The 72,089-nt window shown below is 42.7% G+C and overlaps 1 protein-coding gene and 1 pseudogene across 2 annotated transcripts; one reads left to right on the top strand and one right to left on the bottom strand.

Moving 5' to 3' along the window:
* Positions 1 to 46,408: 46,408 nt before the first annotated feature.
* On the top strand, positions 46,409 to 59,987 carry PTGDR (prostaglandin D2 receptor). 2 transcript variants are annotated; one of them, XR_009452918.1, is made up of 3 exons: positions 46,409 to 47,684; positions 53,135 to 53,292; positions 55,312 to 55,439. XR_009452918.1 is itself a non-coding variant. In XM_059695942.1 (2 exons), exons 1-2 carry the CDS (start codon positions 46,839 to 46,841, stop codon positions 55,615 to 55,617), a joined length of 1,152 nt encoding a protein of 383 aa, XP_059551925.1. In that variant the 5' UTR covers positions 46,680 to 46,838; the 3' UTR covers positions 55,618 to 59,987. The 2 variants fall into 2 exon arrangements, 1 of the variants encoding a protein (XP_059551925.1); XM_059695942.1 differs by lacking the exon at positions 53,135 to 53,292 and having other exon boundaries at positions 46,680 to 47,684; positions 55,312 to 59,987.
* A 4,957-nt stretch (positions 59,988 to 64,944) lies between these two features.
* Positions 64,945 to 65,380, bottom strand: LOC132235285 (DNA-directed RNA polymerase III subunit RPC10-like; annotated as a pseudogene).
* Positions 65,381 to 72,089: the final 6,709 nt, after the last annotated feature.

The following is a 72,089-nucleotide window of genomic DNA, read 5'->3' as shown; positions in this document are numbered from 1 at the left end:
GCTATGCCCTTAGAGGCTGGCATGTCCTGGCTTCAACTGATTTCCTTGATGAAATCCTGTTTTCCTCCCTGGCAGAGCTCTCTGCCACTTCTGCCCGATCCCTCCACCACCTCTCTAGTCTCCCAGGTAGGGGCATCCACCCTTCTCCCATCTGACTTGAGAGGGAGTGGGCTGCAGTCAGGAAGTGGGACTTGGGGCAGGACTTCCCTGACACTCCTCTTTGGAACCCCCCAAGTCAGTTGGGAGATGCTGGCTTTTGAATTAAAAATGGCCATCACTGAGGAAAATCTATTTAGAAAAATGTAATTATGGCATATTTGGATTAGGAATGAGTTGTAGACCATGTGCAAGCAGATGAGGTTAGTAAATGCTCTGAGAGAAAGGGAAATGTAGAACACAAGCTAATTTAGTATTTTCCTTTCTCAATGAAAGGAGACCTCTACTGAGGCTGCTGTTATCTTAATAGCACCAAGCAAAACACAAACAAACAAACAAAACCCATCTATGTTTTTCTTATATTTGTTTTAATTGTCTTAAATTTAAGCAGCAACATGGGGTAAATAGGATTTTGCGGGTTGGTTGGGAAGTTAATCACTGTTTAAAATAGTTAATGGAAAATTTATTTTCAAGTTCCAGGGAAGTAAGAGACTAAACAATTGGTAAATTCAATGCTAAACGATGAAGACAAGTTACAGCACAGCATCACTTCTCAAAAAACTTGTTTCTGTGCCAAAAAGACCAAATGGAATACATTTATTAGATATTTTGGAAATTAGTTTGTTTTCTTGCCTTGGATATTTTCAATGAAGACTTCCTGGATTTAAATTAATCCTGTTTTGGGGCATCCAGTGTATGATGGGGGCATGAACAATGGATAGATGGAAAACATTAAGTAGGATCCCAGCCCTAGTAACACTTCTAAAAAGTTGTTTTCAGGCATGCAAAACGATAGATGGCAAATAAAATAAAAATCTAGCTAAAAAGTAAAATAGATACTACTGAAACTCTTGCCACCCTTCCTTGAAACCCATTTCCATCTTCAAATGTAACCACCATGTAAAATTTGGTGTTCGTTCCCATGCATGTTTCTAAAATGAAACACATGTATCTGTCCATAGACATATTGCATAAATTCACCTGCAATTTTCTTTTTCTCCTTCATATTTCTGTATAATTTAGCCATGTGAATAGACTGATTATACTTCTATATACTAGTGCTATTACAGCTACTACTGTTACTACTACTATTGCTGCTGCTCTTAATAGATTTTGTTTTGTGCTTGCCACTGACTTAGGTATTTTACAGTACAGACTCACTCTATCCTTACAAAAATCTTTTCTTAATCAGATAGGTACATTGCGATCATCATCATTAGATCAAGAAACAAAGACACAAATGGTTAAGCTTTGGATCACCTGGCCAAAAACTTCATAGGAAGACACCACCAGTTATCCATTCTCCTGCTAATTGACATCAATGTGATTGCCAGGTATTTGCCATTATTAATTATGCTGCACTGAGCATCCTGTATCACTGAGCATCCTATATGTGCCTCTTTGTGCACCTGAGCAAGAGTTTCTAGGGTATATACCTTGAAGTAGAATGGCAGCATTATAGGGAACATGTATTCTCAAATTTACTGAATTTTGTCAAATTGCTCTATGTGATAATTCTCATTTACACACCCTTCTCCAACCCCAGCAGTGCTATCTCCACTCACTGATGTGGTCAGACTTTTAAATTTTTACCAGTACTACAGGTATGGCATACTATAGGTATTTGATTCTCATTTGCATTTCCTTTACAGTGGGGCCTTGACTTACGAGTTTAATTCATTCCGTGACGGAACTCGTAACTCAAATTACTCATATGTCAAATCATTAAAGTGAACGAGTGAGACACGTGATGCTGGGCTGATGTTGTGGCGTTCACTGTGACGTTCGCTGCGCCAACTAGCGGTGGGGTATCTGAAGCTGGCTCGTAACCCGAATTTTAGCTCGCAACTCAAAGCAAAAAATCGGCCGAGAGACGGCTCGTATCTCGAAAAACTCATTAGTTGGGACACTCGTAAGTCAAGGCCCCACTGTATTTCTCTTTCTTAAACAAATATTTTTATTGACTTCAGAGAAGAAGGGAGAGGGAGAGAAAGACAGAAACATCAAATGATGTTTGAAATCATTGATCGGCTGCCTCCTGCACATCCCATACTGAAGATCAAGCCCCAAAACCAGACATGTGCCCGGACTGGGAATTGAACCATGCATGACCTCCCAGTTCATAGGCTGACGCTCAACCACTGAGCCACACTGGTCAGGCCATTTCCTTTATTTCTCCATGATTTGTCTGCCCATACTTTTTGTTGCTGTTTATTGATTTGTTTTTTAGAGAGGAAGGGAGATAGAGAAACATCGAACAGTTGCCTTACATACATACCCCAACCAAGGATCAAACCTGCAACCTGACATGTACCCTGACCGGGAATCAAACCAGCAACCTTTCAGAGCACAGGACAATGCCCAACCAACTGAGCCACTCTGGCTGCTCTAAGCTTTCTGTCTTTTTCACTACGTCCTCTTTTTATTATTGACTCATCTTTACCTCCCCTTTTGTTAAATGTTTTTTAAATTTTATCTACTATGTTTTTCAGAGTTACATATATTTGCAATGAGTTGTAAATACTATATAAATCTGTAAGGTAAATGCTATGTAGATCTGTAAGGAAATATCTTCAACCTATCGATTCAATACTTTTAAAAAGAAAATAGTATAAAAATATTTAAAATGAAAGACATCCAGACAATTCAAGATAGATCTGTATAGCTTAACTAGCAAAAATAGTTTTACCTTTTCTTTTTTATAACCAAATGTAAATATCCAATATAAAATTTAATGTACAACAGTAGCACTGATATTTGAAAGTTTATATATAGATAGATATAGGTATGTATTGCATTTTATAGACAGATATTTGTTATTATTTAAAATTTATATATTAGAGTCTTTTTTTAAAAAATCCTCATTTGAGGATATATTTAGAAACAGGAGGGGGAAGAGGGAGAGAGAGAGAGAAAAGAGAGAGAGAGAAGGATGGAGGAGGAAGAGGGGAAGGAGGAAGAAGAGAAGGAGAAGAAGGAGAAGGAGGAGGAGAGGAAGGGGAAGAGGAAAGGGGAGGAGAAGAGAGAAAATAGAAGAGAGATTGATCAGTTGTCTCCCATGCACACCCTGACCTGACCTGGGAATGAACCTGCAACCCAGGTATGTGCCCTGACCAGGAATCGAACCTGCCACCTTTCAGTACATGGTACAACACTCCAACCAACTGAGCTACCTGGCCAGAGCTAGAATCATGTTTAATTTTATCTGCAAACTACCGGATCGGTGAGGTCACAGTCAGCTGGTGAGTTAGTCAACCTCCTAAGGCAAACATAGTTTACAGCTACAAGTGAACAAACCCAGTTTTTTACAGCACACATTCTAACAGATGTGTTTGCCAGTATTCATCTCTCAACAGTCCTTGAAACTATCAACACCAACTTTCAATATTAAAGGAAGCTCTTTGCCCTTTTAGTAAACAGACTTAGATGAAACTGAAAACTTACTATAAGAATCAGAGTAATAATAGACTTAACTTACTTTTCTGGCCAATTACATTGTAAATATTCACTCACCATCTTTCTTATCTAGCTAAACAAAGATAAATTGTTAATCCAGTGCTTTAAATCTACCAAAGCACTTAAATCAATGGCTTCCTAAAGCTCCCCTACAATTTTCTGTTTCAAAACAACTTGCCCTCTGATATTAACTTTATTTTAAATCAAGGTTGAATGAAAAACTGTTGAGGTAGGTTATTTATTTTCACAGATACAGTCTTCCAACAATTTACCGGCACAATCGTAATTTCATTAGTTGTGTCTCTAATTCAGGGAGTAGGTTACACAAGACTGTTTTTACCTTTACCCTGACCCTAGGTATTACATGCGCATAACGCTATGGTTAAGAGAACTCAGATATTGGTGCTGTAATTCTAGTATCTCTTGTGTTCTCGAGAACCAGGAATTTATGTGTAGACAAAAGGGGATACAGACATAACAAAATCAAGAATCAAGTAAAAACCCGAGAGACCTGAATTTGAACCAGAAGTATCATTATGAACACTGAAGTTATTTTTTCTTTACATTATATGGATGTTCCAAGTTTCAGAGCAATTTTAAGGCTTAAAATTTCAGAAGTATAAATGCTATAGATTTACAAGTATATCACTTAAATATTTACTTAGTTTTGTGAATTCTGAACAGTCAAATTGCCATGCTCAATCAGAGGACCCTGATGAAAGGACTACACCTCCTAGACTAGAGCCTTGTCCAGGGCTTTGAACCTGAGACAGATCACGTCTCCAGACCCAGCTGCTAGTTTGCAGAAAACACAGAGGACAGAGGGACATGGGTTCACTGTGAGCATGCAGCCAACGAAGTCCAGACTGTGCAAAACCATATCAAATGACTCAGTTCTTCAACAGATAAATTGCCAGGAATAAAACAGGACAGGAGACTGATAGATTATGAGACTTAAATGATAGCAAGTTCAAAAACAAACAAGTCTAAATTACAGTGATGAGGAATGCACATGAGTGGTAAAACTATAAGGAAAAACAAGGAAGTGATAACTATAAAAATCCAGATGGCAGTGACCAATGGTGGGAGGGAGGACTTGTGATTGGACAGGGCACACTGGGGCTCCTCCATGACTGGGAAGTTCTGTCTTGACCTGCTTGTTACAAAAAGACTCATCTTGCAATAATTCATTAAGTCATGTGTTCACTTTGTGTGGTTTTATGTATCTGTGTTTTATAATAAAAATAATATAGTAAAAATTAAAATAATTTAAAAAGAAAATTTAAAAAGAAAAGAATATCCATGTATAGCCTCTGTCTTATAGCTTGCATTCTTCAGTCCGCAGGCCAACGCTCTATTCACTGAACCAAACCAAGGGCTATAGCTTGCATTCTTATAAAATTTTAATTTTAGTCAATTTTTAGCTTTGTATTTTTTTTTAATTGACATTTTAATTTCCATACAGTCAAACCTATTTTTTTTCAGGTTAGAGTTCTATGAGTTTTGACAAATGCCTAGAGTTGTGTGACCATGACCAGAATCAACACCAGGACACTCCTGTTACCTCCCAAAAGTCCCTCCTGCTGTTCTTCGTAGCAAATCCTCCCTTCGCTCAGTCCCTGGCAACCACTGACCTTGCTGTCCCTATAATGTTGCCTTTCCCAGGATGTAAAGTAAATGGGAAAACATAGGGATAGCCTTTAGGATCTGGCTTCCTTCGCTAGCATAATGCATTTGAGATTCAGCCCTGTGGTCGCATGTGTCAATAATCATTCCTCTTTGTTTCTGAGTGGTAGTGTATCCTACTTTTATCGCTGAGTAGAATGTTTATCCACTCAGCAGCTGAAAGACTTTGGTTTGCTTCCAGTTTGGGGCTATTATTAATAAAACTATTCCAAATAGTCACATACAAGCTTTCATGTGAACATGTCTTAATTGTTGGAGGGTTTCCTCAAATATATGAGTGTCTCAAGGATGTCCACTGATGTTGAATGAGACGTTTTAAAAATAAAAATGAGAGTGATGGGAAGCTTCCTGTGCATGAGCAGGGCTTGTCCGATGGAGCGGGGCTGCTTCCCTGAAGGGTGACCGGGAAACATTGCTTCCATTTCAGAGGATCACCCTGTGTCCGTGTTTGTAGGTCTTTTCTCTTGAGTCTGTGCTTGGATGAGATTTAGTGTTGTGATTTAGAAATGAATATTGGCCTGGCTGGGTGGCTTGGTTGGACTTCATCCCGTACGCCGAAAGGTTGTGGGTTTAATCCCCTATCGGGGCAATGCAGGAGGCAACCAATTGATGTTTCTCTCTCTCTCTCTCTCTCTCTCTCTCTCTCTCTCTCTCTCCCTGCATCCCTCCCTCCCTTCCACCATCCCTTCCTCTCGCTCTTCCTCTCTCCTTTTCTCTCTCTAAAAAAGTCAATAAACATATCCTCTGGTGAGGATAAAAGAAAGAAAGAAAGAAATGAATATTCTATAAACTCCACTGTATTTTTCACTTACACAACTATGACGAGGAAATACCTAGGGAATTTACATGGCTTCCATATTGGCAGAAGTAACTGAACAAGATAAATACGGTGATAATAAATAGTTTAATTATAAGAAAACAGGGAGAAAGTCAATTTCCCATGAAATATAACTTAAGTGAGCAAACACATTCTCTCTAGCAAACAGAATTTTCTATAGTATACATAGTATCATGATTACAAATTTTAACAATTGTAATTAGAAGTTAAATATCATGGAGTCTCTGCCCTTAGTAAGCAAATAAGTAAGAGGAAGTATAATTATATTTTAAAGAGTTGAAGCATATGTAAACTAAAAAATAAAGTTAAAGGTAACTTAGCCCCTTTGGTTGAAATTTTTATCCATTGTGCTCTTGGTACAATTAACTATACACATCCCCTAATTATTCATATCTCATTAACATGAGGCAGTGAGACCTGAATTACTTGTTTCAACCAAATTCTTCTTTCTCTGTGTTTCTTACTACATATATTTACACCTCATGACCTATTTTTCTATTTTAATTTTAATCAGGGCTAACCTGAAGTATTTTCAAGTTAGTATATTTTCACAAACCAGTTCTTTTCTCCAGCTATCAGCTATTAAAGTATGTATACATTTTGGGGGGACACCCTGTATTTCAACTACCTTGTGACCTTGAAGAAAAGGATAAGACAATTATAGAGATGGAGACTTAACCTGACACTGTTGGACCACTAATATAACTCTTTTTTTATTATTTATTGCTTAAAGTATTACAAAGCGTATTACATATGTGTCCATTTTTCCCCCCGCCCTAGACAGTCCCCTAGCCTTCCCTATCCCCCAGTGTCTTATGTCCATTGGTTATGCTTATATGCATGCATACAAGTCCTTTGGTTGATCTCTTACCCCCCTACCTCCTGCCCCCCAACCCTCCCCGGCCTTCCCGCTGCAGTTTGACAATCTGTTTGAGGCAGCTTAATATAACTCTTGAATCACTAACCCTTAGGATTCATATTAAATGGAATAGTTGAATATTTTTAGTTTAAGCAACTGTTAGTGGGTATTTTATTACTTACAGCTGAAGGCATTCCCACTGATACATGCTTCTAAGTAGAAAACTCTCAGGTGAATATCACTGGGTTCTGTCACTTGCCTAAGAATCCTGACTCTTAGAAAATAATCTCATTTCCAGACATACAGGAAAACATCAACACAAAGATGGGGGTATTGGTGATTTAATCTCAGAGGAATTTGAGCTTCCAAGCTCATGTAATAACAAGCTAACTTAAAAAAAAAACTTGTTTCATGCTCTTCCCACCAAAGTATACACATATGACCTCAATTACACCATCTATCGGATGGTAAACTAAACAAGACAAGGCCTGAAAAGTACCGAAAATAGGGCTATATTTAGTAGGTGGTCAATAAATTGTAGCTACTATTATCATATATTTTCTACACTTGATGGACAGCACCTTATTTCTGCAGATTAAGTCCAATGATTAATAATAGTGTCACCAAAGCCCCACCTTGAGGTAAACTGGATTGAGAAGATGCCTTCTACATACTCTGGTCCCCTCTTGAATGATTAATTATCACACCCAACATTGAGGATGTTAATTTCTCCTGAAACTTCATTTATTTTTCCATCAGACTCTATGTTATAAATTAATTATAGTTATTTTGCTCAATACCAAGTTAAAGATGGGTGGGTATTTTGTACAATGTTGAAGCCAAGCATCTCTCTCTGATCCTCAGAGAGATCTGGGTGAGTGCCTGTTTATACCCTTAGCCACACTGTCCTCAGACTAAGAGGAAACAAGAGGGCTCTGAACTCCATAAAAATCTGTTATCAGGTGATCTGATGCTCTTCTAAAAATAAGTCTTGAGGGAGGCTTCCCCAGGCTTTCATACCTACAGACTATTGACAGACTGAAATCAATATTGTCTGTCCCTCCTTAGGCAAACATGGGCCTTGTCCTTGCGATTCTAAGTTGAATAAAGACTGGTAAGAAGAGTCCATCACCCCATAATAAAATGTGGCAAGGATGTAAAACAGCACCCAGAGAAAAGGCTGCTCTGTGCCCTGCACAGAAGTCTAACTGGGTTCTGGTTTCATGGAACAACATAGAACACTTGGTCACTGTTCCAGGAGCAACGACAAGAACAGGGACATCAGTCCATTTCAGAGAGCTACACCCAAGTCAGTTATGCTGCAATACTGAATAGCTCTCATGGCTGCTATGTCAGGGCCTACAGTGAAGTTCATGATGGCAAATAATGGATGCTGTACTATAGTGATAGCCTAGAGAAAGTAAACTCTGAGACTTAGAGTCTTCTTTCAAAGTAAATAGAATACTGTATCACTATACTATTTTAAACTAATATGTTCTAAAAGATTTCTCATTATTGCTTAACTCCTTTGCTAAATTATCTTCAGTCCTTTCATTTCAATTGGACTGCTTTATCCCTTAAAGAGAAAAACTCTGCTGAACTTTATCTATATATTTTATGCTTTTCCATTTTCTGCAAATTGAGCTTGTGTGGCCACTGGAAAAAATGGACATTGCCATTCATTTGTTGAAAGTATATTTCACGCAGCATGAACAAATCGTTTAAATTAATTTTTCTATGAAAGTGGCCTGCTCAAAGTAGCACATGGCAATATACTCAATAGAACTGGAACTCAATCTGCAATGTGCTTGGCAATTTAAATTCAAAGCACTTAAAAACCTCTCCACCCCCTCAGAAAAGCATGAACCCAACAGATAAGCTATGTAAAGAGCCTCATTTAGCTGAGGCCAGAAGAGAATCCTCCCCACCCATTTCTGAGAGTGCGGCTCACAAAGGGTTGAGCAAGAAGGCATTTCTCAGGCCGCCGGCAACAGCTGGAGTGTTGTCAGTTCCAGAACGGTAGGTGTACAGTCCCTGCTTAGCAGCCCCACCACCGTTGCAGGCATCGAGGATGACTGGTCCTGGCCCAGGAGCCCTGGAAACTGCTGGAGAGGCCCTGTTCTGTGGCTGAGAACAACGAAGTGGCGGACAGCTACCCAGATATTGGTGGTGTGAGATTTTGGCCACATGAACAGTCCTTTAATCAAACCCTAGCCCAGTGATGGTGAACCTATGACACACATGTGAGAGGTGACATGCAAACACATTTTTTTGGTTGATTTTTCTTTGTTAAATGGCATTTAAATATATAAAATAAATATCAGCCCTAACCAGTTTGGCTCAGTGGATAGAGCATCGGCCTGCGGACTCAAGGGTCCCAGGTTCGATTCCAGTCAAGGGCATGTACCTCGGTTGCAGGCACATACCCAGTGGGGGGTGTGCAGGAGGCAGCTGATCGATGTTTCTCTCTCATCGATGTTTCTAACTCTCTATGCCTCTCCCTTCCTCTCTGTAGAAAATCAATAAAATATATTTTAAAAAAATAAAAATAAATAAATATCAAAAATATAAGTCTTTGTTTTACTATGGTTGCAAATATCAAAAAATTTCTATATGTGACACGGCACCAGAGTTAAGTTAGGGTTTTTCAAAATGCTGACATGCCGAGCTCAAAAGTTTCGCCATCACTGCCCTAGCCCCTTGCTGGCTGTGTCCTCGCAACCAAGATGGGTGTTTATAGAGCTCAGACTGCAGCAGCGTGTAAAACACAACGTTTCCTCTTTTGCTGTGTTAGACATCTCTAGGCTCAGCCTTAGGGGGATTAAAGTTACTTTTTCTCACCCTTTCAGGGAATTTAGCTCCCATGGGCTTCCAGGACAGCCAATAGAGTTTATGTGTGAAAAACCAGGGGACCTTTCAGACCGCCCTTTTCTAAGTGACTGTGACATTAAGTTTTCCACTGCTCCCCTTTATTTCTCTGCCCCATGAAGTTCGCGCGGCTACATGACTTGCTTTGGCCAAAGAAATGGGAGCAGAATGGAGTGTCGCTTCCGGGAGACAGCACTTCAGTTCCGTTATCAGCTCCAGTCTGCTCCCCTCTGCCTCAGATCTCGGGTGGCACATGTGAGAGGAAGCCTTCCCCAGCCTCAGCCCAGGGCCCTAAGTGACTGTGGCAAGCAGAGGTCAGGCAAGAGGGTCTAGTGAGAAATGAACCTTTGTTATTTTAAGTCACTGAGATGTTCTTAACTGCATCGCCACCTGTTCAGTCTAATAAAGGAACATTAAGAACTACTGTTGGAGGGGGGGGCGCAAAATAGCAGATATTGTGGACGAGGAACTAAAGAGAGGAGAGGTGGGCCTGAGGGAGAGGCTGTGGGGCAGGTGAAGAGTGGGTCCCGGTTCCTAGAATGGGCGCTTGGGCTCTGTCCCTGTCAGAGGCCACCTGGGCAGAGAATGCTGGGGCCAAGAATGGACACTTGCTAAGCAGGGACTGTACACTTGCCATTCCGGAACTGACAGCACTTGTTAAGAGAAGTGTCCACATGCCCAGGGACTGAGTAGAACCAGCGAACTGCCTTGTCCAGGAAGCACGTGGCCAGGGAGCTGCAGGCTCTGGGGGACTGTCACTGCCGACCGCTCTGGGCGCTGTGGACACTCACAGAAGTTGGATCCATGGTCTGCATGACTCTAAGTCTCTAAGAAGCAGGTGCTAAAATGGGATTAAGACAGCAAGGGGTTTGTCTTAAGAGATCAAGACAGGGAACACCAGGGGAGGGGGGAATGAGGAGGGAGGTAGAGACGGCAGGGGGACCATCAGACGACAATGAGCTCTGAGTCCTCAGAAGGACAGAGGGAAGGGAAGGTCTGAAACTTCTCTGAAGTTTCCAGGAAAGTTCCAGCAAGACTAAAGAGGAGCCCTCAACCCAGATCACCCTCCACAAGCCCCTGTCTCCCAGGTCTCAGAGTCCCTGCCACACTGCGCCAGGGGCAGGGAGCAGTCCCTGGAAGACACGGACCTTCAGAGCCGGCAGCTGGGACAGGGGATGTGGGAGGAGGATTTTCACACCCGCCACACGGCCGCCACACCATCTTTCACACAGCTCATAAAAGGCTAATGGGGAGAAGATCAACAGTTACACATAACAGGTGGAATATTATTTCCTGGTGGTAACAGTACCGTCTTATATTTGTGTCAGGGTTCACCGCTCGCCAAGTGCTTTGACATATCTCCTCTCGTTGTCAATAGGCAGGGTGACTTTATCCCTTTAGATTCTAAGGTTTAGAAGGAGAGGAAGCCTGAAGCTCACTAGGACCCCTGGCCATGCAGAGGGGAGCTGAGCCTCACAACCCTCTCACTCTTAGTCAGGCTCCGTCCACCACACAACGAGCCCTCCTGCTGAAACCCACTGCCCCAGAATGTTTATAATGTCCTTAAATAAGAAGTCATCTCCACTGCCCCAGGATGTTTATAATGTCCTTAAATAAGAAGTCATCTCAGGCCACTTGCTTAAAGACTGTTCCAGAAAGAAATGCTCTCCAAAGAAGGCCCGCCCTGTGCGTATCGTTTCACTGAGGCAGCATTCATAGCACGCGAACAGGTTTGTCTCCACCACAGAAACCCAAAGAGACGGGTCACAATGTGTCCTGTTTACTAGGAAACACCTTCAGGAGGTATCCACAGGCTGACGTCTCTGGCTGCCAGAGCAGCCCAGTGTGGCTTCAGGACCCGGGAGGAGAGGGCCTGGGATCAGATGTCAAACTGAAGGACAGGAAGGGTCCAGCTTTGAGATGCAGATACTGCGGAGAAAGCCCTCCTTCCTCAACCTTACTTGTTTATGTGGGATGAGACCGGCATATACTTTTCTTTTATAAATGGAGATTATTTTCTTCTTCCCAAAAAGAAAGAACCAGCCCTAACCGGTTTGGCTCAGTGGATAGAGCATCGGCCTGCGGACTGAAGGGTCCCGGGTTCGATTCCGGTCAAGGGCATGTGCCTTGGTTGCAGGCACATCTCCAGTGGGAGGTGTGCAGGAGGCAGCTGATCGATGTTTCTCTCTCATCGATGTTTCTGGCTTTCTTTCCCCTCTCCCTTCCTCTCTGTAAAAAATCAATAAAATATATATTTTTGTAAAAAAAGAAAGAACCAACAATGATGAAGCAGAAATTACTCACATTGCAGGAAAAGTCCAAACCACAACCCCTTTCTGTGAATTGGCACCACTCTGTAAGGAGGATGAAGGGGCAGACTTGTGCCGAGTTTCAGTGCTTCATCTAAAATCAGAGACCAGGTGAAGGCTACCCCCACTGTAGCTGTGGCACACACACGAGATGAAAATAAGCACAAAGGCTTCAGTTCTAAGAAAAGATGGCAGGTCCATTTTAGGGTTGTGGGTTGTGTTTTCATTGGGCATCAGAAAAACACCCAGGGACAAAGTCCTTTTAAACTATGAAATTGTCTCCCAGGGGCATATAATGGGAAACATTTCCATTTCCATAGTGCACTTCTCCAAGCAACTTCCTCTCAGAGTAGGGTAGACACAACATGCTTTAGACCTCTTAGGCCTTGCTTCCAGCAAGAGGAAATGTTCTAGGTGGAATGGCACCACATTAAACAGCACTGGGCCTGCTTTTATTTTATACTTAAAAATCATTTATTCAGAGATAGGCATTGCTTTGCTTTCTTGGGGGAAGCAACTGCCCCAGGCAGCCAAAGAGGAAAGAGCAGGGTGGTGGGCTGAAGAGGGGTCTTGGAGTTCCAGTCCTAAAGCGTCATTTAACTAGAGCCTGTTGGGCAGGTCACGTAACCACTCACAATCTGTTTACTTATTTATGAAATGAGTTGATTGTTAAAGGTCCAAAGCCTTTTTGCTCCAGCAATTAGCCTGGAGCTTTGAGAGAATGTAGATGCCTGGGAGCCAGAATGTCTGGGAATCCAGGGTTTTAAAGCTCCCCCTCTGATTCAGGTTCGGTCAGTCAGTCACTCCATAGACCAATATTTCAGGGGACACTAAATGTTCAAGATCCATTCCAGTTCTAAAATCCTATGATGGCCAGGGGGTAGGAAGATAAGGTCAGGGAGAGGTCATTCTCTGTAATAGCATCCGCGGGACCTGGGAGTTTATCAGAAATGCAAAATCTTGGGTCCTATTCTAGATGTCTACTGAATCAGAATCTATATTCCAATGAGATTCCCAGTGGTTCATAAATACATGAAAGTTAGAAGGCCTGCTCTATTGCACTTAATCAGGAGTGGACCTGCCTACCTCTATGCCAATGGGTCCTTTTCCGATCCAGTCTCTGTAGCGTGGCCAACCAAGGTATGTACCACACGGAAAACACCCAGCTCTTTCTGGCTGCCGTGCTCCTCAAGGAATGGGAATTTGGGACTTTGCCACCTCTCTACAAGTGTCCTTTCAAGAAGGGAGAAAGAGCTAGGGGGTGTGTGTGTGTGTGTGTGTGTGTGTGTGTGTGTGTGTGATTATTCTTCCACTTATTACTTGGGCAACATTTCCAAGATGAAGTTCCAGAGGCAGGATTGACAGTCTTGGGGAGAAGGCAATTTTAACTTATACTGTCTTCTAGTCTTTGACTGTGGTAAAGAGAAATAAAATGTATTGCAGCTCACTTTCTTAGGTGTTTGCTATCCTTACCCATATCCTGTCTTGAGAGCTGATTCCCAAAGGAAGAGAAAAAAACACCTCTACACAGACAATACTTATTTCTGCTATTTGAGGGGAGAGAGGAGTCCAATTTACCAAATTCAAGTAGAGCATGTGAAAGCCACAATTTAAAAACCATGGGGAAATTTTTGTTAAAAAATCTTCCCAGATAGGAAACAATCTATTCTATTGGTTTGTTTTTTTCTTGAAGGAAACACAGTGTCATTCTTTATAAGATTCCACTGAAATAAAATGTTTAGAGAAACCTCTGGGTGTTTTGTTGGTGAGCATTTCTTCCTCTGTAAACAAATATTTCTTCTCTGACTTTGAAGATGTGCCCTTTTTACTTTCTCTTCCAAGCTAACTTGAACTTTATATGAGAATTTTTCCATAAATTTGGCTTATTATTCATAGGAATTATTCCTGACACAACACAAGAATAATGTGTATAATTTGCCTATATTCCTAAAAGAAAGAAATCTGTGGCAAAAAAAGAAGTCTGTAACACATTTTTGAAAAATCTATATGCCCATAATTAAAAATTTGGTAATCTTTCCATGTGGGCTTGCAGGTTGTCTGGCCATAAGGACTGAGGACAAGAAAAAGCCCCTCCCAGGCCTGCTCATGACCTCCTGACCCCCTGCACCTATTCCACCTTTCCCACCTATATTCTTGTTTCCTAAGAATAGGGGGGGCAATGGCCATAACACTAACATATATTTCTCAGGTTTTTATGTTTGGAGACTAAGCAGAATGGAAATTTTGAGAGAAAATCTGGTGGGGAGGACGCTGGAGAGGGGAAGGGCAGAGTAATGGACATACTCCGCCTCTCCACCTCTGGAAGCACATGGTAGATTGCCAATCCCATCCTGAGCCACTTTTCCTAAATGACACTGAGCAGTAGCTGTAAGAAATGGAGATGTAAAGGAACGTCACCCATGTCTTGACATTTGTGAGACCCAAGCCTCAACCTTGACTGTGTTCCCTTTTCTCATTTCAGATTTTTTTTTTAATGAAGAAAAATATATGTTCTATTCTGTTTAAATTACTGGTAAGTATGTGTTTTAAATATATGCATGTGCTTAAACATGAGCATTCACATCATATTGACTTGTGGATGCCACGAACTCTTCCTTCCTACCATTTGTCACATACACACATCTCTCATGCAAAATAACTACTAACGGATTTAATTTGATTTAATATTTTCTGAGTCAAGAACGTCACTACCATTAACATTGTTAAAATGTTCATACTACCCAAAGCCATCTACAGACTCAATGCAACTCCTATTAAAATACCAATGGCATTTTTCACAGAACTGGAACAAATAGCCCTAAAATTTATATGGAACCTGAAGAGCCAAAGCAAGAACCAAGTTGGAGGTATCATGTTCCCTGATATCAAACTGTACCACAAGGCTCTAGTAATTAAAACAGCCTGGTTCTTAGATTTAAAAAACATCATGTAGATCAATGAAACAGACTAAAGAGCCCAGAAATAAACTCACACCTGTACAGTAAATTAATCTATGACAAAAGAGGCAAGAATATACAATGGAGTAAAGACAGTCTCTTCAGTAAGTGGTATTAGGAAAACAGGACAAATATATACCAAAAAGATGAAACTAGGCCACTTTGTTACACCATATATAAAAATAATCTCAAAATGGATTAAAATTTATTGTAAGACTTACAATCATAAAACTCCTTGAACAGGCAGTAAACTCTCTAACATCATTCTTAGCAATATTTTTTTTTCTGATATATATCCTTGGGTAAGGGAAACAAAACAAAAAATAAAGAGATGGGACTACATCACACTAAAAATGTTTTGCAGAGCAAAGGAAATCAACAAAATGAAAAGACAGTCTACTGAATGTAAGAAAATATTCACCAATGATATATCTGATAAGGGGTTAATATCCAAAATATGTAAGGAAATCATATAACTTAACACCAAAAAACAAACAATCCAATTTAAAAATGGGCAGAGGATCTCAATAGACTTTTACCCCAAAATAACATATAGATGGCCAGTATACATATGAAAATATGCTCAACAACACTAATCATCAGGGAACTGCAAATTAAAACCACAATGACATATCACCTCACATGTGTCAGAATGGCTATCATCAATAAATCAACAACCAGTGTTGGTGAGGATGTAGAGAAAGGGGAGCCCTCATGCACTGTTGGTGAGGTTGCAAACTGATGCAGCCACTATGAAAAACAGTATGAAGTTTTCTCAAAAAAAAATAGAATTACTTTTTGACTCAGAAATTCCACTTCTGGGTAGTTACCTGAAGAAATCCATAACACTAATTCAAAAAGACACATGTATCCCTATGTTCAATGCAGCGTTATTTACAATAGCCATATTATGGAAGCAACTTAAGTGTCCATCAGTAGACAAATAGATAAAGAAGAGGTGGTACATATCCTATCTAATAAAAGACAAAAGGGTAATTAACCATACCTCCGCTATGCTTCCCATTGGCTAATCAGGGCGATACACAAATTAACTGCCAAGAAAGTTGGCGGTTGCCAACAAAGATGGTGGTTAATTTGCATATGCGCAATGATGGGAGGTGAAAGGGGAAGGACAGAGAATGGTGATCTGAAACCCAGGCAGCAGGCAAGAGCTGGGGGGCGGGGCCACCTTTGCCCACCCCACAGCCAGAGATCGCCATGGGAAAGCCAGGCAGCAGGCAAGGCGACACCCCCTGGCCGGGGTTGCTGGCTGGCCTGTGGCCCCGTGATCCCCATGGCGATCAGAGGGAGGGAGAGAGAGCCAGGGTGCAGGCCCCTGGGGGCCGGGGTTGCCAGCTGGCCTGCAGCCCCGTGATCCCCATGGCGATCGGAGGGAGAGAGAGCTGGGGCGCAGGCCAGGCAGCACCCGGGCACCCCAGCACCTGACACGCAAAGGTCGGGGATGAAATGACTTTTCCCAACCACATCTGCAAATATCCTGGGAAAGGCATCACTGAAGAGTTCACAACTCTTACTTGGCAAGGAAGAAAACAGTTGGCAACGGAAACAATCCCTTACATCAAAGTTAAGGTCCCTCTGGGTAAAAAAGAATATTTCCAATGTAAAGTAGGGAGCAGGCAAAAATAATAGGTTCTCATGATTTCCACTGAAGATTGAGCATATGACAGAGTCAAAACGAACATACAAATTAAAACAGACAGTGGACATTCAAATGACCCGAATCAACTGTCACTGTCCCAATAGCAGCAATGCTTATGTGATAATATAGTTTAACAAACATACAAAGCAAGTCACATGATAAGAGAGGTTCGGCTTCTAAAGTAAATTGAATATGTTCTTTAAAAATTCTCATGTCCTCCCCTCTGACTATAATTCTTAATTTTCCAATTAGAAAATTACCCCAGGTGATCCAGTAACATGTAGAACTCCAGTAACCTAACTTATTTAAAAAACAAACATCCAAACCATTTTTAAAATATTTAAATTGATATTTTAGGGTTAAAATTATAGAAGATATTTAGATCCAAATATATTTTCTGAATAGAAAATATTTCAGTTTTTGATTTAAAAAAAATAAACATAATAAAATATATAAGTGACACATTTTCCCAAGGAACTCTGAATTAGTACCTTTCCCTCTAACTTTCTTCAAATTAAGAGAATCTATGGAGTTCCCTATACTGCACAAGTTTTAATGAAAGAAAATAAGACTTTCTAAGAGCATCAAATACATGTTTTCTTATTTACAAACATATATACTCTCCTCTCTCTCTCTCTCTCCCTCTCTCTCTCTCCCTCTCTCTCTCTCCCTTTAAAATATATTCTTACTGATTCAGAGAGGAAGGGAGAGGGGGAGAGAGAGAAACATCAATGATGAGAGAGAATCATTAATCGGCTGTCTCCTACACGCCCCGTACTGGGGATCAAGCCCACAACCTGGGCATGTGGCCTGACCTGGAATCAAACTGTGACTTCCTGGTTCATAGGTCAATGCTAAACCACTGAGTCACACCCACTGGACTCAATTCTTATTTATAAATTCATTCCAAGGACATATACAGCTTGAAAAGCTTTGGAAGCAGTTTCAAAAAAAGCTAGCTTTTAAGCAACAAGAAAACAGTTATAGAAGAAAGTTTAAATTAAAAGAAAAAATTGTTTTAATTTATTCAAAAGTGGGAACATCCTCCATGAAAATGTGTACCTTGACTGTGGATGGCTGGGTGGCCTTATCACACCTTAGGAATTCAAATGCTTTTTACAATGACAAGAAAGAGAGTTTCATCTCATTTCTCTCCCAGGGTAGATGTCTGTCAACAGAAGGTGGACATCAATAAAAGGAGGGGCTTGCACAATCAATCCAGAAAGTCAGCGATCTATGAATAATCCAGAACCCAGTATTTATCTCCTCTGCCACACACCCTCCCTCCCAGCCAGTGAGCAAGATAATTACTCTCAAGTCAAGCTAAGTGCCTCCCAGTCACAGTGGCCCAATGCTGACATAGAAAGCATACAAATATTTCTCACTCTGGCATAAAAGTGACAACTTTCTTGGAAGAACAGCAGATACTATAAATTTCTCAAAGTCTTCCTGAGACATTTTTTAAAGTAATTTTTACTTCTTTAGAAAAAATGCATACATGGCAAACCATCTGTAATAAAAGGCCCATTCTATAAAATTTTACCTGGTCCTACTCATATCTGCAATCATAATCATATTTACAGACAAATATATCTATACTAATAAAAGAATAATATGCTAATTAGACTGGGAGACCTTCCAGATGTTCTTCTGGACAAAGCCATGGTGGCGGGGCCGAGGTAGAGGTGGTTAGAGGCCAAGAGGGGAGGGCAGTTGTGGGTGATCGGGCTGGTGGGGGGCAGAGCCGTTGGGGTAAGCAGACCAACAGGGGGCCAGTTGGGGGCAAGCAGGCCATCAGTGGGGGTCAGTTGGAGGTGATCAGGACAGCAGGGCAGGGACAGTTTGGAGTGAGCAGGCCAGCAGGGAGACAGTTTGGGATGAGCAGGCCAGTGGGGAGGGAAGTTAGGGGCAAGCAGGCCTGCAGGGGGGGCAGTTTGGGGTGATCAGGCTGGTGAGGGGGCATTTGGGGGCAAGCAAGCTGGCAGTGGGGTGGGGGGGGGCAGTTGGGGGCGAGCAGGCCGGCAGGCAGAGTGGTTAGAGGCAATCAGGCAGGCAGGCAGTCAGGTGAGCGGTTAGGAGCCAGCAGTCCTGGATTGCGAGAGGGATGTCTGACTGCTGATTTAGGCCCGATCCCTGTAAACTGGCAGGACATTTTTCAAGGGGTCCCAAATTGTAGAGGGTGCAGGCCAGGCTGAGGAACACACCCTCCCCTGTGCACCAATATCGTGCACCAGGCCACTAGTCTATAATAATAAAAGTGTAATATGCTAATTAGACCGGACATCCTTCTGGACGAAGTTGGGGCTGCGAGGGAAGCCCAGGTCCCAGGTGCCAGAGGGAAGCTGGTGCCAGCAGCGGGGGAAGAAAGGTCTACTCTTGCACGAATTTCGTGTATCGGGCCTCTAGTATACAATAAAATATTACTCAGCCATTAAAAAAAAAATGAAATCTTGCCATTTGCAACAACATGAATGGAACTAAAGGGTATTATGCTAAGTGAAATGTTAGACAGAGAAAGACAAATACCATATGATTTTACTTATATGTGAAATATAAAAAACAAACAGAAATAAACACAGATACTCAGAACAAATTGATAGTCACCAGAAGGAAGGGAGTGTTGTGAAAGGGATTAAGAAGTACAAGTTGCCAGTTATAGAAATAGTCACAAGTGTAAAGTATAGCATAGGGAATATAGTCAATAATATTGTAATAACTATATATGGTGTCAGATGGGTACCGACTTTAACAGGTTGATTACTTCATAAGGTACATAAATGTCTAATCATTATGCTGTACACCTAAAACTAATATAATATTGTATGTCAACTGTAATTGGAAAATAAATTTTAAAAAAATGAATCCCACTACCTTTTGGTGTTGCTAACTCCACTATTGGGCAGTGTTTTGTAAAGATAACATCTCACCCCCTTAGACTGAATGGAAATATTCTACAATGCAACATTTCTTTGTTTAAATATATATTTTTATTGACTTCAGAGAGAAAGGGAGAGGGAGAGTTAGAAACATCAATGAGAGAGAATCATTGATTGGCTGCCTCCTGCATACCCCCTATTGGGGATCAAGCTTGCAACCCAGGCATGTGCCCTTGACCAGAATCGAACCCAGGACCCTTCAGTCCAGAGGTTGATGCTCTATCCACTGAGCCAAAACAACTAGGCCTAACATTTCATTTTTGATCTTCATTCTTTCCTCTGGCTCCAAAGAATAAATCCAATTTTCATTCCATGAACAACCCTTCAGCTATCTGAAGAAGGTAATCAACTCTTCATAGAACTATCTGTTACTATTCAGCTAATCATGTATTAAACCATCCTTTGTTCATATGGCCAAATGTCTTATAAAAGCCTGTGCGGGCTTTCTCCTGATAAATCCAGCATGAGCAATGCTTATTATAACTCTTTGCCTCCCCTTAGGCTAACTTTATTCATGAACTGTAACAACCTGTCTTAGTCAGTTCAGTCTATAACATACACAGACTAAGTAGCTTAAACAACAAACTTTTCCCCCTCACTGTCCTGAAGTCTGGGAAGTCCAAGCTCAGGGTGCCAGCATGCCAGATTCTGTTAAGGGCCCTCATCCAAATTGTCCTCTTTTTCTTTTCTGTTTTTAAATGTTTTCTTATTGATATCAGAGAGAGGAAGGGAGAAGGAGAAGTGGAAACATCAATGATGAGAGAGAATCACAGATCAGCTGCCTCCTGCATGCTCCCTATAGGGGATTGAGTCCGCAACTGAGGCATGTGCCCTGACCGGGAATCAAACTGTGACCTCCTGGTTCATGGGTTGACGCTCAACCACTGAGCCATACCAGCCGGGCTACTGTCTTCTCACTGTATCCGCACAAGGCAGAAAGAGGGTGAGGAATCTCTGTGGGGTCTTTTTTATAAGGGCACTAATTCCATTCACGAAGACTCTACCCTTATGACCTAATCAGCTCCCAAAGGCCCCACCTCCTAATAACATGGCATTGAGAGCTAAGATTTCAACATACGAATGTTAGCAGAACACACACATTCAGTCCATGACATCGCCACAGAATTAGCACTGTGTTCTAGGCTTAGATTTCCATTAGACAACTCCACACTTGGACTGGAAAGTCTGTATTTACAACAGTTCTAAACCTAATGTCTATGTAAGACCTTATGATTCTAGTTTAAACTTACAATTTATTCTCTTTTTTTCATTTTCATTTATTTATTAAATTGTGGTGACATTGATCAACATGAACATATAGGTTTCATATGTGGATTTCTATGTTACAAAATCTGTATATTGCACTGTGTGCCCACCCCCCAAAGTCAAATCTTCTCCTGTCACCTCATAAGCAAACCAATGAAGATGATTAGCAGTGTTCTCTTCCCTTTAGTGAATTAGACGGGGTGGGTCATACTTATTTTTTAGATTAATGAGTTTCAACCTTGTTGCTTATTCACATACATTAGGATTACCTGGCAGCTATAAAAAATCATCATGCGCAGGCGCTTCAGACTGTTTCAATCAGAATCTCTGAGGTGGAAGCCAAGCATCAGTACTTTCTAAAACTCCCCAAGGAATTCCAATGTGCATCCAAGGTTGAAAACCACCCAGAAGGGGAAAAAGGGGAGGAAGGGCTCTAAGTGAAAGGCCACACACTGGAGAAATGTGAGTTTTTGGCCGGTTGATTTGATAGCTGAGTGAATGAATGGTTGGTTGAGGGGAGGGGAGGCAAAGCTCTCCAAGAGGCTTAGGGCTTAGACCAAAGCTGGAAAGCCTATCAAAACTCCCACTTTCAGAGCACGTGGGAAGAGCATGGCTACAGAGACCTACACGTATCCCTCAGCAGGGCCTGTCCCAAGCCTTACCTGGCTGGGAGGATTTCTCTCTCTGCTTCTTTTCCCTCCACTGCAACTGCAGGCCTTTCTGCTGACATCTCCACCTGCCAGCTGAGGTGGCTTCCACAGAGGCGCCCGCTGCCCACCCTGGAAACCGCAGTCCATGTAGTGGGTGGCTCTAACGGTTGCAGGCAGTAGGAAGACAGGAAGGAAATTTCTGATAATGCCTCCGTGGTGACCTTTGGCTCTTGCACCAGAGAAGCAGCTGGCTCACCCAGGGTGTCAGGAAGCCCCTACATTTGAGCGGGCACTCAACTCCTTGCACAGGCATCCCTGCTGCTCCACGTGCCAGTTCATGTAACTTCAGTGCTTTGCACAAAGCAAGAGGTGGTTGGGAAATGTGTGTTGAATAAATAAATTGACAGCTTTTTTTTTTTCATAGTATGTGTAACACTTATGTCTGCCAATCCTGCCAGACAGAAAATCTTATGTCTAGTTTCTTCCCAACACCTAACAGATGGCTCTCAATCAATATTTGCTGAATGATGAATAACTCCACAACATCTCACATGACATCCGCTATAATACTAGCTCTAGATAACACTGGGTGAAATCAGGTGAACCCAAAGCAATGCAGCTATTGGAAATGGAAACTGCGGGAAGCAGCATGCCACGAGTCCCCCATTATTTTCTTCGTTTCCAGGTCACTGGTCATATTTTGCTATTGCCTAGAATGTAAAGTAGCATCCATCATGCGTATGAGGCTGGGAAGAGCATTAATAAAATTAGCGTGAGTGTAACTTAAAAAACTATGCTGCAGAAGAAACCGCAGAGTGCTAAATCATGGTGGTCAGAGAAGGGTCATTCCCTGCTGCTTCCTGCCCCATGATATAGGTGCAGAAAATAAACAAGGGAAAAGCCATGTTTTCAGAGAGAATGGGAATAGAAAATGACTCAGTAGAATGCTTGAAACACTAATGACAAAGCAAGAAAAACTGATTAAGAAAAAGGAAATGAGTGTTTTAAGGTATGTATACTCCTGGGCAGAACTACATTCTTAAGTGAGACTGATGGGGGATGGTGGTACTATGGTTCCTGACATGCCTGGAAAAAGGCAGGTTAGTCTGCATTAAAGGTTACAGCTCATGTAATTATAAGTTAGAAGGCCCCTCAAGCAACCGACTGGGTTTTTGTTCCCTTCCCCTCAGCAGGATAAGAGAAGGAAGGAGGGAGTAGAGCAAAAGAGTCCAGACATTTTTTTAAAATCCTCATTTGAGGACATGGTTAGAGAGAGGAGAAGGGAGAGAGAGAGAGAGAGAGAGAGAGAGAGAGAGAGAGAGAGAGAGAGAGAGAGAGAGAGAGAGAGAAACATTGAACATTGATGTGAGAGAGAAGCATGGATCATTTGCCTCCTGTACACATCCCAACCAGGGATGGAACCCACAACCCAGGAATGTGCCCTGACCGGAATCCAAATAGCCACCTTTCGGTGTACAGGACGGCACTTAACCAACTGAGCCATTCTGGCCAGGTCAGACATTTTAAAAAACCCTGCAGAATAGTATTTAACATTTTCTTTGGAAGTATGCTTCACTCCTTAATCAGACTTATATCTTTAAAAAAAAAAAGTCTTTATGTTTGCTCAACTGAAACCCATGTTGCAATTTAAACCCATTTCCTCATTTGATTCTCAATTGCAATGAAAAATAATAGGCTAATTTCTTTCTCATGGTACATTAAGCCAATAAAAATAACCCTAAGCTACTCAACATTTTCCTATGAAATTCTTTGCTGGTAAACTTTATTTTTTTAAATTCTGAATTAAGATAACAATCTGGCCCTGAACAGCGTGGTGCAGTTGCTTGGAATGTTGTCCCATGTACCAAAAGGTGGTGGGTTCAATTGCAGATCAGGGCACATGCCCAGGCTGTGGGTTCGATCCCCTGTCAAGGCCCATGTGGGAGGCCACTGGTGTTTCCCCCTCTCTCCCTCCCTGCCTTCCTTCCTCTCTAAAATCAATAATTTTTTTTAAAGGATTACCTTCTGAATACAAAAATCCTAAATACGAAACCCTAAAATACTAAAAAACATTAGAATGTTTTTATCAGAACTGATGACTTGTGAAATAGGAACAATGAAAACATATTTATAAAAAGTTAAAGTCCACACAGGGGGTTTTGCCTATTTGATATTAAAACATTCCATCCAACCATAAGAAGTTACAGCAGTACGGTCCCAGCAGAGGTATAGACAATCAGATTAACAGGATAGAATAGAGCGTCCCCAAATCCATTGATTCTATTACTCCTGCTGAGTCATAATGATGCCCCCCACGATGCCACTAGGAAATGCCCCTTTGGTGCCAGTGCTGCACAAAAGTTGTCTCCAAGAATCCTCACGACAGCAGAGGAGAGACAGAATTGGCATTCAACATGCACACCCAGGCCGCTCTGCCCCCCAATAATAAACATATGCCAGAGCCTTTGTTTCAAATCAGTAATATTTAAAATTGAAGAAAGGGCATTGAAGCAATTGGCTAAAAATGTAAGAAAAAGTAAAGGTAATTACATCATTTTTAAAAAAGTTTTAAAATCTGAAATGTAAAAAAGGTAAAATAAAACACACTGTATTAAATATAGAATAGTTTTATAATCTTAGAATGAAGAAGCCACTCTCAGAATGACACCAAGGTCAGAAACCAAAAAGGGAAGCTGACATTCTTGATGAGTGAATATTGGTGTTTCCTGAGGCTGCAGAGGTGAACAGGTTTCATATGTTATTCTGAGAAGCCTGGATTTTGTTCTTAGAGTAACTCTAAACCACCAAAGGATTTTAAGTAGGGGGTAACCTAATCATATCTTCACTTGATAAAAATCACCCTAGCTGACTTAAATTTGCAGTAAGGTAGCCAGAAAAAAATCCAGGCGTAAAAACAAGAAATGGGTAAAAGTTATAAAGTGAGTCTAAAGCATAGTTGAAATCACAAAAAGCAAAGCAAAATTTCTGGATACCAAACACAAAAGAGGGAACTGAAAATCAGATTGGTGAGTGTCTGAGCTGGTGCAACACTGTAAGGAAGGGTGGGGACTTGTGTCCTATTTCACCCTTGACCCCAGGCTTGGGCCTGGGAGAAGCAGGGAACTGAGGCAGAGACTCACTGAAGAGCTTCCCCCTCAGTGACCTCATCCCGAGTCTAGCACCTACTCAACATCATTCCAGCAGTGCTTCACTCTCACTCTCTGCTTACATCAGTGATGGCGAACCTTTTGAGCTCGGCGTGTCAGCATTTTGAAAAACCCTAACTTAACTCTGGTGCCATGTCACATTAATGAAATTTTTTGATATTTGCAACCATAGTAAAACAAAGACATATTTTGATATTTATTTTATATATTTAAATGCCATTTAACAAAGAAAAATCAACCAAAAAAAATGAGTTTGCGTGTCAAAGGTGTCAGAGGTTCACCATCACTGGCTTACATCATCAATTTCTTGCCTTCACTGGATCATTCCTTTCAACATACCAATATGCTGCTATCTCTCACATCCTAAGAATCCTTTCTTTGACCTCAGTTGCTCTGCCAGCTCCTGCCCCATTTCTCAGTTCCCCTTTGCAATAAAACTCAAAAAAGTTGCCTGTACTTAAGTATCTCCAATTCCTGTTTTCCTATTCTCTCTTACTAGTAAACAAAAGATGTGAGAGTCATCCACACCCATTTCTAAAACTGCTCTTGTCAACGTCACCAAGAACATCACCTTATTAAATCCTGTGATCCTTAGCCTACATCACCTGGCAGCATTGGAGACATAGTCAAGCATTCCTTTTCTTGGGTACACTTTGTTTGCTTGGTTTCAAGAATGCCACCTTCTCTTGGTTTTTTTCTCCTCCATCCCTTGTCAGTCTCTGTTGTTCATTCTTTCTCTTCTGTTTCCATCTAAATGTTAGAGAGCCCTGGTGCTCAGTTCGCTTCTGATTCCCATCTGCACTCACAGCCTTGACAATGTCACCCCATCTTATGGCTTTAAACTGCAAGTGCTAGTTAGTCTTCCAAGAAGGAGATGCCAAGATGGGATTGGATGTGTAAGAGCTTTACACGTTGTGAGGCATAAAAGAAGCAGGAGTAGACTGAGAGACCACGATGACACCTGTGAAAAGAGGGGAAGAAGGAAAGAGGTTTGGGTAAGTAGAGTCTCAAACAGCCTCACAGCTCTTTGAAAGTTTGACCAAGTTGATGGGAAATTCCTGGAACCAAAGTTTCCCATTAGAGCTGTTCCGTGACCTTCAGGAATGGGTCTGCTCTAGTACCCCCGCCGTGCTCAGCCACGCCTGGAGCAGCCCAGGGGCATCGAGGTTTCTGTGTGAACATGGTGGTGGATCTAGAGGGGTTGTCAGTCAATTAATTACACTCCCCACAGCAGGAGATTTGAGCAGTTTGTTTCCATTCTGCAGCTCTGTCCTCTCAGTGCTCCGCCCGCTAGACGCTTGTTTTCTCTTCTGTTTCCTTCTAAATGTTAGAGAGCCCTGGAGCTCAGTTAAGCAGCCACAGCCCCTTAAGGAACATAGATCTACTTCTCCATGTGGGTTCAGGGAACAGCTCTTCCATGGTCCCCAGGGCCTCTGGTCTTAAAGGAAAACTTAGAGAACGGAGCATTGTTGGAGTTGCTACCAGGGAAACTGGTACTCATCTCCCTCCTTCATTATCTATTCCGAATTTCCTTCACCTTCAGCCTTCACTTCAATAGGTCTTGGTGGTTTTCCTGGTGGTATGACCCAAAGGTTCATTTCTGAGGTAACTTCTCAGGTTGGGGTTGCTACATGTGTCCATTTACAGTTATAAGAGGCCAGGGAGCACCAAGGGACTCCCAAGTGGATCATCTGTTCCCACAGGTACTTCTCCGGCCTCCTGGTATAACAACAGCTTGACCTTCTGCCAAGATAATGACACCTCTTCTTGCCTGTGTGGCTCTGAACACAAGAAAACCAAAGGACTTTGATGGTGGCTATGGTTTGCAGTTCAATAAGCCCCCAGAGGAGGATGTTGTCTGAGGCTCATTCTACAGGCAGGGAAGGGAAGGCGTGCCAAGAATAAGAATCTGTTATCATAAAAACCAATTGCTGATCCTTCCGGGAAGAAAGTAGCCTAATATCATTGACCTGTCACTTGGTGGATGTTTGGTCTTCTCACAAGATAATGCCCTATTTAGGACTCAGCATTGGTCTCTATTGCTGACAAGTCAGACATTCAAGGCAGCTGTAGGTAGATCTTACCAGTAACCTCCATCTTGATCACCCTGGCCTCTCCTTTCGTGTGTCCATCATGCCAATATTGGGGTGGCTGATGATGAAGGCTGGCTAATGTCAGCTGGTCAAGACAGCTTGTATACTTGGTGGTTCAAAGCCTCTTTTATGGTGAATGCTTTCTGATGGGCATTACACGTGACATAAAGATTATCACGCTCATGCTCACTCCCATAGATCCATCCATAAACCTCTACACCAGACTTCTTTGTATCTGATCTTCCAGGACGTTTCCTGTCCAGACAACCAGGTTATTGGCCACTGCCCAGAAATCTATATGCATTCTCACTGAAGGCCACTTCTTCAAAGCAAAGTAGATGATCAGGTGCACCTCTCACAGTTCACCCATTGGGAAGATTTTTATTTTCCTCTGTCTTTCAAGGTCACTCCTGAGTGGGGCTATATAATGCAGCCACTGTTCACTTTCAGCTTACACAACATACTAAGCCAATTCATCTGTAAACCAAGCTTGGGATTATGCCTCCTCCTTCAGCTGGTCATATGGCCCTACGTGTGAGCTGCGGCAAAGGCACTGATGCAATTGTGGAGGTGATGTGAGGTCTGGATTACCTGCTCAAACTGCCTACTTGTGCCCTCTGGTGCTACTTGGGCTTGATCCCAGATGTATCCTTTCCCTCTTACAATGGACTGCTGATGGGCTTATCTGGCCTTAAGACTTGGTGGGTTTGATGACCAGAATCTTGATCAGTTCTGTTCCCTGGTTTATTTCAACTGCCTAAAATAGTACCTGAAATATGATAGGAATTCAGCAAATTTATTGAGGAAATAAAGAACAGAAATGAACACAATAGAAAACAAAGAAAACTTAAAAGGATGTTAAAAAGTTAGTTTGCTGAAAAGACTACTAAAATCAATAAAACTTTAGCAAGTTTTATCAATTTAAAAAGGGAGATAGTACAAATCAGCAATATTAGGAATCAAAAAATGAGACAGAGGTACAGAAAATTAATACACTACTTTTCATCTTTACTGCCACCATCTTTACTCTTCCAAACCACCTTCTGTGAACTTCTACTTGCTTTTCTTGCGTACAGTCTGCCACAACCCCCCATCTACTCTCTACACAGCTATGAGAATGATCACTTTTTAAAACTTTTTACTATAAACTAAGTTTACACTTCTAGAAAAGTTCCAAAATAGAAGAGTTCCCATATACCCGTCACGTGGCTTCTCCTGTATTACATAACCATAGTATAATGATCAAAACAGAAATTAACATTGATTGGTCCAATACTATTAACTAAACTGGACACCTGATTCAAACCTCATCTGATTTTCCACTAATGTTCTCTTTCTGTTCCAGGTTCCCATGCAGGCTTCCACACTGCATTTAGTTATTTTCCTTGGTCTCCTCCTATCTGTGACAGTTCCTTACTTGTATTTTTTTGGTCTTTTTTTTAAATTTAATTTTTCAATTATAGTTTACATTCAATATTATTTGGTATCAGTTTCAGGTGCACTTACTTTTATGACCTGACACTAAGCAGTTAAAGAAGTAAATTATATATGGAGAGAGAGATTGAGAGAGAGAGAGAGAGAGAGAGAGAGAGAGAGAGAGAGAGAGAGAAGGGGGAGAGAGAGAGGAACTTAGATTCAGGAACAATTTCTAGAAAAACAAACTAGTCAAAGCAGATTTAAGAAGAAACCCTGACTAGTTCTATGGCTACTAAAGGACTTAAAAATCAAAATCTAACCTCTAAAAATAAAATAAAATAAGCCCTACATCTAGTCAGTTTTATAAGTGAGTTCTAGCAAACCGTTAAGAAACATGTAATCTTAATATTTTACAAACTATCCCTCTGAGGAAAAAATAGGGTAAGTTCCTCACCTCATGTTATAAGGCAAGTAAATGCTTGCTACTAACATGACAAGTACAATATGAGAAAAGAAAAATATAGAACACTTTTCCAAGTGAATAGAGAAGAGGAAATTCTTTCCAATTTATGTGGGTCAAAAAGTATAATCCTCTCAAGAAAAACAGTTGATAAAAGATGACAGGCATGTATGACATTTTAAAAAAATGTTAGCAGGCTAGAAATACATCAGAACGTCCTTAATTTAATAGAGAGTATTTATTAAAAACCTAGAGCAAACATTATACTTAATGATGAATCGCTAGAAACATTTCCTTTTAGAAGGAAATGAGACAAATATGTCTGACATCGCTATTTCCATTTAACATTTTACCAGAGGTCTGAGGGACAAAAGGAAAGAAACAAAACTGTCCTTGTGCACAGATGACATCATTCTCAGCAGAAGTAGTCAAGAGAATCTATGGGTAAATTATTTAAGAGAAGAAAGTTCAGCCCTAGCCAGTTTGGCTCAGTGGATAGAGCGTTGGACTGCAGCCTGAAGGATCCCAGGTTCAATTCTGGTCAAGGGCACATGCCCGGATTGCGGGCTCAGTCCCTGGTGGGGGGCATGCAGGAGGCAGCCAATCAATGATTCTCTCTCATCATTGATGTTTCTCTCTCTCTCTCTTCCTTCCTCTCTGAAATCAATAAAAATATATTTTAAAAAATACGGAGTAAAAGAAGAAAGTTCACAAATTTTAGAAATTAAGGAGCAAATCTGATTAAGTGATTAAGAAAGAATGATAATATCTGGTGTTCTGGCTTGGGGAAAATATATGATGAGCTACCATTTATTTAGCTTGCTAATTCTGCAGGAAAGTGACCTCAAGTTAAGGCAGAGCCACAGTAGGTGGGTAGCTTCCTGGAGAACTTACCTATTGGGATCCCCAAACATCACTGGACATATAAAGAGATAGATAAAACTGTTCTCAGAACTTGTAGGAAAGAGATTACTGCATGTAGTACTCTGATAAGCTACTTGAGAGGGGGTAAGACTCCTATTACCCCCCAGAGGAACATTCAAAGAAAGGTGGCAACTCACCTGACTGAATCCTCAGGAGGGAGGTTCTGATTAGCCACATAGGTTTTGTTTTTCTGAATAAAATACCTAAGTACAAAACCAAGCTGATTTGGTCAGGAAAACAAAGGAGAAGCAAGGTTTTGGGAAGAGTTACAATTCATTCTTCATCCTTCCTCTCAAAATCTCTTGCTTCTATTCTAAATAAAGATGGGAAAAGTGGAGTGAGTGGCAAATGCATAAGTAAGAGGTCCATGTATCTCAGTCTCATGCTGGGTGGCAGAAGTCAATGAGTTTAACTCAGTAAGGGATATGTGAGGTGTAAATATTTCAAATAGTTGGTTGTATATAGGTGTCTAGAGCTTGGAAATGCATATTTGAGAGTTACCAGCATATGAAACCTTGGGTGTGGATGGGTAAATCAAGTGGAAAGAATATAAAATAAGAAGAAATACACTCCAAGAAAGGATGCTGGGGAAGAGAAACTGAGACTGGGTGGCAAGAGAAGGAGGGAGAAAACTAGGGCAACCATGAAAAAATAAAAAAATAGGAAAAGAGAGAACATGGTGGGGAAAAATGTGAATCAATGACAAATGTTAGCTGAATGAAAAGTGCACACTATCAAAGCCACATGGGCAAATTTTTCACATTCAATATACTCTTGCTGAACATGGAGATCTTGAAGCAATAAGGTTTCACCCTAACAAATTCAATTCTTAATTAGTTGTTCACTCATATTTAGTGAAGATCCCCTGTGTACAAGATCTCTTTCAATATCTATCTCTCTTTTCTCCTTTCCTGTTGAACCAAATTCAAATTCTCTCTCTTGGTTATTTCCTGAGCTTCTGAGAATGGAAATGGACTCAATATGTAAACTTTTGTTTTTTTACTCAATTCCTAAACTCCTTTTGCCCTCTCAGGACTAACAAAGGTATTGCTAGTCTCTGGGCGCTTCCATATCCCTCTTATTTTCCCTTAACATCTTTATAAATAGTCCATTGACCCCTCTCCAATTTCCCCACTTAAATGTAGTATCTCTTTCCTTTCATAACCTAACTGATATAGTCCCAACCTAGACTGGGTCTAATTAACATCATTACAAGACATGTGTAGCAGCACTGGGAATCCAGGATGTCAGGGATGACTTAGGTGACAGGGAATCTTCACCTGAATGCCCCACTGGTACGGTCCAATTTGATATATCTAAAATCAAATTCATGATTGCCTTTCCCCTATCCAAATTTGCTCCTCCTCCAGACTTCCCCACTTTCCCTCACTCATTCCTTAATTTATTTATGTGTTCACTATGTATAGAATGCTTCCTACTATGCTAGGCACTACGGATTCAAAGTTCCATCTCTCTAGTGGGAAGGCCCACAGTTGACTTTTTCTTTTTCTTTCTTTCTTTCTTTTTTTTAACAGTAGGAAGTACATGCTGGCATATAGAAAGGACTCAGGAGGTTAGGACATAGGCCAGAAGGCTTTCCCAAGGAAGTACTGTATGAACTGAGCCTTAAAGAATAAGCACGCTTTCAGCAGTGGAGGGAGTGAACGGGTGGGAGAACATTGTAGGCAGAGACGCATGAGCAAAGGATGCAGGCGTGAAAGTGCACAGCATGTTCAAGAAATGAAAAGCTGGTGATCACTTCATAAGTTATATAAATATTTAATCATGATGTTGTACACCTGACACTACTATAATATCGTATGTCGATTGCAATTAAAAATAAAAAATAAATTTAATTTTGTTAAAAAAAGAAAGAAAATTTCAATATAGCTGGACCACAGGATAAATGGTGAGTGGGCAGGCCAGCCAGGAGGGGCATATCAGGTGAGGGAAGGAAGGGAACAAGTAATAAGGAGAGAAAAATATAGGCTTGGCCAGATTATGAAGTGTATTAGTTGTGAAAATACGTTGGATTGTGATGATAGCTAATGGGGTAAGACACTTTTCAGAAGTCTTGTATCTTTTGGTCGCCCCCCAGAACAAACAGAAAGGGTTTTATCTTTGCCTTGGGGAAGGGATGTAACAGTAAGAGTCAGAAAACAAAGAAAGTAAGGCCTGGCTTTGAGGTTCTAACAGGATTCTGAAACTCAATGTTAGAGCCTGTAGCTCTGAGGGAAAAAGTCAGGGAGGGGTGAAGGGGGCGTTCTGAATTTCTAACCTCTTGGGCCCCAAAGGATTAATGATATAGTTTATGTTCTAAACTCTGCTTTGAATACAACAGCTGGAGGGTCATACTGGCTGGCCTTACAGCTTTTCCTTTTTCATTTCAGAGGCCAGAGGAACAGGCCACAGCCAGGAATGGGGCGGAAGAAGAGGCCTGAATTCAACTGGGAATGGCCTTGTGTGGAGCACATAGCACACACTGTCCCGCCCACAGTGACATTCATCAGCCGGGGATATCCAGGTGAACGGAGCAGGCGGAGAGCAAGACTTCCAGCAGGGCACAGACACATACATGAAGGAAGAACAAGAAATCACGAGATAAACTCTTTTCACAGGTTGCTTTCTTTCACATTTCAAATATCTAATCAGAAAGTCATAAATTACTTAACGCTGGTGTGAACTTTACTAAATGTGCAAATACACATGTTTGGCAGTAACTATAAATGTCTGCTGAAAATAAACAGCGGGGGAATATAGGATAGGCTAGTGCCTTTCTCTTTTTGTTCCATAACATTTACACTAATTTACTAATTCACAGAAAATATTATGTAATAGCAAAAGCATTTTAGTCAAATCACATTGTGCTTCTTTCGTCAAAACTTACTAAGTGTAAAGGGGGGAAATGGGAGATACCTGTAATACTATCAACAATAAAAGACACATTTTTTAAAAGCCCTTACTATTTATTTTAAGTAATATTTGTATTGTTTTTGATCCTAAATGCCTATAAATAAAGTGACTTGAGTAAATAAAGAAGTATGTTAAACAAGTTTATGTCTATTGTGGGTCAGGATTAAAGGACTACATTAGATGAGGCAGCTTGAATTCCAGCCTTCATGGAGGTTCTGATTATTTTCTAGGTCTTCAACTCTCTCTGCTCCCATCTTGTAACCAAGAAGGTTAATAAATGTTCACTGAACATATGTGTGGGATTTGGAGAAAGCCTGCCTGAGTCGCTGTTAAATAGCATCTATTCTCTATCTGGCCCCTTTGTCTTGATGCTTGCCACTCAGACCTGCTCTGAATTAGACATCTAAACAGCTCATGTTTTTGTTTAGGATTTTTATTTTTACAAAATTATTATTAAACTAGAGGCCCAGTGCATGAATTTGTGCACAGATGGGGTCCGGCCGGCCGACCCTGATCAGGACGATCAGGCCGGGCCAGCCAGGGGGAGGGGCCATGGGTGGTTGGCTGGCCAGCCCCACCCCCTGGTCAAACTCCTGGTTGAGGGGACAATTTGCATTTTAGGCTCTTATTATATAGGATGTACACTTACTGAATCATAAGGCCCTTTATCATGTTTTTGTTAATGGACTGGCCCTGCTCTTTTCAGTTACTTTGCCTTAAAAGCTTCTTGAAATTTCAAGACTACAAGTTTTGAAAAGCCATAGCCATAACTGAGGTTTCCATAAGAGACCTACCCATTTTCATTCCCATTTTCTCTGAAAACAGCAGTAATAGCAAAGTTGAAAAGAAGCAACTTCTAGCCCATATACATCCCTTTGTGCAAATTGCAAAGAACACCTTTGAAAAGCCACAACAGGGAATCATCATCATTATGTGTTGTGTTGTTTTCTTTTTATAATGCACTCATTTTAAACCACAGATCTAGTATTTTGATGGCCCAAAGTACAAATTTAACAAATAAGTCTCTATTGAATTTTTACTACATTCACTGCTGATAAACTTTGCAAAGATGGTATGCAAGATCTTTAAAGAGCATCTACTCAAAATATTAATATGGAATTAGCCATTGCCTGAAGTTCTATTGGGTTCTGAGGTCCTATATCACTATATGCCATATAATAAAAAGACTTAAGGGAGTCTGAGAAATGTCATCTAGCTGTGTACTCAGGAAAAAGAGGAAACTGGTGAGCATTTAATCTCTAACACAGTAATTAGTGGGAATCAATTGAAAATCATTAACTTTTTCCAAACCAAGCTCAATAAGTTAAGAATTCTTAAAGTATGTTTAATTTGTGCTCAAATTAACTCACATACAATAAAATTTAATGTTCACTAAATACCAAAGTGTAGTTTATCCCTATTAGTGTTTTTCTTTCTCTTTAATAAAAATAATAACATTGGTGGCTTTTAAATAGTCTATTGCATTGAATGTTCACTTATTTGGACCATTATTTCAATATGTACTACATTTAGCATTATAGACAGAATACTTCCTGGATTGACCCAACTATGTTCTTTCATTTCTACCTAGAAATTGTGTTTTCTTTCCATTTCTGCTTGGGGCCACAGAGAATGGATGCTGAGAAAGTAAAGAACTAGGCTAAGGGACCCACTATGCATTCATGCAAACTTCAGCTATCCTTTTGCTGTTGTTTGGAAACCACCATCACCACATCACCACCACCGGCACCCCACTACTACCATCCTACCATCTCCTGGTGGAGCCGCAGGCCTTGCCCCTATTGGTCACTACTTTTTTCTCCAAAGTCCTCATGCTGCAGACATCCCTTACTTTCAAGATAAATTCATCACTTCACTCTTCTTGTTTAATTTTATTTTTTTGCTCAAATGACTATCTCTCCCCTTTATATGAATGCAGGAAGCATTTCTTTCATGTTTACAGCTCTATCTCTAGTGAACACCAGTGGGGCTATTTAGAGTCAGCTCTATCATGTACCTGACTTTTCACCTCAAAATAGCTCTGTCTCCATATACAACGCCTTCAGGTTCTTAACTCCTGTCATGGAAGATCCTTCTTTTCTATCTATGGCTTATTTCTTCTTCATCATTATGTCTCATCCCAAGATCTTCGAGTCTTCCTTCCTCAACCATTCTCCTTCTCCAACTCTCTCTGTTTCCAGTGTTTTTCCTTTGTCACCTCTCAAAATTTGAATAATTTCTTGCTGGTTTGAAAAAGTTTTTGTTTTGCCCTTCTGTCTCGAAAGCTTTTAATTTCTTTTATTTTTCTTTTCATAGCCAAACTAACCCCTGGCTCCAATGACTCATGTCCCATGCACGCCTTCATCTTCTGCAATCTGATAATTGCTCTGTTCCGGGCTCTCAAAGGTCATCAGTGACTTCCTAGTTACCAAATTCAATGATATTTTCTCAGCTCTCATTTTCCTCGATCATTTTGCAATATCTGAACTAGTACAGACTATGGGAGAGAGACTGCCGGTTGACCAGCACATATCCCATTCTCCCCTTCTTACCAACACAACTCCAATTTTATTCCAAGCGATAATGTGTTCACCTCAATGACAATATTTCCCAGCCTCTATTGCAGTGGAGATGACCTTATGAAATGTAGGCTGACATACTTAGTATATTCATTAGGTTAAGGCCAGTTACTATAACCGATAAATTCTAAATTCCCATCAACTTAGACAGTAGTGGTGCGTGTGTGTTTCTCACATAACACCCAAAATGTGTTTCAAGCTTTCTACATGGTCATTCTGAGACCCAGGTTCTGTATATTGGTTCCTTCTTTCCTAGGACCTCAAAGTCCTCTACACTGATCTAGCAGATAGGAAGTGGGTATGGAAAAGAGCATGCTGGAGGCTGGAACTGAGCTATGTGTTGACACATGACTGCAAAGAGGGCAAGGAAATGTAGTTTATATAACTGCTCAAGAGGAGGAAATAAATTTGGTGGGCAGGTAGCCAGTCTCTGCCCCACAGCTAAACCATTCCATAACGAATTCTGGCCTCGCCAAATCAGCAGGCATGATTGGAACAGGCCATAGGCACGCCTCCCTAACTGGGTGCTTTCTAGGGTAGGACATCTCAACTGATCAATCCTTAAGGCAACGGCCAGCATTTCTTCTTTACTCTTTTCCATAACAAGTTTATTACTCTTAACATACTTTTCTTTGTATTTTTGTTGCCATAAACCTTGAGTTAATTTACATCCTGTCATAACAAGAACCATTGCCAATCACAATCAGACTTGTAAGTCTTTACAGCTGTGAAAAGTGAAGTTTGAAAAATATTGAGATAATGAAATACATGAGGTGAGGTAAGGTAACATTAATTTGTATTTTAAATCCCCAAAGAGAGCCATAATTGTAAAATTTGAGTCACATCAGTTGCTATCAACATAATGTTTTTTGCAAAGTTCAAAAGAAAGTACAGATGAGGTTTATCAGACACAGAAATCCCAGTGTCTCACTGCTCAGACCAACACACCTCCTTTTAGTTTAATTCACTCTGTAGACACCACATCAAAGTCCTTCCCAGCCTTCCTACACCATGTATACCAATGTGGATAACACGTACTGTCTACTCTTGATCCGCTAGTTACAAGTGGCATGCCTGTGGATTTCCCTTCATTCAGCTCAGATTCCTCTCTAGTAGGAAGACATTTACCTGTATTTAATTTCAAGGCAATCGCATAAACATTTGAACCAGATAATTTCTCCGCCTCTCTTTCCAATATAATTAATAGTAATAATAATAGTGCATTTGAGGGCACCAAAAGAAGGGGTCACTTAGGTTTGGGGATGAGGATGAGGATGAACCTCTGGGAAGAATCTGAAGAAAACCACTGAGTGAACAGAGACGTCAAATAAAACTCCAAGATTATGCTGAGAAAAGCTAGAGCAAAAATTGTGTGAATAAAATAATAGAATTAGATAGTTGTGCCCTAGGCATTGGCCTTACTTGCCTGGGGTCACCAGAAAGGTGTTTGGGGAGGCTGAAGGACCCACTGCTCTGGGCCTCAGCTGAGATGCCCACTGGTACCATCTTGGTAGTGGATGCTGCAAAGCACCTCCCAGGACTGAAGATCATAGTCCTCCAGCTGACGGCACACAGGCCTTCACTGTCAGCCCCTCCAAGTATCGCCTTGTTTCGAAAGAGTTGCTGCACCCAAGGCCATGTACCCTCTCCTGCCCATCACCTCCTGGGTCTGTCCCGCCCTGGCGTGTAAAGACCCTCACTCCAAACCCAGAACAATTGTGAGGGCCCCTCTCTGATTAGTGAAGGCCTTTTATTAAAACTGTCTCATAGCCTGACTTCTTCCTCCACCCAATCCTGCTTCTGTTCCTTCCCTACATGGGTGTGAATACAAAAAACACTCTTTAAGAAATGTCCTACAATCTCCATCTCAGAGCCTGCTTCACAGGGAACAAATCGGTCACATCTGCTGACACCCCCCTTGGAACAAATTGCTAGAAAATCTCACTCATCAGAGAACTGTCACAACCTATCATTGGGTTATTACTCCACCACTGATTTACTCCACGTCATCACCCATAGATTTTTTTTGAAATCCATGCTAATATTTACAGTTTAAACCACAGCCAAGCTAAAACTGAGAGTATGCTCTGGAAACAAAAAGTCACCTGAGTTTGGCCAGGACACACCCATTCCCTAGAATCTGGGGAGGATTTAATCTCTCTCATTTTGATAGCAAAAGGTATCAAAAAGGTGTTTCTTACTGAACAAAAGGTGAAGGCACCCTAAAAAGCAGGAATCGGGTTTTCACATTTACAAAATCACAATATAATTATATATTCAAATTTGTTCACATTATGCCATATATATTTTTCCAGATGTCTTAGAATTAAGCAGCCTGGTACAGATCTGCAGATAATGAAGATAATTTTACCATGTACCTGGGCCCAACATATTTTCATTAAAAGTTTCCCTCTTATTCCTGGCCACATAGCTTAGTGGGTTGGAGCATTGTCCGTACACCATCCTCAGGGGAGGATTTTAAAAAAAATGTGGTGGAAGGTGCATAAGGGTATAGGAGGGATAAATGGTGATGGAAATAAATAAATTAAAATATATATAATTAAAAATCAAAGTTTCGCTCTTAACCATATAACCCAGCAATTCCACTTCTGGGTATTTGTCCAAAGAAATCCAAAACACTAATCAAAAAGACACATGCATCCCTATGTTCATTGCAGTATTATTTACAACAGCCAAAATAAGGAAGCGATCTCAGTGTCCATCATTATACAAATGGGTAAAGAAGATGTGGTAAATATATACAATGAAATAGTCCTCAGCCATAAAAAAAAAAAAAAATGAAGTTGTTATATAACATGGATGGACCTAGAGGATATTATGCCAAATGAGGTAAGTCAGACAGAGAAAGACAAATACCATATGATTTCATTACATGTGGAATCTAAAAGATAAATAAACCAACAAAACAGAAACAAACTCATAGGTACAGAGAACAAACAAACCAATGGTTGCCAGATGGGAGAGGCTTGGAGGAAAAGGTAAAGGGATTAAGAAATATAAGTTGGAAGTTATACAATAGTCATGGGGATGTAAACTACAGTACAGGGAATATAGTCCAGATGGGTAGTAGACTTACCAGGGGGAATCACCTCATAAGTTAAATAAAGGTTTAACCTCTATTATGTATACCTGAAACTAACATAATATTGAATGTCAACTGTAATTTTTTAAAATTTTTAAAAATAAAATGTAAATAGAAGGCGGGTGAAAGTACTAATCTACAATTTTGCATGCCAATTTTTTTTTAAAAAAAGTTTCCTTCTTAGAAAAAAAAAATCAGCCTTGTTATTCTGAAAACTGATCTAAAATTTATAGTCATGTAAGAGTCACATTCCCACGCTCCTTACCCCATGCCTGGCACAAAGTAAAAGCTCAAACCATACTTGATGAATGAACAATGATATATTTCTTGGCTGAACAGTGAAGTTGTAAAATAAGATTGCTTAGGGCAGGAGATTCTAAACTTAAGCCTGAGAACAGGACAGGGTGAACAAGAGCGAAGCCGGCAGGAAAGCAGCCGGAAACCCATGGTAAAGGCCAGCTACATTGGCCAAGAGGAAATGTGTGGTTTCCTGAATTGTACCCGTTCAAAGCCATGAACTTGGAAGCATACCATATATATAGCATGTCAGGTCCATAACTGTCCCTTCAGTCACACTCTGGAGTGATTTTGAAAAGGTTGTTTATAATCCTGGGCTCCTCTGTCCCTGTGCATTGCTCCTAGAAGGGATATGGAGGTAGAGGCAGCTGTAACAGAAAAATAAGGCTGCAAAGAACTGGAGTGGGTACACTTCACAGAGCACCACTTATAATGTCTTTAAAGGAGGATTTTTTAAAAATCCTCACCCAGAGAAACTAAGATGGCGGCATAGATAAACACCGGGAAATTGCTGCCTCCCACAATTGAAAAATACATCAAAAAGACAAAACGGACATCATCCAGAACTACAGGAAGGCTGGCTGAGTGTAAATTCTACAACTAGAAGGAAAGAAAAGCACACTGAGAGCCAGAGGAGCTGCGGAAGTAAAGTGCAGAGGTATGGGGGCTCGCGCGCGCACTCGGAAAGGGGCTGGCACCTGAGGACGCGGCTGTCTTTTTGAATCCGGAGGGAGTCACAAGCTCCCGACTGCTCTGAACTCCGGTTCTGGGAAGTCTCTGGGGACCCAGGACTCATACGGGGAGAAACTGGACTGTCTGGCAGTGGGCGAACTTGAGGGCGCCTTTCCCTCAGAGGTGCTTGCAGCAATTACCGGGACACTGAGACGTGCAACTCCTTAGGGCAGGGCTGAGGATTCGCCGTAGCTGCTTGCTCCGCCCTTTGATTCCTTGAGACCCCGCCCCACCCAGGCTGAGGCAGAGGCTTTTGCATATGAATGCCCTGGCCCTTTGCAACCTGATAATTACCTAACTGCAGCTGGGCTAGACAGACCCAGAACTTCCAAGAGAAGGCCCAAGGCCCCACAGCACCTTGCATTGCTTCACAGCTGAGCCTCATCAGGGCACCTCCAAACTCCAAAAAAGGAAGGGGAATCTGCAGTTCTCTTCATAGCTCCTGCTGTGTAACCTCAGGCAGAGGCTAAATTAGCACCTCCTTAGAGATGCAAGAGCCAGTGTACCCAGTGGTCAGAGTGGGATCATCCAATTACAACTCCTCAGATCGATCCATAAGGGACACACTCAGGGAGCAGACTCAGTGAGCACCAAAGCCCCACTGAAGCAAGTCTTGCCCCAGAAGGGTGTCTTCAGCACAGTTCTCCCACTGCAGACACAGCTGATTCTCACTGCCAATTGGCCTGGAGGTCAATTCCTCCCAGTGATCCTACAACAACCAAGGCATAACTACAACAAGACTGTGCACAAAGCCCACAATGGGGTGCACCAAGAGTATCCACCTCAGGTAACTGGGGAGGCTGAGCCACTGGGCCCTACAGGACACCTAGCACACAAAGCCACTCTATCAACTCAGGGAAGCAGCCAAAGTGCGGAGACAAAGAAACAGGTCACAAATGGCAGAAATGGAGGAAAGCAAACGACTGGACATAGAGTTCAAGGCCACATTTATAAGGTTTTTCAAGAATTTTATGGAAACCGCCGATAAATTTAGTGAGTCCCTCAATAAGTATAGTGAACCCTGGAGGACATGAAAAAGGACCAACTAGAAATTAAACATACACTGACTGAAATAAAGAATAATTTACAGAGATCCAACAGCAGACAAGAGGATCCCAAGAATCAAGTCAAAGATTTGAAATACAAAGAAACAAAAAATACCCAACCAAAAAAGAAAAAAGAAAAGAGATTCCAAAAATATGAAGATAGTGTAAGGAGCCTCTGGGACAACTTCAAGCGTACCAACATCAGAATTATAGGGGTACCAGAAGAAGAGAGAGGGCAAGATATTGAAAATCTATTTGAAGAAATAATGACAGAAAACTTCCCCTTCCTGGTGAAAGAAATAGACTTACAAGTCCAGGAAGCGTAGAGAACCCCAAACAAAAGGAATCCAAAGAGGACCACACCAAGACACATCATAATTAAAATGCCAAGGGCAAAAGACAAAGAGAGAATCTTAAAAGCAGCAAGAGAAAAACAGTCAGTTACCTCAAGGGAGTACCCATATGATTGTCAGCTGATTTCTCAACAGAAACTATGCACGCCAGAAGGGAGTGGCAAGAAATATTCAAAGTGATGAATAGCAAGAACCTACAACCAAGATTACTTTATCCAGCAAAGCTATCATTCAGAATAGAAGGTCAGATAAAGAGCTTCACAGATAAGAAACAGCTAAAGGAGTTCATTACCACCAAACCAGCATTATATGAAATGCTGAAAGGTATTCTTTAAGAAGAGGAAGAAGAAAAAGGAACTCTTACCATTTGCCACAGCATGGATGGAACTGGAGAGCGGATAAATACCACATGATCTCACTCATTTGTGGAATATAATGAACAACATAAACTGATGAACAAGGACTGATACAGAGACGGAGAGGCATTGATTGGACTGTCGGCCTTGGAGGGAAGGTAGGGGAGGGTGGGGGTAAGGGGGAAAGATCAACCAAAGGACTTACATGCAAGCATATAGGCCTAACCAATGGACACGGACAACGGGGGGTTGAGGGCATGAGCGGGGTGGGGGGGGGGGTAGAGGGTAATGTGGGGACAAGGACACATATGTAATAACTTAATCAATAAAAAATATATTAAAAAAATAAAAATAATAAAAATAAAAATCCTCACCCAAGGGCTGAAACTGGTTTGGCTAAGTGGCTAGAGCATCGGCCTGCGGACTAAAAGGTCCCAGGTTTGATTCCGGTCAAGGGCATGTACCTGGGTTGCAGGCACATCCCCGGTGGGGGATGTGCAGGAGGCGGCTGATCGATGTTTCTCTCTCATCGATGTTTCTGACTCTCTATTTCTCTCCCTTCCTCTCTGTAAAAAATCACTAAAATATATATTTTTTAAAAAAATCCTCACCCAAGGATATGTTTAATAATTTTTTTAGAGAGAGGAAGGGAGGAAGAGAGAGACATTGATATGAGAGGGGAACATCAACGTCAGAGAGAAACATTGATCGGCTGCCTCCTATAAGTGCCCCAAATGGAAACCAAACCCACAACCTAAGTGCCCTGACCAGGAATAGAACCTGAGATCTTTTAGTGTAAGCGACACTCCAGCCAACTGAACCACACTGGCCAGAGTCTTAGAGGAGGACTTTTAAGCTAGAGTCACTGGTCCTCCTCTGGGCACCATAGTGGGATTGCAGGAAACTGCACACCCTGTAATTGGTGTAAAGTGAGTGAGTGAGTGTGTGTGTGTGTGTGTGTGTCTGGAGAGGGAGCCTCAGGTTTCATTAGATTCTTGTGTCTTCGGTTGTAAGACCTTCTCCTTCTTTGGCTTTATCAACTCAGGTGGGGCTCCTCTAAACCCATCACTATCCATTAGAAGCTGAGCGGGTGGCAAGAGGTGGGGATGAGAGGGGACTAACCATGTGGAAGGCTTTCTATTAACTGAGTGAATAGATGTGGATGGATTAGAGAGTGCCCAGCATATACTCGTATAAGGACCTATAAATATTCACTCATATTATTACTATTGCTCTTTGCTAAATGCTTTCTGAACTTCACAACAACACCAAGAGGTCAGCATAAATCCCACGCTTGTAAACCCTCCATTTTGCAGACCTTGATTTTACAGAGTTTGGATTTAATGAATAAAAATTTCGTCTATATGTCATATGTGAAAATTAACACCCTATTAATTTTAAAATGCGTTTTTTAACCAAGATTTTCTAATAACCAAATTAACAGATTAATTCTTTGTTATTCACTGTTATTTTTTTTTAATTAAATCTTTATTGTTCAGATTATTACATTTGTTCCTTTTTTTTCCCCCCCCATAACTCCCCTCCTCCCAGTTCCCGCCCCACCCTCCGCCCTCACTCCCCACCCACTGTCCTCATCCATAGGTGCACGATTTTTGTCCAGTCTCTTCCCACATCTCCCACACCCCTTTCCCCCCCAGGAATAGTCAGTCCATTCCCTTTCTATGTCCCTGATTCTATTATAATCAACAGTTCATTCTGATCATCAGATTATTTATTCACTTGATTCTTAGATTCACTTGTTGATAGATGCATATTTGTTGTTCATAATTTGTATCTTTACGTTTTTCTTCCTCTTCCTCTTCTTAAAGGATACCTTTCAGCATTTCATATAATCCTGGTTTGGTGGTGATGAACTCCTTTAGCTTTTCCTTATCTGTGAAGCTTTTTATCTGACCTTCCGTTCTGAATGATAGCTTTGCTGGATAAAGTAATCTTGGTTGTAGGTTCTTGGTATTCATCACTTTGAATATTTCTTGCCACTCCCTTCTGGCCTGCAAAGTTTCTGTTGAGAAATCAGCTGACAGTCGTATGGGTATTCCCTTGTAGGTAACTGAGTTTCTTTCTCTTGCTGTTTTTAAGATTCTCTCTTTATCTTTTGCTCTTGGCATTTTAATTATGATGTGTCTTGGTGTGGTCCTCTTTGGATTCCTTTTGTTTGGGGTTCTCCGCGCTTCTTGGACCTGTAAGTCCATTTCTTTCACCAGGTGGGGGAAGTTTTCTGTCATTATTTCTTCAAATAGGTTTTCAATATCTTGCTCTCTCTCATCTTCTGGCACCCCTATAATTCTGATGTTGGTACGCTTGAAGCTGTCCCAGAGGCTCCTTACACTATCCTCGCATTTTTGGATTCTTTTTTCATTTTGCTTTTCCGGTTGGATGTTTTTTGCTTCCTCGCATTTCAAATCATTGACTTGATTCTTGCGCTCCTCTGGTCTGCTGTCGGGCGTCTGTATAGTATTCGTTATTTCAGTCCGTGTGTGCTTAATTTCTAGTTGGTTCCCCAATATAAGATCGAGGGTCTTATTAGTTTTCGTGTAGATCTCATTAAGTTTATCGGCAGCTTCTAAACAGTTCTTGAGAGACCTTAAAAGTGTGGTTCTGAACTCTATTTCTTCCATTGACAATTTTGTCCTGTTTCTTTGTCTCTGCATTTTGTTATGCTTCCTTGGTGCACCCCCTAGTGGTCTTTGTTCGCAGTCTTATAGATAAATCTTGATTGTTGTAGCTAATTCCAGGGAGGGTTTGACCTCCAGGCCAAGTGGCTATGAGAGTCAGCTATGAGTGTCAGCAGTGAGAGAACTTCTGTTCTCTAGGGAGGTGCTAATCTAGCCTTTGCCTGAGGCTATCCGGCAAATGCCTCTGTGCAGGGCTTGGGCGGGGCGGGTCGCACAGGATCAACAGGGTGGGCCGGAGAGAGCAGTTATGGCGGCTCTCAGTCCTGTCCCCAGGGGCTCTGCCTCTCTGAGTCCCAGCACCCGCTGCAAAGCTCGGAGAGAAAGCTGCACTCGCTCTGACCGAAGCCAGACAGTCCCGCTTCTCCCGTTTGAGTCTGGGTCCCTAAAGACTCGCCCGGATCTGGTGCTCAGAGTCTGCGACTCCCTCCTGATTGAAAACAACAACCGCGCCCTCCGCCGCCAGCCCGCTCCGCGCACTCCGCACCTCAGAATTTGACTTCAGCACTGCGCCTCCTCTGAGTGTCCGTATGCGTTTCTCTTTCCTCCTAGTTGTAGGACTTCCACTCAGCCAGCGTTCCTGTGGTTCTGGGTGATGTCCCTTCCGTTTTTTGGTTTCACTTTTGAAGTAGTTGTTCAAAGCAGCAAACTCTGGCGTTAACCTATGCCGCCATCTTGGTTCTCTTCACTGTTATTTTTAACAAATTTTAGCAAATAGGCCATATGTTAGAAAAAACACTGTAGTAATTTCACCAACATAAATACATATTACATATCTACAACTATGGTCTACATATTTAAATCCAAGAGTCAGTGCTCATAAACAGTGTTCAGTGAATGACTAGCACATGATCACACCCCATGGCGTAAGGTAATTGGTTCTGCAGAAGTTTGAACGCCTGCTGGCCGACGTTCCCACCTGCGCTAAGCTGTGGGTATGTGTTTACTTGCGGTGACTGGTGAGTGCACGCATTTACTAGACCTATTCAGTATAACTGTAAAATTACAGTGATACATATAGGAAGCTTTTCTGTGAAATTAAACTTTTCATACATACTTAATTTTAATTATACAAACATGTCTACATAAGTAAAAGCAGGTAAACTAATTTGTCAATGTTTTAACATATACATTTGGAAAACCTACTTTATTATATAATGGACTTTCAGCTTTCACAGACACCCCCTCGCCTGAATTAGTTTTACTGTATCCTACTTGTGATGGAAGGAATTCAGGGATTGAGTGAAGCAGTGGTTCTCAACTTGTGGGTCACGACCCCTTTGGGGGTCAAACGATCCTTTCACAGGGGTCACCTAAATACATCCTGCATATCAGATATTTACATTACAATTCATAACAGTAGCAAAATTACAGTTATGAAGTAGCAACGAAAATAATTTTATGGTTGGGGGTCACCACAACATGAGGAACTGTATTAAAGGGTCGCGGCATTAGGAAGGTTGAGAGCCACTGGAGTAAAGTAACCGGGGGCCACACAGCTAGTGGTAGAGTTCAGAAGGAATTGCAAAGCTTGGACTCTTTGGCTCCACCCCATGGCCAGAATTACTAGCCAGGCTTTCTCAGGAGGCAGCCTTCCTGACTATGCTTAAGGCTTTCACATCCAAGCTCCAGGGTCTTGCTCTCTCCTTGAGTCTGTCCATCATAACAGGCACTGAGCCTGAAAATTAGCTTCTTGGAGCCAAGGCAGTATGTACTTGCTCATGTACGATGAACCCTGGCATCCCACTCAAATTCCACACACAAAGCTAGTTCCTCTCCTAGGGCATGAAGTGATAACTAAAGAAATAAATCACACTTATCACAGCGCCCTTGCCTCTCTGATGCAGCCAAGTCAAAGGCTGGGAGGAAAGGCATGTTTTTCTCCTAGTCACCAACCAGAGTGAGGAAGCTCTAAGTGGAGTTTCCTATCTTTTGGTTTTCAGATCCATGCTAAGAACTGCAGTTTAATATCAGCTACTAAAACAGCCTTCCTAAAACCACGTGAGGACCCTGACAGTTGCATTGTACTGAGCACTTTTTGTGTGTCTGCGCTTTAAATGTTATCCCTGTGCCTCAAAGGAGCCAAGCTGGCGGGCTAGGTGTCATATTTTGAGAGGTTGAGTCCCTCAGGTCACACAGGCAGCGAGCAGCAGAACTAGGATTTGAACCCATCCACCGGATGACAGCACCAGTGTTCTTACCCATACGCCTCCCACCATGCGCACACCGCCACTGTGATTCACGGCAAGCAAGGCCAATATCTCCCTTGGTTTTCCCTGCAGCCACTTCCCTGAGACCTGGCCGAACTCAGGAGGAGAAGCCAAGACAGATGGACTTTATAAGTAGAAGATCCGGGTTCCAGGTCCAGCTTCGCCCCTTCCTAGCTTTGTCGCCTTGAGCAGATCACTTAACCTTCCAGAGTCTCCGTTTCCTCGCCTATGCCATGCAGGTCAGTGCTCACTGGTGCACAGATCCAGAAGAGAATTCCAGCTCAGGCGTCAGTGTTAAGCAAATGTTAGTTACCACACCCCTTCCCGAACCCACTAATTCAAACACTAGGTGGTGGCCCTTTCTCAGCCCCCTCACTGCCCTCCTCTTCAGCGTTCCTCTCGGCCACCTCCGCCACCACCTCCCCCGACACCCCTCCTCCCTAGTAGCTGCTGCTTCGTTTCCCCTCATTTCAGTAGCTTTCTGGACTCCTAGGAAGGACTGGCCCGGGGGGGGGGGGGGGGGGTGCTCGCAGCTTTCCTTCTTCCCATTCGGCTCTGGGCAGGAGTCTGTCCTCCCGCAGGGCCCGGAGCATCGGGACCCAGCGCTGCGCTCTCGGCTGCTCCGCGCGCCCTCACCGCCCGTGCCCTGTGCGCAGCTGGCCGCGCGTCCCGCCCCTCGGAGGGGTGTGCCCCGAGAGAGTTTAGATAGGAGGTGCCTGCTGGGCACACCCGGCAGCCCACGGAGCTTCCTCTGCGGCGCAGCCTCTCCTCCCGAGGCGCACGCGGAGCGGCCAGGATCTGCTCAGCCCCGGACGCGGGGGCCCCGGCCCTCCCGCCGCCTCCACGCCGCCCGCCATGAAGCCGTCGTTCCTCCGCTGCCAAAACACCACCTCGGTGGAGAAGGGCTACTCCGCGACCATGGGCTGGGTGCTCTTCAGCGCGGGCCTCCTGGGCAACCTGCTGGCGCTGGGGCTGCTGGCGCGCTCCGGGCTGTCGTCCTGCTCGCTGCGCTCGCCGCGCCCGCCGCCTTCGGTCTTCTACGTGCTGGTGTGCGGCCTGACGGTCACCGACCTGCTGGGCAAGTCCCTCTTGAGCCCCTTCGTGCTGGCGGCCTACGCGCAGAACCGGAGCCTGTGGGGGCTGGTGCCCCCGCCGGGCAGCTCTCTGTGCCAAGCCTTCGCCTTCTTCATGTCCTTCTTCGGCCTCGCCTCGACGCTGCAGCTCCTGGCCATGGCCCTGGAGTGCTGGCTCTCCCTGGGGCACCCCTTCTTCTACCGACGGCACATCACCCTGCGCCGGGGCGCGCTGGTGGCGCCCGTGGTGGGCGCCTTCTGCCTGGCTTTCTGCGCGCTGCCCTTCGCGGGCTTCGGCAAGTTCGTGCAGTACTGCCCGGGCACCTGGTGCTTCATCCAGATGCGGCACGAGGAGCGCTCGCCGTCGGTGCTGGGCTACTCGGTGCTCTACGCCAGCCTCCTGGCGCTGCTGGTCCTCGCCATCGTGCTGTGCAACCTGAGCGCCATGCGCAGCCTCTACTCCATGCACCGGCGGCTGCGGCGGCGCCGGCGTTCGCTCACCCGGGACCGCGTGGAGCCCTGCGCCGGCGAGAGGGTGGCGTCCCCGCCGCCCCTGGAGGAGCTGGATCACCTCCTGCTGCTGGCCCTCATGACCGTGCTCTTCACCTTGTGCTTCCTGCCTCTAATTGTGAGTCGCTCCTCGCCGAGGCCGCGGGTGCCGGGAGCGCGTGGGGCTGCGGGCGCGGGTGCGGGGCCGGGAGGGTGGAGCGCGCTCGACGCGGCGCCAGAGACGCTGCGCCCCGGGCCAGGAGGGCTGGTTGCTGAGCTCCCCACATCGGGTTCCCTCCCTCCACTGCCCCAGGACACAGGACCAGTTTGTTGAGTGAGAAGAGGGAAAGTCAGAGAAAGCCGGGGAAAGACCGAGTCCTAGGGTGGCCCGGGGCCCCGCGAAACCTCTCCGGTTGGCAGAACCCTTTCCTCTCTGCTTCCCGCTGGGAAGGTAGGAGTTATTTCTGCGACTAAGAACTTCCACAGGGGTCCTCTCCTGCTTCCGGGTGACTAACGTTTGATTTCGTTAGACCTGTCAATGCTTGTAATGGCATCCGTAGTGATCGAATGGGATCTGGGAGTTCTGCTCCCGGGTTTTGGCGTGGAAAGGGAATCAGAGAAGGTGTGATTCTGGTGTGCAGAGGCGAGTGGCTGAAAGCATAGGTTTAGTTTTTCCAAACTCCTGCGTAAGCTTAGAGGAGCCCGGTGCTGTGTCTGGTGCTGCTGCCCGCGTGGGTCGTGGTGACTGAGGCGGAGAGGCTGTTGGGAAAGTACTTTTCAGTAACTGGTGTCATTTTGACAACCTGTCTGGACAGGTTGGTTTTCTTTCTGTCTTGGCAACCGAGGTGACAGGAAAGCCATTATCTCTGGTTTCAATTAACTAAAGCGGGTGGGGATGGAGATTGAAGGTATTTCCTCCTGGGGTCCCAGCCAAGACCAGGGTCCTGCCAAGACACCTGAGAGTGCGGCTGAGGCTTGAGAAAACCTTTTCAGTGTCACTCCTCTCCACACACAACCCCCACCAACACCACTCCCACCGCCGTGTACTTGTTCAACATGAGCAACATTTAAACAGATGTTCTGCCAATTCAATGCCTTTGGAGTTCTTAAGACTTCTGTGAATAGGAAAGTTACATTTCTTGTAGCAACGTAGCAATTTTGGATGTTACTTTCAAGGGTGGATGAAAGTGATATATGATGTGATTTTCCCTTAAATGAAGGCGTTAAGGAGTGTGTATGTGGGGCGGGGGGAGGGGGGTATCTATAGCTTCATCATGCAGAGTTAGGATCAGAGCACCCAAAAGTAAGTCAATAAATCTGAAACTATATAAATAGATATGGTTATAGGTGTAGATATTTAGCAGTGGTTCTCAAATTTCACCAGGCTCCGAATCATCAGCAGGACTTCTAAAAAACATAGCGAGCTGGACTCCATCCCCCAGAGTTTCTGAGTCAGACGTTTTTGAAGAATTCTCATTCTTGGCGAGTTCCCAGGTGGGGTGGGAGCTGCTGATCCAGGGATCACATTTGGAGAACCACACTCTGAAGTAGGACTTGGCCAACCACAGCCCACAGGCCAAGTCCATCCTGCCCGCTGTTTCTGTACAGCCATGAAATTAAGAATAGTTTTTACAAATGAACACTTGCAACCAATTTGATGATAGGACACACGAACTCTGAACCCCCAGTTAAGCCAAACATTATTCCAAGAAAAAAAAATTCTTATTATTCTCCTTAGTAGACATGTATTACCAAAAATATAATAATAATTATACTTAATTATTATTACAGTAGAGGCTGGGTGCTCGAATTCATGCATGGCTGGGGTCCAGGCAGTTGGCCAGCAGCCCCGCCCCCTGGTTGAACTCCCCGTGGAGGGAACAATTTGCATATTACCCTTTTATTATATAGGATTTTTAATTTCATTAATAAAAGTTGTAGGACATGTGTCTTCTCTCATCATATAAGTACCCACCGAATATTCACTATTTGCTTTTTATCCTATAAAATAGAAAATATTTCCTGTCTAGCTCTTAATAGAACATGCTTGCAGACCCCCTGCTCTAAGCAACAGTCTTATTTACTTATGCTGTGATCAAAGCAGACAATAGCCAAGTGCCTGGCTATTATATCCCGAGCTTGAGTGCTTTAGGTAGAACAATGCCGAAAGCAGCATAACACAGTGAAAGAACATCATATCCGGATTATCTCCAAGGGAAGTTAAGTGACTCATATGGGATTGCGAGGATTGATGGGAATAGTGGATTTGAAAATGATTTCCTAAAGCGTGTGTAAAATTCCAAAGATATGCAATGCAGACAGCATTCTCCACAGGAACTATCATTTTCTGGAAAGGGTAGGAAATCCGCATCAGACACAGGTGTGATTAAGGTGCATTCCTAACTAGCTATGACAGCAGCTTAGTTACCTTTCTAACCACAATTTCTCTCAGACAAGGATAACCATACTTGCTCTGTAAGATAGTTATAAAGATCTGAATTTCCATAATATATATTTCCATAATATATATATACACACTTTGAATAATTATAAAGGCAGTGTTGTTAAAATACATTCAAAATTGAGCTATCAGCTATTAAAGTGTGGATACATTTTTGGGGGAAACCCTGTATATATAGCACCTACCCAGGCACCTGGCCTAAAAAATTAGTGTCACTATTATCCCTAATTATTATTATTTCCACTTATTATTGCCTGCTGGCCATAGAATGTTAAGAAATATGGTCGCTGGATGGACATGGAGAGCATTATGCTAAGTGAAATAAGCCAGTCAGAGAAAGATAAATATCACATGCTCTCACTCATTTGTGGAATATAATGAACAACATAAACTGATGAACAAAAATAGATCCAGAGACAGAGAAGCATTGAACAGACCATCAAACTTCAGAAGGAAGGTGGGGGGCGGCGGGTAAGAGATCAACAAAAGGACTTGTATGCATGCATATGAGCATAACCAATGGACACAGACACTAGGGGTGTGAGGGCCTGTGCTAGGGGGCGGGAGTGGCCAGGGAGAGGTCAAAGGGGGGAATAGGAGACTTATGTAATACTTTAAACAATAAAGAAAAAAATAATAAAATGGATAAAACAAACAAACAAAAAAGAAATAATGTCTCCTCAGGAGACAGCATTATATTCTAAGGTAATGGTTCTCAAACTTGTTTTAGTCCAAGGACCCCTTTTTACTCTTAAAAATTACTAAGGACCCCAAGAGCTTTAATTTATGTGGATTATATGTATCAGTATTTCTCATGTTAGCAATTAAAAATAAGAAAAATTTTAAAATATGATTTCAAAACAAGTTAACAAAATGTACTTCTTGTATTTTTGCCAAGATGCAAGGAGAAAGCTGGGATTTCAAAAATGATTAAGTGAATGATAAAGACAGCAGGTAAAACAGAAAAACAAAAGCATGTTAAGAGCACAGAAGTATGGAGAATAGTCTCTGAAAATACACATATGTGTTTCTTAAACCAACTACCTTAGAAAACTCTAGAAAACACAAGAATACACCAGCACATATTCCATTAGCCCTGGCAATGGAATGGATGTCATCATACGTCAGGTAGCCTCCATAAAACTCACTGTGTACCTCTGAGAGGACGAAAGGCAAAAAGGCAAACCATGTCTTTTTTATGAAGATAGTTTTGACCCTGCAGACACACTGAAAGGGCATTAGAGACCCCCACACTTTGAAAATTGCTCTTCAAGGAATGGATCTAGGGGAAGGGGGAAACTTTAAGAAACATTTGTATTCATAGCATAAGTATTGCATTTCATTAAGCTGATGAAAGCATGTTGGAATATGCTTTTTAAAATTAACTTTGCTGTGGTGCTGAACTAGAGCATGACACTTAACTAGGTTGAATTTTCAAATTTCCAATTTGATACAGTAGGAAGAAAGTAAGCAAATACATGAGCTTTAGAGGCCGTTTTCAGCACGTTCTCTAACGTGGGTAACATATTTTCATCAAAATTACATTTATCTTAGGAAACCACAATGTATTGGAGGTTGGTAAGGAGCAGCAGTGGGTGAGAGAGGATGTTCATGTGTAAGTTAGAGGTAATAACTGAGAGGTCTAGCCGCCACGTGAAGATAAGTAATTGCATATATCCCAGTCCATGGAGTCAGAGAAGCGGTGGAGGACATCCTGCATGTATTGAGATAACGCCTGTGTGTGTTTCATTTTGATGCAGAAAGAAAGGGCAGGATGCTCTTTCCACAGGAGGCTCTTAGAGGCATGTAAGGATTGGTAGGCAAGAATCGGGCCCAGGGGAAAGGGTCAGGAGTGGATTTAAAGGGCTAGAGCAGAGGGCAGAGTATTGTGATGGGTGGACTGGATAGAAGAGGGCCTTAGAATCAAGAGAGCTCTTGAGAACGGAAATATCCCGCTAAGATAGGTCTCCAGAGTTGGCAATAGCAACATTTCCTCCAGGACTTCTAAATCCACCAGAGGGCGCTTTTCTCACACCGATTCTCTGTGTAAATTGACCTACTTAAAAAATGCCAGGTGTATATTCTGAGGTTATTCAGTATTTTAACCTCTCTTATAGAAGCAGTTTATAAAGTATGTTCTAGAGCAGTGATGGCAAACCTTTTGAGCTCGGCGTGTCGGCATTTTGAAAAACCCTAACTTAACTCTGGTGCCGTGTCACATATAGAAATTTTTTGATATTTGCAACCATAGTAAAACAAAGACTTGTATTTTTGATATTTATTTTATATATTTAAATGCCATTTTACAAAGAAAAATCAACCAAAAAAAATGAGCTCGCGTGTCACCTCTGACACGCGTGTCATAGGTTCGCCATCACTGTTCTAGAGAATACTTTTGATGGACAGAGATTTTTCAGAAGTCGAAATTGTGTTCAAATTGATAATTTGTAAGAATTAATAGAATGTGTACTTTGATCACTGCCATAAATGAAGTTGTCATATTGTTTGTAAACTAAAAAGTTAAAAATAAATTATATTAAATTAAAAGTCCAGGTACATATCAATACACTTCTATTACAAATCAGGTGACTTGAAAATATAATTAACCTAATAATATGCAATAGGATTAACTTGGACAAATACTGCTTAAAAAATAAAATAATTTGTTTTAATTATATAAGTACCATTCATTTACCAAGGTCCCAGCTAGTCTAGTATTTTCAAATACTTGGGATTACGTTTTGCTGCACTACACTTCGAGGAGAAAGGAACAGATGTAAAGATGGACTCATGTAAGCGTTTGCTTTTTAAATCAACCAAATTGCATAGCCTGTTGTCAGCCATTTATCCATCCAGCACATGTCTGTTACCTACAACAGTCAATATACTGTAAGTCACTGTGGAGATATAAAATGAGAAAAACATCACATTTGCCCACACAAGCTGTAATACCGGGATGGGTGGGAGTAATTAGGCCCATAAGGGAGTTTAGAGAAGAAAAAGATCCTCTCCTAGTTGATAAAATAATAACAATAATAGCTAATTATTGAGTTCCCATTATATGTTAGGACTTGTTGTCAGGGTTTTACTCATACCATGTTATTCAAATTTCCTGACAATCCTGGAAGGTAAGTACAAGTATCCCCACTGTGTAGCTGAGGGGACGGAATAACTTACCCGAAGTCACACAGCCAATGAGGGGACTCCAACCAGGAGACTCAGGCTCGGAAGTTGGTGTGCGTGGCCATTACTTCACTGGGACTCCCTGAAGCGGGTGATATTTGAGGTTGGTCCTGAGAGGCAATAGGATTTGGGCAAGCAATCAGTTTCCACTTCTAAAATGGAGATAATGGTTGTACTTCCTTCATGGGATTGTTATGAGGATGAAATGATGTTTTCAAAGTAAAATGCTTAGAACAGGGTCTGGGGACATGGGCATTAGCTATTATTGTCACTATTAGTATTATTAAGCCCTGATGATGCGAGAGGCCTTCCAGTCACGGTATATCTTCCTGAGTGTACTAGATGGGAGTGGCTGAGGCCACTAAAATGCTCTGTAGAGAGAGAGCAAAAAAGTAAGGAAACAATGATGGGAAAACACATCTTCTCCAGCAGATGTCCCTTGATTGCCCTAAGTGGGTGTGGTCTGTGCACTTATTCATGTCTCCTCCCACCAATGTTGAGTTAGCCTATTTCCTGTCCCATTAGGGTCCATTTTGTCCCATTATGGATTTAGAATCTCAGTAGGCACAGTGAGTATAATAGCATCACGAAAAAGTGGCTGGCCTCCAGTGGAGAGGGAGGTAGTGGTAGGGCTGGGCTAGGCAGCAGTGTTGGCTGAATGGCAGGAAAAGCCCTTCAGTAGTTTGCGGGCTCTGAGGGGGCACAGAGACCTCAGAGAGGATCGAGGCAGTAGGAGTGACTGGGCACAGGTAAGTAGGCTTATATTTCTATGTGTGTGTTTTTTTCCCTAGTGTGAAAGAGGATGTTGACCTCGGAAAGGTAACCATCTATGCTAAGTAATTAACATGAGTTGGCCAGGTCCTTTTGCAGGTCTCCTGTCTTTCATTGGAGTATTTCCTGTCTCTTCACAGCCCCTCAACCAGTGGTTCTCAACCTTGGCTGCATGCTAGAATCACCTGGGAATCTTTTTAAAATCCTGATTTCTAGGCCTCATCCTCCGGAAATTCTGTGTCTTTGTTACTAATGTTGTGGCCCCACCCCATAACAAAGAAACAGAATTTCCGGAGGATGAGGCCCAGAAATCAGGATTTTAAAAAGTTTCCCAGGTGATTCTAATGTGCAGCCAAGGTTGAGAACCACTGCCCTAGATGCTGCTATTTCATTGATGTCTTCGTACGTGTGACATTTCACAAGGGTGACTTATTTCTGAATTGACTAATAAGAGAGGATAGGGCCCTGGCCGGTTTGGCTCGGAGAATAGAGCCTCAGCCTGCAGACTGAAGGGTCTCAGGTTCAATTCCAGTCAAGGGCACATGCCCAGGTTGTGGGCTCGATCCCAGTAGGGGGCGTTGCAGGAGGCAGCCGACCAATGATTCTCTCTCATCCTCGATGTTTCTATCCCTCCCTTTCCCTTCCTTTCTGAAATCAATAAAAATATAGGTTTGTTTGGTTTTTTTTTAAAGAGAGGATAGGAAGTAGGCAGAAGAAAGAAAGGAGAACTGAAGGGAATATGGGAGGAGAACCTCAGTATTTATGGACGTGTTTGTAAAAGATTCAGTGGACTGGGTTAGTCCCACCTCAGCTCCTCCTCTGCTGGGCCAGGCAGGGACCTAGAAACTCCCATGCTCACAGCAGGTAGAACAGCCTCTATGGCAGCGGTTCTCAACCTGTGGGTCGAGACCCCTTTGGGGGTCGAACGACCCTTTCACAGGGGTCGCCTAAGACCATCGGAAAACACACATATATAATTACATACTGTTTTTGTGATTAATCATTATGCTTTAATTATGTTCAATTTGTAACAATGAAATTGGGGGTCACCACAACATGAGGAACTGTATTAAAGGGTCGCGGCATTAGGAAGGTTGAGAACCACTGCTCTAGGGACTTAGACCGGGACTCCCAGGCATCCCCACTTCCACGGAGCCTCCCATGTTGGCTCTGCACCGTCCAGGCTCCTCACTTGCACCCATCAGCTGCAGTAAATTTTCCCCAAATGCATATTCCAAGCCGAGCTGCCATATTCTTACAGAAAAGTGATGTATCCTGATTGAAATAAGTGAATGTATTGCTGCCATCAGCCTTTCAACATTATAATGGATATATTTTCCCTTTAACACAGTATCGTGCTTACTATGGAGCATTTAAAGCTGTCACCAAGAAAAACAGAACTTCTGAAGAAGCCGGAGACCTCAGTGCCTTGCGTTTTATATCTGTGATGTCAATTGTGGACCCTTGGATTTTCATCATTTTCAGGACATCAGCATTTCGGATGTTTTTTCACAAGATTTTCATAAGGCCGCTTACGTATAGAAACAGGCACATCAATGCCTGCCAAACTCAGATGGAAAGTCTTACAGTCTCCGGTAAGCTGAGGAACGTATCACATTTACCATCAAAGAACCATGCTAACAACATTTCCATTTAAATCCTCCGAAGTTATCTCCCATAACAAAACATCTAAACGTGTTTTCAAAAGTATTTGATATCTTAACAAGGCATCGTTACTCTAGTATATACTTGAACCAGTTAGGTACATTTTCTTTTTCATGTCAAGGGATTACTCGTGACTCGATTTTAAATGTTGTGAACAATGTTGAAAGTTTTACAGCAATGACATTAGTTGTTCCAACATTTGTATCTGGTGTCCCTCGCTTTCTAGAGAGGCCTTGAGACGGCTGGGTCTACGCCCAGTAGAAACACCACTGTTTACAGTTATGTGATGGGAGTTCTTAAAATTCCTTATTCATTTCTAGTGAAGCCTGCTTTTTTTATTGTGTATCACAATTACCCACTTATTATTATTTTTCCCACTGATCTAAGTATGTCTGAATTATAGATGTTCCTCAGAGAAATGCGATAGGAAATACAGCCACGTCAGGGGTTTGGAGAGGCGAAGCTATAAATAAGTAGGTTTAAGGCAAGATGTGACTATGCCCACTACCCAGAGAAGAAAAATTAATGTTTATCGTTTGAAGTGCAGTTTCCGGTGTATTGAAGCAGGGATATCAGTAGGAATCAAAATTTGGGAATGGCTACAAAATACTGTTTCAATTTTTGGTACCTGCATTTTATAGTTTTATCATATTAATGGATGTTGGGGAGGAAGGATTTATGCTTCTTTGAAAGCAGTGATGTGAGAATTTCCAGAGAGCCGAGCCATGTTTACTCCCTGTGGTTGTGCGAAGCCGCAGGGCATTCAGCAGAGCGAAAAGCCCGCCCAGGACTGTCAACCTCAGCTGAGGGTGGTGGCAGGGACCTTAACCTCTACCTATTGACAGCCGTATTCTGCTCTTTGTGGAAACAGTAAGATCTTGTGGAGGTTCCGGAGAGCTCTGCACATCTAAAGCGAGCAGGATGGGCTCAGATGGAGCACAGCTGAGCACTTTAATTGTCCATTAAATGTTTACAAAGGTTAGCAACACTATGAAAAAGGAACAAGAGGGGAAGATACGCTGCAGCTGTTAAACTAAACAAGCACACCGGTGAAAGCTTTTACCTTTGGTGAAAAAAACAGATGGGGGACATCCGGGCATTTCCAGCATCTCCAGAGCCCCTTGGTACCCTGACACACGCAGACTCTGAGATGGAGAGCCGGCTGCCCTTGAACAGACCCGAGACGCCGGGCCCGCCATCCCTTCCAAAGACAAGAGCATTGGGCTTATTGCCAACAGAGCAGCAACCCCACTTTGCACCTTTGGTTTATATCAATGATGATATTAACCTGGATACACGTGTGTGCGTGTGTGTGTGTGTGTGTGTGTGTAGCAACACTGTGAAATGGCCACTTAGGAATACCTGAATTATAATTTTGGGAGTAATGATGGGGTGAAAAATGCTGTCATTTTCAAAGTTTAATTTTCATTTGTATATTTAATATGTGAGTATATACGTGTTTTATTGTGGAGGAAGTGAAGTTTTTGTGTTCTCCTTTTGGAAGGTGTGTTGTGATCATTGTCAAGGTCACCTAAAAGGTGACAGATGAATCAATAAACATCTTTATAATATTTTTCAGAGGAAATTACTTTTCTTCTAAAAAAGAAAGAGGTTTTGTTTTCTTTTTTGAATAAACAATTCCAGGAGTACTTCTTTCTTTAGCAGTTTAATGGGCTGTTTTGCCAGCATTTATATTATTTTAAATAAGTCAGCATCATGACCCTTTCTCTACAAAATGGAGATAAGCTACCCTGATGATGCTCATATTAAGTTAAAAATCAACACTTCCGTAATCTGCATTGATTTAGTCATTGACACGTACATTGTACCAGGGTTAGTGCTGAGGAAAAGAACACATTTGACTCAGAGCTGGCCCAGGAGCCATGGAGGACACGGGCTCCTACAATTACAGTAGAGGGTCGAAATCCCAATAGCGAATGTGCACACAGAGCTATTAGAAGAGGAGGCCTTGACTAGGGGGGACGTGAAGCATTGTCAGAGCTTCTCAGTGAGAAGATGCTAAGGCAAGAATTGAAAATGAGTAGGAATTTTGACTCCAGTTCAAAACTGGACAACGGACACAAAGCTATGATTTACATAAGAGGCGATACATATGGTTACTAAATGTAGAAAAATGTCCTGCCTAATCAGAAAAGTGCGAAATTAAAACCAAATTCTCAAGGACCAAACGAAGTATGACTCTCAATAACAGAGGTTCTGATGAAGTAAGAGCAACATGAATATTTCCCTGGTGAGTTTGTCAGTGTGTCCACCGTTTCTTGATAGCAACCTGACGGTATAGATCAAGAGCCTAAAAGTGTTCTTTTCTACTGTTCCGGTCACCCCAACTTAGAATTCTCTCCCAGAAAACTATCAGAGGGGTGGGCACAGTTATGTACAAAACCTCATTTACAATAGTTAAGATTTGGAAACAGCCTAAGTGCCCATCAGCAGATGAGTGGATTAAAAAACTGTGGTACATCTACACAATGGAATACTATGCTGCTGCTGCAAAAAAGAAAGAACTCTTACTGTTTGCAACAACATGGATAGACCTGGAGAGCATTATGCTAAGTAAAATAAGCCAGTCAGAGAAAGATAAGTATCACATGATCTCACTCACTTGTGGAATATAATGAACAACAAAACTCTTCTTTGTAGCATTATACATAGTAGCACAAAAAATGAAAAGGAAACCATCTAAATGGCCAAAGCAAGGGTTAAACAAACTCTTTAGAAATATCATACACACACACAAACATATATGAACGTTATACAGCCATTAAAGAATGTTTTCAACTCATTTATGAAAAATGAGAAGAAAGCTTGTAGTGCAATAGTAGGTGAAAAATAAAAGCATGTTACAAACTGAATATGATCCATAAAAGTACATATGTAGAAAATACCTTGAAAAAAATAAATGAAAGTGTGAACCAGTTACCTTTTTTATGAATATATTTTACATAATTGTGATTTTCCCAGGTATAAAAATAAATCCATATTTCTTTTACATGAAATTATTTTTCCTCCCTCCTACCTCTCCCCTAAAATTAATTTTTAAAAGAATGAATAGAAATGGGCCGAGCAAACAAAGGGGAAAAGGCACGAAGGAAAGCTCTCCAGTCTAAGGAATGGTGTGTGCAAAGCCACAGAGGCATAAAGGAGAAGGCCTTATCCAGGCTCCGTTAGTAATTCCATTGGCAGGGATTTGGGATTATGAGCAAAGGCGGCTGGCAAAGAAGCTGAAAACAGAGGCAAGTTTCCCATTGTAAAGGGTGTTGGGTGCAGCAGGGAAGGGCTGCAGCTCTGTGAGGCCTGGACACTCACCGCAGACTTTGAAGCCAGGGTGCAATCAGAATGGAAGTTGCAGAAGATCCTACTGGTGGCCCGGATTGTGGACGGGGCAGGTGGGGGCGCCAGATGGGTGGACGTAGGTGTGCTGGGCCCTGTGCAGCTATGTGCAGTCAGGGGACTAGACCAGAGCGCTGACTAAAGAAGTGAGTGGGACCCAAGTACAGCCCTGGTCCTGCTTTCCTGGCTGTGGGCTCCATCAGCTCGGAGGAAAGTGCCCCTTTTTATGCCCTTTCTATTTGGAGGGGCACAAAGACACCGAATATGCAGGCCCCGGAGTGCCCTCCTGCAAGGGAGGGAAAGAGGCAAGGAGCTGCTGAATTCAAGCAGTGGGAGGGAGGGATGGGTTGCACAGCTTTAGTAGGTACAGCTGATGGGAAGGATTCCAGCTTATGATGACTCCGTCGAGCCTTTTGTTCCTTCAGTTGCATTTATTTACCAATTTCCTGCTTCTTAGTTTCAAAGTTTCAATATATTCAGAAACAAGTTAGGAAAGGAAAAGATTCTGAAAGAACTCCCATTTCCCTCAGTGTATCTGAACTAAAGATTGCAGCACTGAATCCCAGATGACGTTTCTGGGTCATCTCTGGACTTTAATTATAATACTATCCAGTCAAGTGCATAAGGGCCAACTATTAGGAAGGTTCACTTTGTTCAGAAATCCATCAAAGGTGACTGGCCTACTGGGCCAGGCACTACTGAAACTTTAGGGGAGAGAAGGAATCCCAGAAATGCCAAGATGACCCCAGAACTCACCAGCCATGCAGCCTCCTTGCTCATGGTCTCCAGGCTCCAGCCCAGCGCTTCTCCAAGCCCGTGGTCTGGACCAGCATCACCTGGAACTTGTTAGAAATGTAGATTCTCTGGCCCCACCCAGACCCACTGGATCAGAATCTCTGGGGGTGGGGCCGGCAAGCTGTGCTTTAACAAGCCCTCCAGGTGATTTCATGCCAGTTAAAGTTTGAGAACCACTGATCCATAAAAAAAAAAAAAAAAGCCAAGAAAATAAAAGATGCAATAGACTCCATTTATAATGTTCCTCTGCTCTCTGGATCTCAGATCTAATCACTCACACCTGACTTCCTCTATTCTATTCAACTATTTTTCCCCCTAACAACTAACATGTACTGGAAACATGTTATAAATATACTAGAGGCCCAGTGCACGAAATTCACGCAGGGCGGGGGGGGGGGGGTGTGGAGGGAGGTAGGGGGCCTCAGCCTGGCCTGCACCCTTTCGTAATCCGGGACCCCTCAGGGGATGTCCAACTGCTGGATGTCCTGATGTCTGTTCCATGTTTCCATGCCTGTGCGTTGAGTGTCTGCCCCCTGGTGATAATTTTGTCATATGTAAAAGCCTAAGCAACCGTTACAACCACATGACCAGAATGACTGGTCAACCAATCACTATGATGCACACTGATCACCAGGGAGAAGATGCTCAATGCAGGAGCTGCCCCCTGGTGGTCAGTGCACTCTCACAGCCAACCTCCCATGACCTGCCGGTGGCATCAGCATCCAGTGTCTGTTCCTTCTGTTCTCAGCCCAGCGACCGTTGCCTCCTCTCCTGACCCCTCCCAGGCCTTTGGCCCTGGGCTTGGATGGGGAACCAGGGGTTGGTGGCAGCTAACACGGCCCCTTTCCCAGGGGGGCCAAGGGCCGACTTCCTCCTCAGGGCCAGTGGCCAACCTCCTGCGCGCCCTGTCCCTCCCTCCGGCTGGCAAGCCCTGATCGGCCCGTGGTCCCTCCCCCGGCCCCAATCAGCCTGGCCCTGATCAGCCGTGGGTGCCGGCCAGGCCTAGGGATCCCCACCTGTGCACTAGTATACTAGTACTTACAGTGGGGCCTTGACTTACAAGTGTCCCGACTAACGAGTTTTTCGAGATACGAGCCGTCTCTCGGCCGATTTTTTGCTTTGAGTTGCGAGCTAAAATTCAGGTTATGAGCCAGCTTCAGATACCCCACTGCTAGTTGGTGCAGCGAACGTCACAGTGAACGCCACAACATCAGCCCAGCATCACGTGTCATTGTAATGGTGAAAATTGATTTGAGTTACGAGCTTCGTCACGGAACGAATTAAACTCGTAAGTCAAGGCCCCACTGTATATTGAATAAAAGGTGTTCTCTTCCATAATCTCCCCCAAACATAAGTATCTCCATTTTGAGTCCTCTGTATCTGATAAGGAATGTAAGGATTTTTTCTTAGGCCATCCAAAGGTGAAAATAGTAAATGCAGGAGGGAATATTCTTGTTCCATATTTATCCCTACTGTCCTAGAAATTATGGAAATTAACTTGCTTCGATTCTTTCCAGGAAATAGCAATTCACAATTAACCATGTAAAAAGTTTGTTTACTAGGCGATTTTAACGTTGTTAAAACAACCTTATCTTACTGGAGCGGAATGTTTGGTTCCCTCTCCTGTAACTCCGTTCATGAGTGAGGCTGGAATTGCCATTCTGGGTATTTCCAGGACAGCTTCTAGGTGGAGGAAAGCTGAGCTTACAGGTAAGGGGTGGGACTGGAATTAGGGCTTGCTCTCCCTGCCTTTCCACAATTGCCTCACTCAAGGTGAAGTTTTCAATCTTCCAGACCAGCGGTCGCCAACCTTTCGGACTTCACAGACCACCAGTGGTCCGAGGACCACCGGTTGACGACCACTGTTCCAGACAATTTTTAAAAACTGCATGTAGTCAGGAGAAGGTGTTAGACTCCATCATGCTCTGGTTACATATACTCTGTATATGGGAGGAGAACTTAATTTTTTTTTTCTTTTTGCTACCTAAATGCTAAAAACAATAAGTACAATAAAGCACAGTCAAGTCAAATCTAGTAAGAAAGTATATTTTAAAGTCAAGGTCATCGGACCTTATAATGATTCATAGAAAGTATTTAGAATCCAATTGGAAACACAAGACAAATTAGAAGTTAAAAATAATATAATGTCATGCAAATGTTACCAAGTGCTACAGTATGGGTCTTAGATTTTAATGCAGCAAAGCTCCAAATCAAAGATAATTACAGTGGGGCCTTGACTTACGAGTTTAATTCGTTCTGAGAGCTCGCTCGCTAAGGAGCTTGTTAAGGAGCTCATTAACTCAAATTATTCTATCAACTCAATGCAAAAAATCGGCCAAGAGACAGTGGGTATCTCAAAAAACTCGTTAGTCGGGACACTCCTAAGTCAATGCCCCACTGTGTTTAGGATTAGTCTTATAGTGCATTGTATAGACACCTGGGCAAACAAAGAAGTTCATAGCTTACCAACATCAATTTCTTATCAGTACAAAATAAGATATAGAAAAAGTAAGAGCCATTCAACACAATTTATAATGAATTGGGAAAAACTTTTTTTTTTTTTTTTAACCACGGATACAAGGCTGGCTGCATCAGAATAATTTTGGAGAGCTTGTTAGAAATGTAGATTACTGGGCCTGGCCTCTGGGCTGGGGTTTAGATTTTAAAAATATTTTTAATTGATTTTTAGAGAGAGAGGAAGGGAGAGGGCTAGAGAGAGAAATATCAATGAGAGAGGAACATCATCAATCAGCTGCCTCCTGCACACACCCTACTGGAAATGAAGCCCCCAACCTGGGTATGTGCTCTGACCAGGAATCAAACCGGTGACCTCTTGGTTTCTGGGTTGATGCTCAATCACTGAGCAATACCAGCTGGTTGGGAAAGACTTCTTTAATTCCCTCAAATTTAAAAATGACCCAGAGAGTTATCAATTTAGTTGTTTGTTTGTTTGTTTTTTTAAAGTGTGCCCTAGCTGATTTGGCTCAGTGGAGAGAACATCGGCCCGAGGACTAAAGGGTCCTGGGTTCAATTCCAGTCAAGGGCACATGCCTGGGCTGTATCTCCAGCAGGAGGCATGCAGGAGGCAGCTGATCAATGATTCTCTTTCATCATTGATGTTTCTATTTCTCTCTCCCTCTCCATTCTTCTCTGAAATCAATAAAAATATATTTTTCAAAAAAGTGTAATGACTTATTGGTCATGACTGGCACATCCAAAACAATTGCTACAATAGAAACAAGGCTCTAACCTTCATATGCAAACAAAACTTATTTTGATCAAATAATATGGCAATTAAAGTACAAAGAAAAAAGCACTAGAAACATGAGAAATGGAAAAATTCACTATTGTCATGCTCCACCATCATTAAAGGTAGTACAAATAGACAAAAAGATATTTGTTTAAATATATTTATACTAGAGGCCCTGTGCACGAAATTCGGGGGGGAGGGGCTGGGTTGTCCCTCAGCCCAGCCTGTACCCTCTCGCAGTCCGGGAGCCCTCAGGAGATGTCCAACTGATGGCTTAGGCCCAGGAGCAGGCCTAAGCCATCAGTCGGACATGGTTAGCGCTGCTGTGGAGGTGGGAGAAGCTCCCGCCACTGCACTGCCACTGCCACTGCCACTGCTGCAGCTGTGAGCTGGGCTTCTGGCTAAGCGGTGCTCCCCCTGTGAGAGCGCACTGACCACCAGGGGGCAGCTCCTGCATTGAGTGTATGCCCCCTGGTGGTCAGGGGGCATCACAGTGACCGGTTGTTCCACCATTTGGTCAATTTGCATATTAGCCTTTTATTATATAGGATTTCTGTTGTCACATCACTCAAAACTCAGATTTTTACTCAATATGTATACTTATAAAGGTCTGTTTGTAAGCATAGGTGATGATACAGACTTAGAATTCACTTTGGGGGCCTTAGAGGCACCTCAAAAAGACATGCAGTGGTCCTCCAGAGTAGCTTAAACAGATGGTCAACAAGAGGCTGAGTGACTGTGAAAGGCACATCCCATATGTAAAATGGTACTGTGAGCAGAGAAAATGAACAATTTTTAAAATACAAGCTCCAAAGTCATAAGGACAAACTCTGGCTGTTCGATGTTAGTCTGTGATCCAACTGCTTTTTCCATGCAAAACTCTACACTGTGATCCAGGATGAGTATCAGCCAGGATTTTACTTATTTAATAATGGTCAGAGATTCTCCAAAGCAACAAAGGAGACGCCAGCGGGTGAATTATGTCTCTGCAGCAGGCAGCTCTGGAAGCATTGCTGATGATCCTTGTCTCCTGGTCTTCATGCCGTGTGTAATCTCTTCCCTTCGAGTGTGAGCTGGACCTAGCGACTTGCTTCTAATGAGTGGATACAGCAAAATGCGCCTGGAATTCTATACCCCAGAATAGGTAATAGAAAAGGCTCTGGCTTCTGCCTTGCTTGCCTTATGGAAGCCAACTGCCACCGTGAGAGGCTTACATGGCAAACACGGAAAGAAGCCGCCAGCCAACAGGCAGCAAGGAGCTGAAGCCCTTCGTGCAACAAACCATGAGGAACGGAACCCCCAGCAACCACATGAGCGTTCTTGGGAGTGGAGCCTTCAGGTCCAGCCTTGAGGGGGCTGCAGCCCCGGCCGGCACCTGACTGCAGCCTTGGGAGAAACCACAGGACCCACGTAGGCCATGCCCGAGTTCCTGACCCACAGAAAACACGAGATAAGAAATGGCTTTTTAAAAATAACTTTTCATTTAAATTAAATATTTGGAATACATTTTGATTAAGTTTGCAATTAACAGTTAAATAATTAGAAACAACTAATGTACCAAATGTTTTACTCTATTAGTTGTGTGAACAATGTAATTATCTAAGAGTGTTGGTTGATGGTAAAAGAATGTCAATTGCCCAATAAATTTCAAAGATGAATGAACAGGACTTTAAACAGAATGTACTTAGTTATGGATAATCCTCCCCACACACAAAATCTTTCTGGACATTAATGAGTTCATCCACTGATTGGCAGATGGGCTCTCCACTTCCTGATACCCTGGCCAACAACCCTAAGAGGAGTAGCTTCCTGCCACACCAGCAAAGACCCCCAGGACACACAGCGCTCCCGCCCAGCAGGGACTCCACCATAGGGAATAAAGTAAACACACCATGCAGCTGGGCCAGCCTGGCGCTGGTCCCTCTAGCTGTGTCCACACTGAGCGTCACAGCACTTGTAGAAGGTGGCCATTGGCTCGTCCGCAGAGCGGGTCTGAGCTGCGTGAAACAGGCACGAGGATGTTCATGTTTAGGACATGGCTCTGCAGGAGAGTCAGCGTGCTCCCAGGCAGCTGCTCACCAGGGACATCCTCCACTTCCTTCAGCTTTGGATACTTCCGATTAGTCACCTTGCAGGTGATGTTGTGCATGCAGGGACAGGTGTTGCCCATGAAATAGGGGCAGTGCTGTCCCTCCTCCATGGTCAGCCCATTCCAGCAGCCCAGGCAGAAGAGGAGCAGGACAGTGGACTGGGCCCCGCAGGCTTCTGCAGCCTCTGCTGTGCTCAGGCCAAGAAGTGTTTTTAAGCAACTAAATTTTGGGATAAATTTTCTGCAGTCATAAATAACATATGCAATCATTACTATTTAATTAATGGATGTACACCTGGTTGATATGGCTCAGTGGGTGAGCCTCGACCTATGAACCAGGAGGTCATGGTTTGATTCCTGGTCAGGGCACATGCCTAGGCTGAGGGCTCAATCGCCAGTAGGGGGCATGCAGGAGGCAGCCAATCAATGATTTAAAAAAATTAATGGATGTACAAAGTATATGTAAATCTAGCATATTGATAAATATGATACATGAAATAGTTACAAGCCTTGATTGTATATTAGGCTACAAGGAATATCTCAACAAATATAAGAAAGCAGAAATTGAACAGTTCATCTTCTCTTATTAGGAAATACATTTTTATTTAAGTTAGAAAAACTTTAATTACTTGGAAAGTTTTCTTTTTGTGTATATAATACATACTAAACAGTGCATAAAACATGACATACAGTAAATTATAATTATCAAGTGAACATTTACATAGACTCCAGGCAGGTCAAGAAACAGCACCCTGCCGGGACCAGAAGCCCATATGCCTTTCCCGATCACAGCTCTTGGGGAAACACTACTCTGAGATGACCATGTCTTCGCTTTTCTTTGTTTTGCCTCCTAGGTGCACCATAGCACATGTCCTCTGTAGTGCTGCTCTCTCCAGCTTAGCAATATGTCTCAGGGCGGATTCCTCAATGCAGAGGCAAGAACCGGTCAGGTCTATGTGAGTTGTGGATCTCGTGCTCTCAGGATAAAGGTGGTGAAGGACACAGGACAGCGCAGGGCCAGGAACCAGGCAAGGATGAGGCATCTGCTTCAACCCATTCCCAAGGGAGCTCTGGAATATGGATACACCACAGTGCTAGTCCCACCGAGATACTGTGACAGCAAGTCCGTAAGAAGTCTTTGGCCAGCATGTGCTGGGGTAGGGACCCTTAGGCCAAGGGCAGTTTTCCAGAGTAGGGACCAGTTGTGAGCCATTATCAATCAATACATGCAGGAGCTGAGGGGAGGGTACCATGGCCGGGAAAAGGGGATCTGTACAGGCTAGTGCATCCACTACCTATGATGTCTGAGATTCAGCTTCATGTATGGGAGCTGCTGTGCATACATTTTCATGGCCAAATAGTGTTCTATTGTATGAATATATCATATGCTGCCAATGAGCATTTGTGTTTCCAGATTTGCGTATTTCAAATAATGCTGCTTTGATTATTCTTATACTAGATGCCTGGTGCACGGATTCGTGCACACTGAAAGGAAATTAATTAGAAGGTGGCTGGTGGGGCGGGACTGGGCAAGACGGGCCAGACACACCTTGGAGCCATCCTCCTGCAGTCCCTCCCCAGCCAGTCACACCTGGGGCGGCACCAGGGCTCGAGGGCGTCTTTGGAGTGAGTGGGGTCCCTCTGGCAGATGGGATCCCTTGGCCTGGCCTGCAGGGATCAGGCTGAAACTGGCAGTCCAACATCCCCTGGGGGGGGGGGGGGGTCCCGGAGTGCGAGAGGGCACTCTGAAAAGTTACTGTCGCTCAGCATCTGCCCCCTGATGGTCAGTGTGTGTCATAGCTACCAGCCGGTTGGCCAGTTGCTTAGGCTTTTATGTATATAGATTAAAGACCCAGTGCACAAAGTGCACTCGGGGCAGGTCCCTCAGCACAGCCTGCGCCCATTCACAGTCCAGGACCCCTTGGGGGATGTCCACCTGTCGATTTAGGCCCACTCCCCAGGGGATTAGGCCTAAGCTTGCAGTCAGACATCCTTCTGGCAGCCAGGGAGCCCTCGGGGGATGTCCGACTAAAGACTTAAGCCCCCAAGGGATCAGGTCTAAACCGTTAGTTGGGCATTCTTAGTGCTGCCACGGAGGTGGGAGAGGCTCCTGCCACCACCTCTGCGCTGGCCAGCCATGAGCCAGCTTCTGGCTGAGTGGCACTCCCCATATGGAAGTGCACTGACCACCTGGGGGTAGCTCCTGCATTGAGCGTCTGCCCCCTGGTGGCCAGTGCGCATCATAGAAACCGGTCATTCTGCCGTTCAGTCAATGTGCATATTAGCCTTTTATTATTATTATATAGGCTGCCCCTATTTCCCCAGCTCTTGCCCCCCACTTCTCTCTGGCCATCACCATCCTGTTGTCTGTGTCCATGGGTTGTGCATATATTTTCTTTGACTAATCCCTTCTTTAAATTCACTTCTTTAAATTTGTATTTTCAGATAAGTGCTTGTAACTGCACTATTATATATTTTCTATTATATCATTTAGAATTAAGATATTTTTTAATTGAACCCTTGTAAGTTCAGCACAATTTAACAAATTATGCTAGAAGCAATTAGGAGATATTTCATGTAATGCAGATACATTTCAATTAATATTTTATTAATTTTTAATTTTTTAATATTTTAATTTGAAATAATCTCATACATGTAAAAAATCTATAAAATACTACAGCATATTATATGTACCCTTCACCCAATTTCTTAGGTGTTAGTAATTTAAACATAACCATTATACAACTAACAAAATTTGGAATATATTTTTCTTATAATCTCTTTAATGTTACTTAATCCATTTACTTTGTTTTTGTTAATCTTCACCCAAGGATATTTTTCCATTTAATTTTAGAGAAAGTGAAGGGAAAGGGAGAGACACATTGATTGGTTGCCTCCTGCACATGCTTTGTTAGGAACTGGGGATCAAGCCAGCAACTGAGGTACATGCCCTTGACTGGAATTGAACCTGGGACCCTTCAGTCCATGGGCTAATGCTCTATCCACTGAGCAAAAGAGGCTGCAGCTTAATTCATTTACTTTTAATCTATATGTGTCTTTATATTTAAAGTGGGTTTTGTTTTTGATTCACCCTCATAATCTGTCCTTTAATTGGTGCATTTATGCCACTGACTTTCAGAGTGCTTACTGATAGAGTTACTACCATATCAGGTGGCTTCTGGGTCTTCCGGGTCCTGCCCTGCCTTGCCACCTGGGACCGGATCGGGTCCCTGGCGGCAAAGCAGGCCAGCTTCTGGGTCTTCTGGGGCTGCCCTGGATGGTGGCGTGCTGGTGGCTTGCGCTGTCCCGCCCTGCCTGCAGGATGCAAATTAGCCAATGGGAGGTGTAGTGAAGGTACGGTCAATTACTATGTTTGTCTATTATTAGATAGGATTGTATTGGACATATAAATGCCTATGTCTAAGGCATGTCCCTGGGAGTGGAATTGCTGGGTTGTAGGCTAAGTGAATATTCAGTTTTATTATATTATAAAAATTGTTTTCCAGCTGACATGACCATCAACATTGTTTGATAGCTCCCAATTTTCCACATCCTTGCCACTTTTTAATTTCACCATTCTGGTAAGTTTGTAATGGTAGCACATTGAGATTTTAATGTGTTTTCTTTGCTAATAATAATGATGTTGCACACCTTTTTATACATTTATTGGCTATTTGGAAATTGCTGCTTTATAAAACTTCTGTTCAAGTCTTTTGCCTAGGTTTTTCATATAATGTCTGTCTTTTCTTATTGATTAGCAGATGTCCTGTCTGCTGTTACTTTGTCAGTTATATTGCGTTGCAAATATATTTTCCCACTCTTCAATCTCTCTTTGGTGACTTCTAGTGAATAAAAGTTTTTGTTTTATGGAATCTAATTTATTAAGCTTTTTTATATTTGAGCTTTTTTATGTATCATTTTAGCAATTTTTTTCCTAAATTGGAGTCATGAAATGTTTTCTATATTATTTTATAAAACCTTTATAGTTTTGCCTTTCACTCTTAAGTTTTATTTTATTTAGTTATTTTGTGTATGGTGTGATGTATTTTACTGTGTAAATAACCAGTTGTCTTCAATTAAACTTTTTATCGAAATGCTTATCCTTTCTCCACTGATATTAAATATCATCTCTGACACATATCAAGTTTCCAAATCTGAATGTCTATTTCTAGTCTGTCTATGTGATTCCATTGGCCTACTCTCTTAGTTACTGCAGCTTTACAATAGCTGGCACACTAAATCCTTCCGCCCAATTCTTTTGCAAGTGGGCCCTCCTAATCTTAGTGCTTTGCATTTCTATATACATTTTAAAACAAGGTTGCCAAGTTCCACCAGAAACAAATAAACAAACCTGCTGGGATATTGGGATTGCCTGGACCTCTTGATCACTTTGGTATATTCTCAATTTAGTTAAGTCTTTTCAATGTCTCTTTATAAAGGGTTAAATTTCTAGTAAAGGATAATACATACAGGAAAATATACAAATTATAAGTAGACAGTGGTATTCATTTTCACAAAGTAAACGCCTAAGTAACCAGCACCCAGATCCAGAAACAACACTGCCAGAATCTCATTCCCCTCTAAAGTCCCCCTTTAGCTAATAACCTCATCCACAAAGGGCAACCATTTTCATGACTTCGAATAACATATATTAATTTTGTCTGCTTTGGGCTTTATAGAAATAGAGTCAGTCTTGGCTTTTTTCATTCGGCATTATGCTCATGAAATTATCATGTTGTTCAGATAGTTATATTTTATTTATTCTCACTATTGTAGTGTGCTGTATTCCATTGTATAAATTTACCACGATAGATTAATCCATTCTGTTGTTGATAGACATTTGAGTTATTTCTAATTGGGGATATGATAAATAGTAATAAACATTGTTGTACACGTCTTTTGGGAGCATGTGCATGAATTTCTACTAAGAATGTAATTGCTAGGTCATAAGTTTTGTCCTTAGTAAATACTGCCAAGCTGTCTTTCTGAATGGATTGTACTAATTTATACTTCTACTAGTGGCCCGGTGCATGAAATTCATGCATGGGGTGGGGGTGTCCCTCAGCCCAGCCTGCACCCTCTCTAATCTGGGACCCCATGGGGGATGTCCGACTGCCGGTTTAGGCCCGATCCTCAGGCCTAAACCGGCAGTTGGACATCCCTCTTGCAATCCTGGACCGCTGGCTCCTAACCGCTCGCCTGCATGCCTGCCTGATCACCCCTAACTGCCTCTGCCTGCCTGTCTGCCTGATTGCCCCTAACTGCCTCTGCCTGCCTGCCTGATCACCCTTAACCACTTTGCCTGCTGGACTGCTCGCCCCCAACTACCCCCCCTGCCAGCCTGCTCTCCCCCAACTGCCCGCCCCTACCAGCCTGATCACCCTCAACTGCCTTCCCTTCCTGGCCTGATCACCCCTAACTGCCTGTGCCTTGGCCCCGCCACCATGGCTTTGTCTGGAAGGACGTCCGGAAGGTCTCCTGGTCTAATTAGCATATTGCCCTTTTATTAGTATAGATAGCAGTGTATAGCAGTTCTAGTCCATCTACATGCTCATCATTGTCTATTTTAGTGTAACCATTCTGAGATGGTACAGTGGTGCCATATTGTGGTTTTAATTTGCATAACCTTGAGATGCACCTTTTTTTGTTTGTTTGCATTTTTATTTTTATTGTTGACAGTATTACAGATGTCTCCCAATCCCCACTCCCCCTTAGTCCTTCCCTCCCTGCCCCTGCCTCACTCCAGGCCTTCACCACACTATTGCCTATGTCCATTGGTTATGCATATATGTATATAAGTTCTTCGGTTAATCTCTTCCCTTCTCCCCAGCCTCTCTGAGATCTGTCCATCTGTTCTATGCATCCATTCCTCTGGACCCCAGTTTATTTGTTTGTCAGTTTATGTCCATTAGATTCCACATAGAAGTGAGATCATGTGATATTGGTCTTTCTCTGACTGGCTTATTTCACTCAGGTCCATCCATGCTGTTGCAAAGGGTACCTTTCCATATGTTTATTGGCCCTTGAATATCCGTGTCTGTGAGGGACCGATCTGTTCAAGTCTTTTCCCATTTATAAATGGTTGTCTGCCTTTTGCTTATTGAGTTTTGTCATCGGAATCTATTAAGTTCTTGAGTTTGGGACTTTGAGCAGTATGTGACAAAATTTTGTACAGTGTGGAAATTCTAGTACATCCAAATAGACTTGGTTCCTGGAATTCTATATGAGACTTTAGATAATGAAGGATATCGGAAGCCACTGGAGATATGTTTCTGCTGATTCTGGCTTATAGCACCCATTTCCTGGTGAGCTTGATACGCTAACTGCTCATATTTCTGAGATTCTCTGCCGCCTACGATAATGGGGCCTTCTCAGAGAGGATTTGCATTCACCAGCGCTTAGGTCATTCCAGGACTACTTTAAATCCACTCAGGACAGAAGACTTTTTTTGGACCATCCAGCAGAGGTGAACTGGGGTGACAAACTCCCAGGGACCACCAGCGTGTGGTTGTAACTCCACAGAGACAGGGTTGTTTGTTTGTCTTTTCTCTTCTCTTCTCTTCTCTTCTTTTCTTTTCTTTTCTTTCTACCCCCTCCACTGTTCAACATCAAAGGCTTTTCTTTTTCTTACAATCTCCTGGAGGTGGGGGTTAGCATGACAGTAGGTCTACTTCTGGTTCATCCTTAACCTGAGGGGGTTCCCTTTGGGACCCTAACCTTATGGAGGAAGGTTTTCTATTACACTTTCCATGTCTGCCAGAACCTAGACTTTAATGCTGAACTCATGGGCTTTGGGAGGGCTTGAGGAATAAAATCCAAGTTTCCTTAGTTGGCAGATGTCCTCAGAGGCAAAAGCAACTTCAGTGTTCTGTTTCCTCTTTAGATCCCAATTTCATTTAGATTTTGGCCCCATAAATCCTTACTATCTTATCTTTTTCATGCTTTTCAGACTTTTGCAATCTGTGCACATTTTTTAGTT

The sequence above is a fragment of the Myotis daubentonii genome, chromosome 1, assembly GCF_963259705.1.
Source record: "Myotis daubentonii chromosome 1, mMyoDau2.1, whole genome shotgun sequence".
Lineage (NCBI taxonomy): Eukaryota > Metazoa > Chordata > Mammalia > Chiroptera > Vespertilionidae > Myotis > Myotis daubentonii.
The sequence above is the reverse complement of the archived record's forward strand: the minus strand, read 5'-3'. Positions and strand labels throughout refer to the sequence as shown.

Excerpts from the sequence above, each read along its gene's own strand:
- PTGDR (XM_059695942.1), top strand. The coding sequence starts at position 46,839 with ATGAAGCCGTCGTTCCTCCGCTGCCAAAACACCACCTCGGTGGAGAAG. Across the intron at positions 47,685-55,311 it reads TGTGCTTCCTGCCTCTAATT|TATCGTGCTTACTATGGAGC; the intron begins GTGAGTCGCTCC and ends CCTTTAACACAG.